The 72,089-nt window shown below is 35.6% G+C and overlaps 2 protein-coding genes and 1 long non-coding RNA gene across 3 annotated transcripts in view; all 3 read right to left on the bottom strand.

Moving 5' to 3' along the window:
* Positions 1-18,171: 18,171 nt before the first annotated feature.
* Positions 18,172-22,128, bottom strand: LOC125670461 (uncharacterized). The gene is made up of 2 exons (XR_007368213.2): positions 21,948-22,128; positions 18,172-19,102 (listed from the first exon to the last, which is right to left on the bottom strand). It is a non-coding gene; the product is annotated as an uncharacterized LOC125670461 (long non-coding RNA).
* Positions 22,129-41,367: 19,239 nt separating this feature from the next.
* On the bottom strand, positions 41,368-60,159 carry LOC125670837 (extracellular serine/threonine protein kinase FAM20C-like). Its single transcript, XM_048906239.2, has 8 exons — positions 55,695-60,159; positions 49,426-49,550; positions 47,121-47,199; positions 45,988-46,080; positions 45,060-45,172; positions 44,593-44,883; positions 43,263-43,344; positions 41,368-43,150 (listed from the first exon to the last, which is right to left on the bottom strand). The coding sequence occupies exons 1-8, from the start codon at positions 56,162-56,164 to the stop codon at positions 42,865-42,867; spliced, it is 1,539 nt and encodes a 512-aa protein (XP_048762196.2). The 5' UTR covers positions 56,165-60,159; the 3' UTR covers positions 41,368-42,864.
* Positions 60,160-61,696: 1,537 nt separating this feature from the next.
* The window catches only part of LOC125669970 (tubulin-specific chaperone D-like), a 69,513-nt gene continuing 59,120 nt past the window's right edge, over positions 61,697-72,089 (bottom strand). The window contains exons 34-36 of the mRNA XM_048904853.2: positions 69,401-69,510; positions 68,985-69,072; positions 61,697-61,969 (exon numbers count right to left, since the gene is read on the bottom strand). Coding sequence (XP_048760810.2) covers positions 61,952-61,969; positions 68,985-69,072; positions 69,401-69,510 — 216 coding nt within the window. The 3' untranslated portion in view covers positions 61,697-61,951. The remainder of the gene's footprint in view (positions 61,970-68,984; positions 69,073-69,400; positions 69,511-72,089) is intronic.

The raw sequence follows: 72,089 nt of genomic DNA, 5'->3' as shown, positions 1-72,089 counted from the left end.
TTAGGTTTCGTTTGTTTTGATTGATCTTTTTGTGAAGACATTTTCTTCAGCTCTCCCTTCTACTCCCTGAAAAACGATGTTTCCTCTCTTCAGTAAATCCGCATTACATCCCTCTACCACACACCAATATCGCCGGTTCATAATTTCGGTATCAAAACCAGTAAGGAAAATGAAGGATTGTTAGCTAAACCGGAAGTAAGCATACCTAGGTAATCGCCAAATCACGTGACTTAGGTATATTCTAAAACAGAAAATATTTCCCGTGTTCAGTGAATAGGCGAATCAGATATCTAAAATCGTGTAACAAGATGCTAAGATGATTTGGCAGCTGTCCGTACATGCCCCGCTAACTTTGGATATTTTTTGTGTCCTGTTATGGATATAGATACTACTACCAATACTTTTTGTTTCGTCCTCAAACACGGTCACACTGTATGACATATTACAATCATTATATCACCTTTTTAAAGTGGTATCACCGAATTTCAATGAATACCGAATGGCTCCTCACAGTCTCAAGTATTCTGAAAAGTATGTCGCATGTGCTAAACATGTATTGTTAAAGTATGCGAATGATTTAATCTTAAAACCTATAATGTAATGAACTTAAAACTCCTCTATTTATCAATCTAAAGTATTGCATTTGTAATCGCCAATGAAAAGGAGGCATATTTTCCGGCAGGTGCTATATTTGAAGGACCGGATACATCAGGGAAACTGACTTCCGCTAAGAAAGTGTACTTTCCAGTATAAATCTCTCCCACAGATTTGATCACCTCTTGCCAGTTATCACGTTCGACCTCCCTCCCGATACACAAAGATTAAGAGCTGCTTCGACAAAGAGGTGAATATTGAAGACCTGTTTAACTCACCTCACGTATCAATAACCTTCGCAATACAATTTCTACGTTGCTTATTGGTTAACCACACACTTACCCAACGTCTACATAGGCAAGAAGTGACAGATCCAGTTTCTCGTGGACAAGGCACTTCCTCGCCCAGCTCTCTGTGATATCAGCAGACAATCTTGATTATTCTGTAACTCAATCTTCACTTAACGTCCAATAATGTCGACAGTAAGACCTGGCATTCCAGCCTCGTTATTGATCCGGACGGTGGGCTGGAGAGATGTTAGACCTGCAGACATATAGTCGATTTACGGAAAACAAATTGTTTAAACAGATATATTATAAGACAATTCAAAATATTTAAATTTTCAGTGTTTTTACCTTCGATATCTTTACCAAATTGAAACGACGGTCATTTCCACATGAACGTGAACAACGTGAGTATGAATTTTGGGGTATACAGTACTGCTATTTTAACGGCTGAGAATATTCCAGCAGAAAAAAAGCAAAATGTAAAAAAAAATAATTCATTTTTGAATATACATTAGGCTATGAACAATAGCACTTCACACCAGCATACTTTTCAGGAAGCCCTAACAGGCTTCATAAAATATGCTGGTTTAAAGCGCCGTAGTTCATGACCTCATTTATAAGCGCAATAAAAAAACATTGGGTTACATTTATTTGGCGTTTATGGACACGGCTGATAATACAAACAAGTTCGGACCTCCAGAACAACGAGTAGGCCCAGCAGCACAATCTCAACAACATTCAACATTTCAACATTTCAATGCAAAATCATAACTTTATGTGACCTTGACCCTGGGAGATGCAGAAATCATGGTCAAAGAATAGAAGGTTCAATTCGTTGTTTGGTTGATTGATTTTATATTGTTGATTTTATATTGTTTCATGGCCGTAGGAACCGGGAAGGGGGGGGGGGGCACGGGGGAACCCAATATTTTTCCCCAAAAAAAAATATTCATAGAGTAAAATTCACATATATTGTAATGTATAATTATTTTTAAGCAGAAAGTTCATCTAATTCAATGAGAATCAGAGTCAGTCAGTGTGACAGTCCTTTAGCTTAAATAAAAAAAATATTATGAAAAGCACTTAATGCCTTAACATTTCTTAGGGCATCATCCAAAAGGTCGTAATCATGAGGTAATGGTTCGGTTCTCGTTCCCAGCTCCGCATCTGGCGTCAAACCTATGATATGTAGTGACTTTTCCTTTGCCAAGTGCCCGGCACTAGTGTCGTTTAAAGTCCTTTACTGGTATTTGTTGACGACTCATACGAGTGAAAAATCTCGCAAGGGACGACTGATCAAAAGGTATCTAATATGTGTGACCTTGACTAACTTTCAAGGTCTAATAATTCATTAGATAGCTTGTTCATAGAAACTTCGTCTTGATACAAAAATGTCTATGCCCAACTGCCCTAATACCAGTTCAACGTTTGTATATATTTAAAATCTTTTTTAAAGCTAATATGATGAATTGTTGACTTTTTTATCATCACAGTTTTTATGATAAAGGTAAACCCGACAGTGTGTGAAGTACTATTTATCAGTGACGTAACACCCCCAATGTGACGTAGGTCATGACGTGTAACAACTTTTTCAAAGCTTGTAAAGTCTCAGGCTGTCAAGACCTGTTTCATTCTTGGTCCAAGAGTAGACACTATCGTATCAGTGTAAGATCAACCTTCCGCACAGTTTTAACTTTGATTATATTTCACAATGTATGCCCAGACGGACGAAAGAAAGGCATTTTTCGAAAAAGTGCACGAAGAAGCAAGGAATGCAGGGAAAAAAAAGGGATGGGGAGCACTAAGTTTTCTTGTTAGAGTCAAAGGGCCAATTTTTAAGAAATATCCTCTTCCAACAAGCATACATAATTTCCCAACTTCGAATATTCGAAAAGATGCTGTTTCCTCAGAGCTTTATCCAAATGATGCTCCTTCTGAGCTTATCCCGATTCAGATATATGGTGATGGCAATTGTTTATTCAGAACTCTCTCTTTTTTTTGTGTTTGGACATGAGGACAATTTTAAGGAAATGAGGGTACGAATTGTGTTTTAACTTGTTTCAAACCTGAAGCGCTACACGAATGAAAACACTTTTGGGACCATGTCCACAAACAAAAGTTCACTTCAATATGAGTTTAATTACTGGTGATTTGATTGCTTCGTTACAAAAGGAAACAATAAAAACAACCCAGAACGGTTACTATTCAAACCTTTTACATATGTTTGTAGCTTCTAACGTTTTGCAGAAACCAATCATGTCGATTTTCCCCGAGGTGCAAAACCCTGGTGTAAACAGACAAGATCATAATCAGCTTATTGTTCCTCTTGACCGTGCTGATGCTAAAGAATATTAGGATGCTATCCACATCATGTGGACTCAAACAATTGCTACAAAAATAGATGGTTGGACACCTAATCATTTTGTTGACTGTTTTCACAAGCATGAGGAACCTCTTTCAAAGCGTTCGATGTTATCCTTTGCGGATTCTGAACCTCATCGCTCATTTGAACCAAAACAATCACAAGATAGTCCTTCCCCACTCTTGGAGTCTAACACAAATGAGGAGTCTATTAAAACAGGTAAATTGGGGAGAAATGCAAACAAAGAAACAAACAAACATGTTAAGGTTGCTTCCTTTATTGATTCTTCTTCTTCTTCAGATGATGATATCTCAGAAATATCAGTTTAAAAGGCCCAGGTTGTACATGAAAAATGGCATAAACCAGAGATCGGTAGTACCCCAAATCAGCCACGGAATATTTTCTTTCCAGCAAAAACGTTTGGTAGAAAGATGAGATCTTTCAATGCCTACTGGTTTGATCGGTGGTCTTGGTTACATTATGTAGAAATCAAAGATGTTGTATTCTGTTTTCCTTGCATAAAATCATTTCAGAAGTAGACTCTCAGTTGTCAAAAGAAAGTAAAAGCTTTCATATCAAGTGGTTTTAAAAACTGGAAAAAAGCAACCACAAAATTCGCCGCACACGAGAAAAGTGATTGCCATAAAGAGGCAATGGAACGGGAGTTTACGATAAAGGAGAAGGTTAAAGATGTTGGAGAATGTCTTTCAAAGACGCACGAAGTCGAGAAGAAGTTTAACAGAGAATTTGCTTAAAATCACAAACATTTTGAAGTTTCTTGCTCGACAAGGAATTGCTCTTCGGGGTGACAAACACGAGAAAAACTCCAACTTTAATCAACTTCTCATGCTAGAGGCTAAACGCGACCCCCAGCTTCAGGAATGGCTACAACGCAAGACAAATAAGTATGTTGCTCCAGATATACAAAATGAAATTTTGCAGGTGATGGGGTTGCAGGTTTTGCGACAAATTGTTGCTTTCATCAAATCGTCTGAATTCTTTTCAATAATGGCAGACGAAACACGAGATATTTCCAACAAAGAGCAACTTGTTTTATGCATTCGATGGGTTGATCAAAATCTTACCGCTCATGAAGTTTTATTAGGGATGTACTGTCTTTCTGACATTGGGGCTAATTCAATAACCCTAGTAATTAAAGACGCCCTTTTGAGGTTCGATCTGCCTATCAACAAAGTACAAGGCCAGTGTTATGACATGGCTGCTTCTATGGCTGATTCAAAGACAGGTGTTGCAACACAAATTCATGCACTTGAACCCAGAACCCTTTACATACACTGGTATGGTCATGCTCTTAACCTAGCTTGCAGTGATTCTATTAAGGGATGCAAGTTGCTTAGAGACACCCTGGACATTGCAAAGGATATAACAAAGTTGATTAAAGAATCTCCAAGAAGGGAGATGATTTTCAATACATTAAAAAAACGCCCAAAATCTAGATAAAACGTCAGCGGGAATAAGGGTTTTGTGTCCCACAAAATGGACAATAAAAGCCGACACATTTTTGAGCATTTTGTCAAACTATGAAATTCTAAGAAATGTTTGGGATGAAAGCCTCCAATACGTGCATGAGGTAGAAATGAGAAACAGAATTAGGGGAGTGGCTGCTTATATGTGCAGGTTTGATTTCTTCTTTGGGTGTTTACTGAGTGAAAAACTTTTACGTTATAGTGATAATTTGGCAAGGGCTCTGCAGGCTCCAAATCTCTCGGCGAGTGATGGTAAAAAATGGCATCAACGACAATGAGTGCTTTGCAAAGTCTCCGAGATGAGATAATCTTCACTCAGTTTTACGAGGAAGTTGTTGAAAAAGCAAAACAGATGAACATCGATGATCCTGTTCTTCCTAGAAAACGCAAAATTCCTCGTAAACTTGATGATGGGACAGCAGCACATACTTTTTCATCGTGTGCAGATATGTATAGGAAAGATTTCTACGAGGCATTAGATCTGCTTTTAGCTGGCATAAAATCTAGATTTGACCAACCAGGTTACAAAGCTTATGTTAATCTTGAAAACCTCGTAATTAAGGCTTGCACAGGTAAAACGTTTGAAGAGGAATTCAATTTTGTCACGACCCTATATGATACAGATTTGAAGCCAAAGGATCTTCACTGCCAGGTTATAATGTTAAAGACTGTTTTGCCAAAAGACTTTACGCCAGATATACCAAGTGTGGTTGAATTTTTCAGACATTCAAATGAAAAAAGTCTGTTTGCCGAGATCCTCAAAATTCTCAAACTAATTTTGGTACTTCCTGCAACTGACGTTACCAGTGAGCGCTCATTCAGCGCCTTGAAAAGATTGAAAACATCACTGAGATCAACAATGAGTCAAATACGAACAAACAATTTGCTTTTATTGCATGTTCATAAAAATGAGACTGATGAACTGAATCCAGAAAAAATAGTTGAGGAGTTCGTAAGTGAAAGTGAACACAGACTGGCGATTTTTGGAAAGTTTACCGAGTACTATATACCTTATGACTCAGAAATGATTGATAACAAAATGATAAAGATATAAACAAAACAAAAAAAAGATAAAAAAAGATATAACTGCCAGGTTATAATGTTAAAGACTGTTTTGCCAAAAGACTTTACGCCAGATATACCAAGTGTGGTTGAATTTTTCAGACATTCAAATGAAAAAAGTCTGTTTGCCGAGATCCTCAAAATTCTCAAACTAATTTTGGTACTTCCTGCAACTGACGTTACCAGTGAGCGCTCATTCAGCGCCTTGAAAAGATTGAAAACATCACTGAGATCAACAATGAGTCAAATACGAACAAACAATTTGCTTTTATTGCATGTTCATAAAAATGAGACTGATGAACTGAATCCAGAAAAAATAGTTGAGGAGTTCGTAAGTGAAAGTGAACACTGACTGGCGATTTTTGGAAAGTTTACCGAGTACTAAATACCTTATGACTCAGAAATGATTGATAACAAAATGATAAAGATATAAACAAAACAAAAAAAGATAAAAAAAAAAAAAAAAAAATCCTTAACACCCCCCTCCAAAAAAAACCCCCAAACAAAACTTAAAATTAAAGTTGAGGGGTTTTCTGGGGAAACTAATGAGATTCTATGTACATAATTAGATTTATGTACATGACGTACACCTCACTACTTGCACATATTTATGCAGTTATCTTTTTACTAATGGTTTTGTCGATATCACTTTGTCGTAAATTACTTTGGTGTGGTGTCCCCCCCCCCCCCCCCAAGTGAAAGTGCTTCCTACGGGCCTGTGTTTAACACCCCTCTAGAGAATATTTCACTCATATGGAGATGTTACCGTTGTCGGTGAAGGGCTGCACAAGTTTGACCTATGTTCGGCTCTACGGCCTTTGAGCAGGGAGGGATCTTTATCTGTAACACGGGACACCACTCAGATTGACCTTCGGTTGGACACCACTCGGACTGACCGTCGGTCAGATACCATTCAAACTGACCGTCGTTAGGACACCTCAGATTGACCGTTGGTCGGATACCACTAATATTGCCCGTTATGATCAGTCGGACAACATTAGATTGACCGTTAGTTTGACATCGAAAATATCATTTTTACATACGCTTAGAGAGTAAGGGTAGATTTTATGTATAGATATAAGCTTATGATCATTGTTTATATTATTCTATTGTTCTAACACACGTTATTTTATTGGTCTGCACAGCGTTCCGTGTTCAGCACAATACTATGTACGTGTCAAAATCTGTAACATGCAAGAGGATTAATAACTTAGAGTTCCACACAATCTACTTAGAATTCAGTCAAATTTTTTGTATGTATGTAACCGCTGTTTGAACAATATAGAAATCACTGTAATAGTTTTTTTTTTTTAAATATTCGTATATTTCATGATTATATAAGAGTGTCTTTAATGCCTTGCTATGTATGCAATATAGTAAACATGTACTGACATAATGATTAGGATTGTCTCAGTTCTGTTGATAGTTGTCATGGAGATGTGATGTTATAGTTGGGTGTTATATAATACACTGGGGGTAATTCTGTATGGACGTTGATAGTTGTCATGGAGATTTTATAGTTGGGTGTTACATAATACAATGGGGGTAATTCTGTATGGACGTTGATAGTTGTCATGGAGATTTTATAGTTGGGTGTTATATAATACACTGGGGGTAATTCTGTATGGACGTTGATAGTTGTCATGGAGATGTTATAGTTGGGTGTTATATAATACACAGGGGGTAATTATGTATGGACGTTGATAGTTGTCATGGAGATGTGATGTTAGTTGGGTGTTATATAATACACTGGGGGTAATTCTGTATGGACGTTGATAGTTGTCATGGAGATGTGATGTTATAGTTGGGTGTTATATAATACACTGGGGTATGCAATTAAGGACACTTGCTACAAGTAAAAAACAAACAAAAACAAACCCCAAACAAATAGATGCCTGAGTTGTTATATACTTTTGGCTTAGTTTGGTTGCAAAACGTAAATAGATAAAATTCATTGAAAATAAGGGACTTGTAAATTTTCTATATCAAATGTTCAGAACTTGAACTATATTACTCCATGCTATGTAACTCTACCAATTTATTGAGAAATCATCCCATACGGTGAATAAATGGTATTCGTTTTACTTGTACAAAATCAACTTGGTTTCAATTTTCATTGTTTGGGGAGGGGAATTGTTTGTGGCAAGTATCCTAAAAATAGTCTCCATTATCATTTTTCCTGATACATTTATGACTGCAATCAGTCATTGTAGTTTTCTGTAAAATTCAGAAAGAATAGCACCACGATATAAAAGTTACCGAGATTTGGCAAAAACTATTTAAATCTTACTAAGAGAATGACAACTCGATATAAAGGTTACCTAGAGAATGACAATACGATATAAAGGTTACTAACAGAATGACAATACGATATAAACCATGCTGAAAGAATGACAACACGTGTAAAGGTTACCTAGACAATGACAACACCATATAAACGTTACAATGACAACACGATATAAACGTTACCTAGAGGATGACAACACGATATAAACGTTACCTAGACAATGACAACACGATATAAACGTTACCTAGACAATGACAACACGATATAAACGTTACCTAGACAATGAGAACACGATATAAACGTTACCTAGACAATGACAACACGATATAAAGGTTATTTAGAGAATTACAACACGACATAAACATTACCTAGAGAATGACAACACGATATAAACATTACCTAGACAATGACAACACGATATAAACATTACCTAGAGAATGACAACACGATATAAAGGTTATCTAGAGAATTACAACACGATATAAACATTACCTAGAGAATGACAACACGATATAAACATTACCTAGACAATGACAACACGATATAAACATTACCTAGAGAATGACAACACGATATAAACATTACCTAGAGAATGACAACACGATATAAACGTTACCTAGAAAATGACAACACGATATAAACGTTACCTAGAGAATGACAACACGATATAAAGGTTACCTAGAGAATTACAACACGATTTAAACATTACTTAAAGAATGACAACACAATATTAAGGTTATCTAGAAAATGACAACACGATGTAAACGTTACTTAAAGAATGACAACACGATATAAAGGTTACTAAGAGAATGACAACATAATATAAACGTTACCTAGAGAATGACAACACGATATAAACGTTACCTAGAGAATGACAACACGATATAAACATTACTTAAAGAATGACAACACGATATAAAGGTTACTCTGAGAATGACAACACGATCTAAACGTTACCTAGAGAATGACAACACGATATAAACGTTACCTAGACAATGACAACATAATATAAACGTTACCTAAAGAATGACAACACGATATAAAGGTTACTCTGAGAATGACAACACGATATAAACGTTACCTAGAGAATGACAACACGATATAAACGTTACCTAGACAATGACAACATGATATAAACGTTACTTAAAGAATGACAACACGATATAAAGGTTACTCTGAGAATGACAACACGATATAAACGTTACCTAGAGAATGACAACACGATATAAACGTTACCTAGACAATGACAACATAATATAAACGTTACCTAAAGAATGACAACATGATATAAACGTTACCTTGAGAATGATAACACGATATAAAGGTTACATAAAGAATGACAACAGGATATGAACGTTACCTAGAGAATTACAACACTGGGCCCTATATAAAGATTATCTAGAGAATGACAACACAATATGAACGTTACCTAGAGAATGACAACACGATATAAACGTTACCTAGAGATTGAAAACACAATATAATGGTCACTAAGAGAATGACAACTCGATATAAAGCAATCGGATCACGCGCTCGTCCTTTTCCGTAACCGGTAAGAAGACGTGGATCGGCGCAAGAATTTGCATCAAATCGATGCATTTCTTCGCCGGAAGCGCTCCCGTGGATGAGGTTAAAAGGCCAGAACCGAAACCCTGTATAATGTGTTATTTAGATTTTCACCACAAATTCAGTTTAGGTATCACTAACGTCTTATTCACTCTAATACATAAACATACAAGTGGAAATTGATAGTGGTAAAATACCGTGGATGTTTATGATATCTTAGATGCATTTGAAAGTTCACGTTTTATAGTGTAACGTACGACTGTGGCGTCATAGTTACGTTTATGTATACGTAGCAAACAACTTTGATGGCGTTGATCCACATACGAGGTTCATTTGCGGTTACGGAAATAGCCGAGTAGTTACGATTGGATATAAAGGTTACCGAGAGAATGACAACACGATATAAAGGTTACCTAGAGAATGACAACACGATATAAAGGTTACCTAGAGAATGACAACACGATATAAACGTTACCTGGAGAATGACAACACAATATTAAGGTTATCTAGAGAATGACAACACGATATAAAGGTTATCTAGAGAATGACAACACGATATAAAGGTTACCTAGACAATGACAACACGTTAAACGTTACCTAGACAATGACAACACGATATAAACGTTACCTAGACAATGACAACACGATATAAAGGTTATCTAGAGAATGACAACACGATATAAAGGTTACCTAGACAATGACAACACGATATAAAGGTAATCTAGAGAATGACAACTCGATATAAACGTTACTAAGAGAATGACAACTCGATGTATAGGTTACTGAGATAATGGTAATATGAAAATTAACGAGAAAACTAACAGCTTCAGATGTCTTGATGATTTGACATCTGACTTTCTCTAAAAATTATGCTATAATCCATATTGTAGAAAGCATGAAAATGTCGCCTAACGTATAATAGAAATAACCCACCCACGCGATGCCTGCTTGTTTTATATCTCTTGTTTGATGAAAAGATAGATGATTATTTATTGTCAGTCAATATTGAAACCGCTTTAAGTCGTGACAGGTCTGTGTGTTGAGAGACCAATAATATGTTGGAGATTTCTCTCTGATGTATAATAATCTCGTCAGGCTGGCTAATCAATACTTATACTTAGGTATGTACATGTAAACCGAACCCGATGTGTATATCAAAGAACATGTTTCACAGATCAAGTTTTGTAATGAAACCTTCCAAAATAAGATATACGTGTTCTGCCATGGGGGTATCTACTGACGACATTGACAGCAAGGTGAACGAAATGCTGCAAACTTTTTCACAGAATAAAAGAGTTCCCAGACTTCAGGTGTTTTCACAAGATGGACAATATTTCACGTTAAACAACACTGTATTGCATCTTTGTCGCACGTTGGAGAAGCGAGGGGATATAAAGACAGTTCGTATGGAAATCGTCCCCAAAAGCAAAGTTCCGGAAGGCATCAGTAGGCTGCTAGAAACGGAAGCGGGACCTTCCGGAAACGGGTCTAATATTATAAAGCAAGGTGGGTAATTTTGTGAGGGGGTGGGTGGGGTTGGGGTGGGGTTAATGATTTATTCACAGTTGATTTGTCTAGAATTTAAGGTGGTAAGGTTTTGGTTCGGACAAGTACTTGGGTATAAGATTCTAGGGTGGGGATCGGGAGTTAAGATTGTAAGATTTGAGTTGGTAATAGGAGTTAAGATTACAGGAATTTCGTTGGGAATGAGAGTTCAAAGTTGAAGTGTGGTTTGTGTTGAAAGGTTAGGTAGGGTTTGGACTAGAATTAGGTTGTAGGGTTTGTGTTGGGACTAAGATTTAAGGTTGTAGGGCTAGGTTTAAAAACTTTTGAGGATACGTCTTAACTGCAAACGTAACAGAATTCAGAAGATAATTATATTTTGAAATAGACACTTCTCTGGGGACCACTTTAGATGTTCTACTCCTATTTCTTTAACAAAAACAAAATCAAAACAAAAAATCGAACGAATATTTTTTTCTTTTCCTTGTATGTGACTGTGTTCTATGTCGTTAGGTATCTTGTTACACCAGCGTTATTATAGAGAAAAAGTCTGAGTTGATCAAAGAAATAACAGTCAATACATAATGTATGCTAAATTCTAGAATTCAGTATCTCATTGGATTTGCCTGATCTTAATGGTTACGCTTAAAAAAGAGACAGACATATTAGCGTGTTACCATATTCATGAAGAATTTTTAAAATATTGAATGACTGTCACAGTATTCTTTTCATCGTGGCCCTTTCTTGGACCCTGGTGGGAGGTTTTAAGTGTGGTTTGAACAAACTTCAATCTTTCTGAAAATAACACGTTTCTATACTTATTTCAAAAATTATATCTTAAGTTCTTTAGAAGAAATAAAGAAAGAAATTGAATTTTTTAACCTTTGGACCCCTACTGTGGCCCTTTTCTATAGGGTTGTCTTTTCTGGTGCAGTGGTTTTTGAGATGAAAAGTTTTATAGACCCACTCCCAATTTACAGTTTCTTCTAATTATTTCCTTCTTCTTTTTTTTTTTTTAAAAAAGGTGTATGTCCCTTCGTTTTGATATATTTGAATTCCCTTTAACCGAAGACTTCTGATACGGATTAAATTATTAGCGATATTCAATTTTAGTGATCTCAACACCCTTGCTAATAATGACAAAATTAAATCCTCCCTAAATTTCTGATTATACGATATTTGAATTCCCTTTAACAAGAGATAGTTCTTGTCATTTCTGCCGGTTGTAATCAGTGGTTCTGAAGGAAAAGATTATCAAAAGATACCAGCCTTTCTTCACTGTTTTGCAATTATTTCCCTTTGGAATAATTTGTGGTCCTTTATTTTAAAAAAGGGTTAAATACCCAAGGATACATACTGCCAAGTTTGGGTAAAATTGGCTAAGTGATTCTGTCAGTATATCATCGTTTTCCTACTTTGTCAAACTTCGCGCCCCTCCTGTGACTCGATCCGAGGGTTACCATTTCAAAAACTTGAATCTAAACAATACAGCAAATATTTCTGGTAACTACTGGCAATCCTGGTGTCGTACTTCTTTTTTTAAAGACATCCACCCAACCTTCAATTTTTCTTAATCATCTCCCTCGTAAAAGGGGCGTGGTCCTTCAATTACATAAACCTGAATTCCCTTTACCCAAGAATATTTTCTGCTAAATCTGGTTGAAATTGTGAAAGTGGTTCCGGATAAAATGATAAGAATGTGAAAAGTTTTAATGATACGACAACGACAGATAAGGTTGAATTTCGATTAGAAAAAGACATTGAGTTTAGAAGGCAATGCTCGATACTAGTATGAATCAGAATCGTTGTTATATGATATCATATGAATATAATATATAGATGTTTCATTATTGGGAAAAAGGTACATCCATTATCTGTCGGTAGCGTGATGTAAATGGTAAACTTTCAGTCGAATACTTATCTAATTTTTATTCGTAGCTTCGTGTATGCTGTGGGCGATATGCCATTCTAGTAATTAACGCGTCGTGGTTCTTCGTCTTTGGTATTATCGATAAATGATTACCGCTAACCAGATCAGAAATATTATTCAGACTTCTTATTCATTTTCAAAACAAATCTTGATTTTAAAGTTACATCATACTAGTACATACTATAATTTGTTCCAACATAAAACGCACAAAAGGCGAGTTTCCCTTCTATGATGTAGTGATATCTATGTCGTTTCCCCCCCCCCCCCCCTTTCTTTTAAATTGTATTATACAAAATGTACAAATCTTTAATAAATAGTAATAAACGGCAAATTGTTAAGTGTATAAAGAAATATCTATTTATTTCCAATGGCTTGCCAATGTTATCTATACAAATTGTAATATGTCATTTCCTCATGAATGTGCTGCAGTTGTGATGAATGCGCGTATGAATCTTGATAAATATAGTACGTCTACTTGAACGGCTAGGGATTCCGACAGAAATGAAAGAATATAAATATAAGAAATAATTTCATCTTTAAAAATACATGTACATGCTAATGCGTTTCGTGAAACATCCCGGCGTGAAGCGTCGGAGTTCATACCCTCATGCATTTTCAAGAATGAAATTCATTTCTTAAATCAGCTAGAATTAAAGTGGCTTGGCTTACTCCCATGAATATTTCCATAATAGCTTACATAATTGAATCGGATTCTTCTAAGCTATCAGAACGAAGTACATTGATTGATTGTGGTTTTACGCCGTTTTAGCAATATTTCACCTGAAATTTAATAAGTAAATAATTTACCCCAATATTTTTATGTTTATCATGTCATTAATTAGGCAGACTACCTTGTTCATTTGAAGCCATGAGAAATACGAGGGCTGTTCGATATGTAATGTGTATTGTACCACAGTGCGGTAACGCTTTGCACGATTTCGTGGATGATGATACTCTTGAATAGCTCTATCCAATACCTTTCCAACGGTATAAACACGAGCCTTCAGTTCCACATAGTTTTAAACGTATAGTCATTTCAATAGAGCCAGTCGTTTACCACTGTTGTAAAAATGGTTGGGAAACGGTTTGAGAATATTGAAGAAATTAGAGTTTATATAAAAGTTCGCACAAAACTCGGTCATTCGGTAATGCTGATTTTTACTGAATTGGGGGAAGTTTGTGGGTCTGATAAGATATCTTATGAGACAGTTCGTAGGTGGAGAAAGAAATTTCTGACTGGCATAGAGTTCGTCAAAGATGCAGCAAAATCGATCTGCGACTGTAACAGGCAAGGCAAATGTCTCAAAAGTCAGGGATATAATTGAAAGTGAGGGCAGGTACACGATTCGTGATATTGCCGAAGCTGTTGACATATCACTATCACGGGTGCATTTCATTTTGAAGCGTATTTTGAAAGTACGAAAGATTTCTGCCAGATGGATACCGCATATATTGACATATGACCAAAAAACGGGTACGAGTACAAACCGCTAAACAATTGCTCAAAATGTTTCCCAAATTCAATCAAAGACAATTTGCAAACATTGTTATTGGTGACGAAACATGGGTTCACTATTTCGAACCATTAAGAAAAATTGGAAACAAAATATGACTAACTAAACACGGTAGAAGGACTGTAGTTGCCAATAGAACAATAAGCACAAAGAATGTCCTTTATTGCATATTCTTCTTATGTGATGGTATAGTGTAGCCGGATCTATTGTACCTAATAAAATAGAGATGTAGAGATTCAGTTCCTTTTATTTGGCGGGTAACAGCATATATTTTTAACATTAATGAATGTTACATAGTACGAATGTACTCCACGTGTTAACTACATAGGCCTTAAAGCCTTCCCTCGAACTAAAACACTGATAGTAAAAGGTTATAACAGGTACATGTATCTCTGCACACTGGTTAATGACCAAACTCCGATTACTATTGAAACGCATTCATAAACAAAAGAATGTGGGACTACAAATCATATGTAAACATTGGTACACTTCAGTGCATCCGAACCCAATGTACAATGACTAGATTTATAAAATTAGGTAACTGTAAATGATATTGCTTATACAATATAACCTGATGAAAAGCTTACATTTTATAAAGATATTATGACTGACAATTGCATGACTAGATATTCCATATGAATAAACCTTGACTAGTACTTCGATAAACAACATGTGATATCATACGCCATGCGGTCTGATCCTTTTTTGCAGAAAATCTAATCCCTACACCTTTATCGTAAACTCTGCATGAAATAATGTATGCATCAAATTACACTACACATTAGACAAGTACTACACAACTATCATCATAATAACATCCAGTAAAATATATATTTACCTAATAAAACAGAGGAGATGTAGAGGTTCAGTTCCTTTTATTTGGCGGGTAATAGCATATATTTACCTTCCCACCCGGAGAGTTCTAATAATACATAAAATTCGAACCCCCCACCTGAGATTACAATCCGGAACCCTACAATAGCCTTACAAATTCCGGTGCCGAAGGGCAAAGGTGTTACAGGTCGGTATTACCGAGATGTTGTGCTAAAAAAGCCAAGAAATATTATCATAAACGACGCCCTGTGTCAGGATTTAGGCATGTTCGTCTACTTCATGATACTGTAGTGCTCCATCACATACATCTGAACTTAAGCAATTTTTTTAAGTCAGAGAAGGTTACCATCTTGTCACACCCACTATACTCTCCAGATCTAGCCCAATGCGACTTTTTCCCTTTTCAAAAACTTCAAAAGTTCTTATCTGGTCGTCGTTGCAAGTCCCGACAAGCCATTGGCTTAGCCATCAGTCAGTGCCCCAAAGGTCTACCTAAATCAGCGTACCGTGATGCATTTCAGAAATGGATTCAGTGATTGAAATTATTTATTTCAAACCACGGAGAATACTTTGAAGGGATGTAACGTTCATTTCACTATTTGAGTCGAATGCTTTTGAGATATCGTACAATACACATTATATATCGAACATCCCTCGTATATTAAAAAAAAAAGCTTAACTGACGCTCCCATGGAGGTTAAGAAGCAAGAATGTGGATTATTGAAGATACTCTAGAAGATTTTTGAACATCTTTATATTCAGAAGTTTATATTTCCTGTTTCAAAGAAAATTACTTTACAATATACAACACTATACAAACGAATTTTGTTGCGTCTTTCCTTTAGGCTTGCCCCTGTTAACTTTCGTCTTTTCTAACCAATAGTTCGCGAGGAAGCTGTTGAAATTAATTCTTATAACACATAAACTTCAATTGTTGCAATTTCATATGAATTCAAGTCAAATACTAGTAGTCTCATTTAAAAAGTTTACTCATATGGAAACGGCACCAATGCCGATGAAGGATTGCAAAATTTAGGCATGGGTTCGGCGCCTACGGCCTTTGAGCTGGGAGAGATCTTTATCGTGCCACACTTGCAGTGGCACAGGGCATCATATTTTGCGGTCTCATCCGAAGGACTGCCTCATTTAGTCGCCTCTTACGACAACCAAGGGGTACTGAGGACTTATTCTAACATGGATCCCTACGAGACGTGATGGGTTGAAATCCACTTTAAAATAAAATTTTCCAGACATCGATTTTGGTGGAAGGAAAGGGAAAGGCTCGCTCTGAAATGAGTCTATCCCATACTTCCGGCTTGATGAGCTTTTAAATAACATGCATTTCTCTGATATATCTATGGATGTATATAAAATGATCTCAACAGATCCCCACAGAGATTGTCTCAGCTATCCAAATCAATACCATGTATATATCTAAAAGTCATGAAACAAATGTACAAAGACATCGATTAAGAATAGAGAAAATGAGAGCTATGTCTATGTCCCTTACTCTGTGGTTTAAATTCAGAGAGTGATATGTACTACCGTTCCAATAACAGCGCGTCACTTCGCTTGATTAAGCGTACAAAGATTTTCGTAGCTTTCAATGAAATTTTTGTTCTAATCATATTACAAGAATGGCCAATCACGGTCATCTAAACTCACTTTTATTGAAACCACACGGCCAAACAACCAAACGTGGTAATGGTCTTATGAAACTTTAGCCTGCTATGTTAAGCCGCGACACGATGTTTTTGGAAAGATAGTACATGTATATATACGTTGTCTGCCAAGCTAGATGGTATTGTCTGTACTTACAAGATTTTATGTAATGTAATCGGATTTTGTTATGATTTCCAGAAAATAACCCCAGTGACAATTGCACACTGCTGACTAAAGAGAAGAAATCTGATGACAGAGGATTAGAAGAAAAAGAGGACACAGACAGTGTTTCATCCATCAACCTGGACTCCGATGTTGAAAGCGGTATTGAAATAATTCATTAGGCTCAGTAAACAGTTATGTTGTTGCATTACGTAATTCATGTAAGCATTTTAAAGATGTCATTTCAGGTGAAAGATAATGCCAGTCCTTTAAAAATACAACGCCACCTAGTTCTTTTCTCCATCAACACCTTCTAATCGCAGCCCTTTCTTAACCCTGTTTGCCCTATTCTTAATGTGTCATTCTGTATGGGATTTATGATATTTATCACTGTTCATTATCTTCACTTTCCACTGTTCATTTCCCTCACTTTTCACTGTTTGTTATTTTCATTTTTCATTGTTCGTTATCTTCACTTTTCACTGTTCATTATCTTCATTTTTCACTGTTCATTATCTTTTCACTGCCTATTATCTTCACTTTTCGTTGTCTTCACTTTTCACTGTTCCTTATCTTCACTGTTTGTTATCTTCCGTTTTCACTGTTCCTTATCTTCACTTTTCATTATCTTCACTTTTCATTGTTATTTACCTTCACTTTTCACTTTTCATTTTCTTCACTTTTCACTGTTTGTTACCTTCACTTTTCACTGTTCATTATCTTCACTTTTCATTATCTCCACTTTTCACTGCTTATTATCTTCACTGTTCGTTATCTTCACTTTTCATTATCTTCTCTTTTCACTTTCTTTATCTTCACTTTTTATTATTTTGAGTGTTTTTGTTTATTTTCAGGTTGAGTGGTTTTGTTTATTTTGTCTCTGATCACTATTTGTATACTTATTTTGCGATTTTTTTGCACTGAGTTTGAGTGTTTTTGTTTATTTTGAGGTTGAGTTTTTGTTTATTTTGAGGTTGAGTGTTTTTGTTTATTTTGAATTTGAGTGTTTTTGCTTGTTTTGATGCTGAGTGTTTTTGTTTATTTTGAGGTTGAGTTTTTGCTTATTTTGAGATTGAGTGTTTTTGTTTATTTAATTTGAGTGTTTTTGCTTGTTTTGATGCTGAGTGTTTTTGTTTATTTTGAGGTTGAGTGTATTTGTTTATTTTGAGGTTGAGTTTTTGCTTATTTTGAGGTTGAGTGTTTTTGTTTATTTTGAATTTGAGTGTTTTTGCTTGTTTTGATGCTGAGTGTTTTTGTTTATTTTGAGGTTGAGTTTTTGCTTATTTTGAGGTTGAGTGTTTTTGTTTATTTAATTTGAGTGTTTTTGCTTGTTTTGATACTGAGTGTTTTTGTTTATTTTGAGGTTGAGAGTATTTGTTTATTTTGAGGTTGAGTTTTTGCTTATTTTGAGGTTGAGTGTTTTTGTTTATTTTAAATTTGAGTGTTTTTGTTTATTTTGAGGTTGAGTTTTTGTTTATTTTGAGGTTGAGTTATTTTTGGGGGGTTTTATGTTGAGTGTTTTTGTTTATTTTGAGGTTGAGTGTTTTTGTTTATTTTGAGGTTGAGTGTTTTTGTTTGTTTTGATGTTGAGTGTTTTTGTTAATTTTGAGGTTAAGTTTTTGTTTATTTTGAGGTTGAGTTTTTGTTTATTTTGAGGTTGAGTGTTTTTTGTTTATTTTGAGGATGAGTGTTTATGTTTATTTTGAGGTTGAGGTTTTGTTTATTTTGTAGTGGACAGTATCCCTGATCCTTATCTTTACACTTCCCCCGAGAGCAGTACAGACGCCAGCACGGACTCCGACCTCGGTGAAAATCTCGAGACCGCTATTTGATTGTCTCTCTCCGATCTCATCTGGAAGAAAGAGGATGATATAGATATGCAAATATCAATTAATGAAGCCAAATAAAATAAACAGCGGATCTCTTCCATTTTGAATATGAAGATTTGTGTTACTCTATACACCCTTCATTGTGATGCTTGAACTGTAGCTCAATGGTATTCTTCACCAAGAGAGAAGAGAATTTGAGCACATTTTGTCATCTGTGTTTCAGCGTCTTTCATGTGTTAAAGTATATATAATTGATTAGGAACGGTGGAAAATGGACCTCACACACACATACACACATTGCTGCTCAGAATCTTGATTTTATGGAGACTTTATGGCGAGAGGTTGAATCTTTGTAAATAGCAAAATACCATGGAAACTTCCATGACTGTAAGCTATAAAAATACTGTACTTAAAAGACGCCACTCTTTGCTGCCTCCTTAGAACTGTCTTTAACGACTGACTTTGTTAAGCAAAAGTTACGTGTAGGTGTTACAATGTAATGCGTAGGATTTTGAATTTCGTTGTGCGATTTCTATATCTAATTCTTGTGCGCAGGCTATATTCTAGAATTAATTCAATATATGCTGTGTGGGTGGGTGTTATTACATTGTGTACTGTAGAGTCATGCCCTGCTGATTACAAGTAAACCTATCCCATTCAGTTAAAGATAAGTTCAGTGTATATATGAGTGGCGAGTGATTTGTTTATTTCTAAGTGACAGCGGTTGTTTTACATTGATGTAAATAAAATTTGTTGTAGTTAAATATCATAGTCTTTTTTCATTCATCGAATGCTCGGCATTAAAAGCGTGTGTCAATCAGAAGAATTAAAAATGAGTGTTAGTCTCTCAGAAGATCACGTGATCGGTATTAGAAATGAGTGTTAGTCTCTCAGAAGATCACGTGATCGGTATTAGAAATGAGTGTCGGTCTCTCAGAAGATCATGTGATCGGTATTAGAAATGAGTGTCGGTCTCTCAGAAGATCATGTGATCGGTATTAGAAATAAGTGTTAGTCTTTCAGAAGATCACGTGACATCTTCCCAAGTCAAGAGTTTCTAAGCCGCTCTGCTTCATATAAATCTTTGACCGAATAGGCAGAGTATAACGGGTAAGAAATCCGGTTCTTTGATTGGCCTCATTAGAAGACCCATGATCCAATCAGAAACATTGTCTTATTATACCAGAAACTCGATCTTAAATAGAAAACCATGCGGTTTTGTCAAATTTGTGACTCCCGTTTACTGTCAGGGGTATATTGCGTATTTGAATACCTTTAGCTGAAACTGAATATATGAAGCAGGATGTTTCAGAGAATTGTTTAATTGCAAACTTTATAACAAGTCATGTTCACGCTAAAGAATACGTATTTACTACTTAAACTACTGTAATTCCTAGGCAGCCATTTGCTCTCGCTATCCTTGTTTAATACGCGCTCTCTTATTAGTCAATAGCATAGGTAAATAAAGTTCATATATGTGTAATATCACTAGATGGCGCACTAGCAGACCCGTCTTAATCTGTATATTCGGTCAAAATTTACGAAGCGGAGCGAAATCCTTGACTCGGGAAGATGTAGAAAGAAGTGTTACAGTTCTTTTAGAAGAGCACGTGATCGACATTAGAAATGTGTGTTACAGGTCTTTCAGAAGATCACGTGATCAGCATTACAAATGAGTGAATCTTTCAGAAGATCACTTGATCGACATTAGAAATCTTATAGATCACATGATCGGCATCAGAAATGAGTGTTACAGGTCTTGTAAATAGAAGATCACGTGGTCGGCATTAGAAGTCTTATAGAAGATCACGTGATCGGCATTAGAAATGAGTGTTATACAGACAATCTAGGTGTTCGGTATTAGTGTTACAGGTTTTTCAGAAGAGGCCTAAGAAATTAAAGCCCCGTCACAGTGGGTCTTCGTACGATTAGGAACGTTCATTGAATCCAATTTTATTGGCACCACAAATATGGTTGATATCATCTCGATCATAGTCGAAAATCCATGATCAATTTCGTTCTTCTACTCATCACCTTTAGACAGACTCGCGGAGAACCCGTCAATATAGCGGTGTACTAAGAATTTTAAATACTGGTACTTATCACACTTATAATTCATACAGATGGAAAACGTTAAATATATTTGTTATACAACATGTTAACTTGATGTATTAAATCACACCTTACGGTACGTAGATGCGTGGATTAGCAAGATCAGGAACGTGTGTGAAATTTGTTTTGGATGACCAAAAACTCTCAGTCGTACAGGTCCTTGACATTCAGAACAGCCAAGAACAATAAATACACAATAAAAAAAATCGTCCATGGTTATGTTTTACATATACATAACGGCGATTTCTAATTAGTACAAATCACATAAAATATCCCAATAGTACCTATAAAATGTTCTATACATATCAATCATCTACGTCTTTTCTCGGTTTATTTTGTCCACAGGTGATGTATATACACATATATAAAGACGAAATCGATCATTGATATCCGGCAATGCGGCTTGATACGAGTGAACTTAGAAACGTAAACTCACTTTTGCTTCATCAGCAAATGAGCCTTGCACATAGTTAAGATTTTACACGCGGTTTTTTAAGAATCTAACTCATAAAACATGCTAAAATTGGAGAATTTTCTAAGAATAATTCACGTATACAGTATATTTTTCGTTGATAAACTTTTTACAATTATTCAGAAGGTGAATCAGAAAAATATTTTTTTTTCCCCCTAAAATTAGTACAGAATGAAAATTGAAGAAATAGGAACGTTCGGTTATTAATCCTGAAGGTTTTCCAAGCTATTTTCTTGGAAGTCCCTCCATTTCGGTAATTAGTCCAAGCCTATGTCCGGACTTACGGTTTTATTAGTCCAAGCCCATGTGTTGGATGTCCCTCAAATTTTGGTAATTAGTTCGAAAACAAGTCACTCGAGAAGTCCTTCCTCTTTCAGTAATTAGTTCCAGTCCATGTCTCCATTGTCCTTCAAATTTAGCTAATTATTCGAAGTCCATATCTCGAACGTGCCTCCGTAGATTGTACGTGTACTGTTGACAAATCCAAAAACATAATGCTATCCAGTGGAGGCAGATGTATTATGATATCAATCCTAATTATACAAATCTTTGGTTAAGTTGGTTATGGCTAATCTGATGCAGATGTGACAATCCAGATTCTGAAGAGATCGCGGTTTATCTTTCATTTTATGACACTCTGGAATAATTTATATTTGTGGAGGGCAATTTTCGTGGATTGTCAATATTTTACAGTTTTGTTTAGATGCAATTTCGTGTATATGTTTTCTGTACGTTAAAATATTATATAAATTGTGTATTCCATTTAAACAAAAAGCGTAAGTGTGTTATGTGATGTTTTCTGCAATGATTGCTACCTTTATCACCCAATGAAACAACAAAGAAAGACATTTTATTGTTTATATTCATATCTTTATATATTGTTTTCAAATATGATCTAGATTTAAGTACTAAAATACCACATGGTTGACCCATTCGTTACGTTAAATGGAACAGCCAATGCACCCTTTGACCTTGATGATGCTCCATATTTGGTAATGATTACACAGAGAGGTGGTACTAAATAAACTGAATCGAACTAGTTTGCAACAAACATACATTCATTGTTGCAGATGAAAGTAATTGTCAATTTCAGTACAAATTTAAGAGAAAAGATTCAGTGAATGTAATAATTTTGGTTTGAAATTCGTGGTACGGGGGTGCCCACAAAATCCACGAAAATTAAGCCCTCACGAAATATGATAATTCCTTAATCTCAGCGAGATTCGTCGAGGCTGGATATTTTGACTGACGCCTCTTCCGAATCTCAGACCAGTGTCACACAAAGTGATTCGGGAAATCTTGCCTGAACTTCAGCTGCTTGTTGCGATTAAAATGGGTTAAAATGAACTTCTTGTCCGCTTCAGCTTTTCGCCTTAGACATCCTATTAACTCCCTATCACAATGAAACATGCATTTCTTACCTTTACATAGTGTAAATCTCACAGTAAATAAAGTTGGCTATTTTCGAAGCCGTTACAAACGGCCTCCATTTCATATTTACCTTCTCAACATTGAAGAGTTCCGATATACTATTTCATGACAGTTTGTACTACGATTGGAAATATACAGAACTTACTGATTGATAATTACTTTGTACAAAGCATTTAAGCATAAAAATTAAAAGCAATAAAAAGAAAACTCTGTAATATTTAATCTATATATTTGAAGGCGTCCTAAACTATCGGAACTCTTCAGTGTTGAGAAGGTAAATATGAAATGGTGGCCGTTTGCAACGGCTTCGAAAATAGTCAACTTTATATACTGTGGGATTTACACCTTGTAAAAGTAAGAAATGCATGTTTCATTGTGATAGAGAGTTAATAGGATGCCTAAGGCGAAAAGTTGAGGCGGGCAAGAAATTCATTTTAACCCATTTTGATCGCAACAAGCGGCCGAAGTTCAGGCAAAATTTCCCGAATCACTTTGTGTGACACTGGTCTGAGATTCAGAAGAGGCGTCAGTCCAAATATCCAGCCTCGACGAATCTCGCTGAGATTAGATAATTCCTCAGTACTTGACTTTACCATTTCTTAGGTCTGTCTTGTATGGAGAAGTAATGGTTGAATACAAAGAAGTGAAAGAGAGGAGAAAATACACAGACTGCGTTGTACACGCGTTTATTTCTGTTGTGAACCCCCCTGCACGAAACGTCCTCCTCGTTTTTTGGTTTTTGTGCTGGACACTGACGTCTGATGGGATCTGGAGAGCCGCTCGGGATTTTACCGTTTCGGTCCGATACAGGGGTTGTTTTCTTACCGAAATAAAGAGATAATTGCCCCAACCCCATCAATATTTAATCCCCATTTAAAGCTCGAAAGGCTATTTCCAGAAAATATCACCAAGATTCAGAACAGTAAAAAACATAGTTTTCTTATGACGCAATATTAGTAATAATTCAAAGCGAAAATAGTCTTTGACTCGTATTTCGTCCAGAGACATAACACAAGCGTACGACTTTTAATAGAAAGATAAATGAATATGGTATTGGAACACCCATGTGTATAGTAAAAGAAAAATTTAAGTATTTTTAGGATTTTAGAGAATTGTGGAAATTGGGTCTTCTTTTACGTCATTGATTTTTTTAAACTGTCAATATGATACATGTAGACGTTTAAGTGTGTGGGCTTTTTTTTAAATTTAGTGTACAAGTATTTGTATATTAAACACTTTCTTTCTGTTATAGATACAAACACGTTTGACGTCAACGCCAGGTGTCAGTTTCTCCACCGACTCCCTTCTACGCACTAAAACTGTTTCGATGTAATTGTCGGATATTCTTATTTTAGCAATATTACAAATACAGTCAACTGTCAATAAACCGCCACCTTTTGTTCTTTTGAATTTATGGCATGTTAACGACTTTGGCTAGGAATTGAATTTCCGCCATTTTGGGGAGAAAGAGCTACTATTCTTGTATATGGAAGAGTTATCTTCCCCCCCCTCCCCCCCCCCTCTTAACAATATGTATATAAATACGATAGTGTGAAAATATCTCGTAAAATCATTTTCAAATTTTCTAACATGATTGAAATAATTCTATCGATGATAAGGTTTCATTTTAAGTTTTAAGGGTGGTTTTTTGTTTTTTTTTTATAAACGTTGTCCAATGTCGGTATTTAGTGCACTGCATGCACGTTTCCTGGCAGGTAAGCTTTCATTAATTGGATCAGGGTCAACAAGAATGTCATCCTCTGCTGCTAAAATATCACCCATTGTCCTTAATATGGACTCTTCCCATAAAACAGTAAAATAATTGGTGATTTCCAGTTGTGTACTTTCGGACGGTTTCCGTGGTACGTAATAAGTTGCGTATTTTGTTGGAAATTCGACAGAAACCTCATCTATTACGAAGCCATCGCTAAACTGAAATATTTTTCTATGATGTAAAAACAACAAGATTACAGTTAATATGAAGGGATTTTCTAGTTTATTTAATACAGCAATTACTAGGACCTATCTGCCCACGTGTACGCCAGAGATCGATATTGACTAATTTCCCGCTTCACCGACCCGTGGCGGTTCACCGAAGTAATAACACTTTGAAACAGATTTTTGTAATAAAAACACCGTGGCAAATGGGAATAGCGAATTTGGCGTTTTAACGAGAATTTTAAGTAAAAGGAAAAATGTTCTTAGAAAAATGCGGCATTATAACGAGAATGGCGATGAATTGAGTGGCGATAATTCGAGACTTAACTGTATCTACATATCCAGAATGGAATCACCGTTTCTTTACCAAATAGTGAGCATTAGAACCGAGCGTAATGGGTTCTTTGGAAACTTTGAAACCCAGCACCCCTGTCTTAGTGTGTTTCGCAAGAAACTTGATCGCAAATTCCATTGATTGATTGATTGATGTTTTTCCGCCACACTCATCAATTTTTCAGTTATCTGGTGGCGCCCAGTTTTTTTTATTGGTGGAAGAGAGAACCCAGATACAATATACCTGGGAAGAGACCACCGACCTTCTGAAAGTAAACTGGGAAACTCTCTCGCTTATCGGCGCGAGCAGATTTCGAACCCGCACCGACAGAGGTGAGAGGCCGTGTGATTTTGAGCGCGATGCTCTAACCACTCGGCCATGGAGGCCCCCTCACAAATTCCAATATTAAACAATATGCATATACCACCTCTGGTAAAATAGAATAGAATGTCATTTATTTCCAATTTTGGACCCATTAAGGGTATTCAGAACAAATATAACATGAGTATTTAAAAAAACTGAAATAAAGTAAAATAAAAAGGGAAAGAGATTCAAATGATAGCGCTCAGGTGAAACTTAAATACATCATGTATCGTATATAAGTACATTGATAAAATGGACAAAAATGTTATAAAATCATATGATATAATACAATAGTAAGTCCAGTGTCCTTGTTTGCCCAACTCTTAATTTTGTATTCCTTATAACAGTGATGAGGTTGATCACTGTTCGTTCTCTTCACCTTTTCATTAATACGAAATGGAATTCCCATTGCAATACGCATGCGTGCGAAAAAAGTTTTTTTTTTCTTTTACATATAGTTTTTGACTTCACACACAGTCCCATAGCTTCATTGCTAACCCAATGCTTAGAGTGGGATAAACAAATTCACATAACTTCATTGCTAACTCAATGCTTAGAGTGGGATAAACAAATTCACATAACTTCATTGCTAACTCAATGCTTAGAGTGGGATAAACAAATTCACATAGCTTCATTGCTAACTCAATGCTTATAGTGGGATAAACAAATTCACATAACTTCATTGCTAACTCAATGCTTAGAGTGGGATAAACAAATTCACATAGCTTCATTGCTAACTCAATGCTTAGAGTGGGATAAACAAATCCACATAGCTTCATTGCTAACTCAATGCTTAGAGTGGGATAAACAAATCCACATAACTTCATTGCTAACTCAATGCTTAGAGTGGGATAAACAAATTCACATAGCTTCATTGCTAACTCAATGCTTATAGTGGGATAAACAAATTCACATAACTTCATTGCTAACTCAATGCTTAGAGTGGGATAAACAAATTCACATAGCTTCATTGCTAACTCAATGCTTAGAGTGGGATAAACAAATCCACATAGCTTCATTGCTAACTCAATGCTTAGAGTGGGATAAACAAATCCACATAACTTCATTGCTAACTCAATGCTTAGAGTGGGATAAACAAATTCACATAACTTCATTGCTAACTCAATGCTTAGAGTTGGATAAACAAATTCACATAACTTCATTGCTAACTCAATGCTTAGAGTTGGATAAACAAATCCACATAACTTCATTGCTAACTCAATGCTTAGAGTGGGATAAACAAATCCACATAACTTCATTGCTAACTCAATGCTTAGAGTGGGATAAACACTTAGGGAACGCTACAGCTGTCTTAAGGCTACATAATGTATGCATCATATTGTCAATAACATACAATAAAAGTCCATTCTTTATATTGTTAGGTCTGCTCTTTATATCATAAGTCTATTCTTTATATCTTTAAGTCTACTTGATATGATATGTAGTGAAAACCCCAACCTATGATGTCAAATCAATGTATTACATTGTCGAACGCGCATAATATTCAGTCTAAAATCTATAATATTTTGTCTAAACTGTATTTCATTAAGTCATATCCATAAAGCAGTGGGTTCAGACGTTATAAGATGATATCAAAACAACATGTCACACCGTGGTTTTGAACAATGACACCATAAACATGTAATATTATGCCTATCGTTTATATCAAAAGTCCACTTAATATGATACAATGAAAAAAGCTATATTATAATGTCAAAACTATACATCATTAAGTCATTTTTGCATGACATGTGATCAATATTGATGTCAAACGATATATGATTAAGTAATGTTCTTATATCGGTTTGTCGTGTCTTCATTTTTGTTTTTTATTTCCCCCTCGTGCAGCCTCTTTAATTCATCGTTGGATAAAATACTGATCATTTCTGGAGATACGTTTTCCTACTTAAAATTCCTTTAATAATTGATTAATTAAATAATTATAATTATGAACTATAAAGCTTGACATCAAACGATAATAATCAACTTGATTAATTCAAGGATTGTGAATCATCTGAATTTATCATCACAACAAACAAAAAATCGAAAGGGGGGGGGGGGGATGAAGGATCCGCTCATATATACGTAGTTGCACTTGCTCTAACGGTAGCACCGTCAACATATTGTATTTGCGAGACAAACTTTGGCACTTTTGTTTTCCTTTTATTATATTCTTTCTCATTAATACTAGTATCAAAAATACAGCATAGCATGTGATTATCTCACTCTAAATACAGCATATCATATAATTATCTCACTCTAAATACAGCATATCATGTCATTATCTCACTCAAAATACAGCAGAGCATGTAATTTTGGCGCAGTGAAAAAGTTGCGTTTTTTGGCGGATGAGTAAATTCGTTAAAAATAAAACGCCCAAAATTTCTATTTTTCCAAAATTACCCAACATGCCCTCGTAACCCCCTTTAGACCCGCCACTAAACTCTTCTCAATGTACTTCCGTATTCAAGAACCTGTTCGTTTAGGAATGAATGTGTAGTTTGGTTTTATTATGGAGACTTACAAACAATGGCAACAGTAATGTACTGGTAAGACAGATTGTGCTAAAATTATTTCATGTTTGCTTTATAAAACAAATGCTCAGTAACTCACATATTTAAAACCTTTTTTTTTTGTAGTTTAACTCGCAAGTATTAAGAATACGTCAATGTTACGTAGGATTTAGAAATAGTTTATATAAAATTTAAGGATATCACCACCTTGACGTTGAATAGAGATTAATCTAAATCCATTCATTCTATACTCATAATACTACAGAATTTTACCGTGTTTTTTTTCCCAATTAAACATCCTTATATTATTTTATTGGTGGTAGACGCTATGGTAGGAGCACATATAAAGGAAAGGGGGTGTCCGACATCCAGCCCCTGCTCCCCCCCCCCCCCCCCCAACCGATCTTGGTAGAAAAAGAATTTCCTTATTCTTGTGCACTTCCAGTTATGAAATGCTAAGTGTTGTTCTCGAGAATAGATTGGGGAAAACTGCATGTGGTGACCCCCTTCCCCCTCCCGAAAGGATTCTCTTAGTATACGCACCGTCAACATATCATTAAATCTTTACAAATCTGCTATAAACAAAGATTACCACGTTAAATGTTTATTATTTCAGAGTGTAAACAATATCAAATGATTTTTTAAAAATAGCTTCATGAGAATGGTACGAAAGACAACTCGCATTTCTCTGTAAACGTCTCGGGTTTTACAAGTTTTCAGCATTACTTCTTCAGTCGAAATAGGACTGACGTTTAATAGTGATTATTCCAGGCAGATTGTGTTCAAATTATAGAGACAGAAGAATGTATGTGTAAGATGGGGGTAAAATCTAAAATGCAATTTACCAAGAATTTTCACCGCTAGGAACGTGATTTGGAATGGCATGGTATCATAAATATTTCCAAGCAATTCACAGTCCGTGGGGATCGGGATTAGAATAGGTCCTCAGTACTCTTTGTTTGTCGGTTTTAGAGGGGGGAGGCAGGGCCGTAAGTAGGGTTCTAAATCAGGGGAGGCAGGGGATTGGGGGCCGCCGATTGACTTTACGACTGAAAATGACACTTTTTAAATCCCAATTTATCATGTTTGTGTTTCATTTGTACTATGTAAAGAATCGTAATATGGTGTCAAAGACAAAGGTGCTTGTCTTCATTTTAAACATATATCCTATAATATAACATTTATATAATTTTATTTTCTTTTTTGCCAAAAAATCAGACGAGGCAGTTGCCTCGTCTGCCTCATCGGCAGTTACGGCCCTGGGAGGGGTGTTTGTTTTACCTCCCGACAAGAATTTTTCACTCATATTTAAACGTAACCGTTGTAGGTGAAAAACCACATTTAGACCTATGTTTAGCGCTTACGGCAGTAGCAGTGAAGGTTCTTTAACGTGCTAACGCCTGATGCGACACGGGACCTCCGTGTTTAAGCGATACCCGCAAGACCTGTGATTCTTAGTACATATCCAGGGATCCGTGTTTGCCCAATTCTCTATAAGGTTATCCTTGTTGGAGTTATGAGATTCATCTTCTTAATGCCGAGCGTTTGGCGAAGGAGCAATCTCTACCTATGTTTATGTCTTAGGTTTATTAGATGGCATGAGCGGGGCTCGAACTTACGACCTCCCGTCCACGAAGCGAACGCTCTGCAACTGAGCTACCGCGTTGCTTGTCGTAAGAGGAGATTAAATGGGGTGGTCATTTGGATGAAACCGCAAAAACGAGGCCCCGTGTCACAGCAGGTGTGACCCTTCCTGTCACAAGCCGTAAACACCGAGCATAGACCTAAATTTTGCAGTCCTTAAACGGCAATAAATTATGAAAAATTCTCGAGTGACCGTTAAACAATAGACAATCAAGGGTTTTTCGGATATGACCTTTTAAACCGAGGTTCTGTGTCACATCAGGCGTTAGCAGGTTAAAGAACTATCACTGCTACGACCGTAAGCACTAAACAGGTCTAAATTTGTGGTTTTAACCTACAGCGGTGACGTTTCAATATAATGTTTAACGTCCCACTCGAGAATTTTTCACTCATATGGAGACGTCACCATTTCCGGTGAAGGGCTGCAAATAGGCCTATGTTCGGCGCTGACAGCCTTTGAGCAGGAAGGGGTGTTTATCATGCCACACCTACTGTGACATGGGGCCTCGGTGTTTGCGGTCTCATCCAAAGGACCGCCCCATTTAGTCGCCTCTTACGACAAGCAAGGGGTACTGAGGACCTATTCTAACCCGGATCCCCTAGGGACTGTAATACACGCCAATAAATTATTAATCAGAATCATTTGCCTTGTACCTGTTGTCATTATAGGTAGCCATAACTGGCTTTCTTTTCCTGTTCATATTACCAGGTCTTGCAATAACATTCAGCTTTAATTTTGGGGCCTCTTGGTTTATCCCATTGTTGGGGTAGACTTGTTCTGCAGGAATATCTCTATACTCACACATCTTCCAGGACTCGATCATCATTATTAATGCCAAAACGTGTGCACATTTTCCACCAGAACTTGACGAAGAAAACAAATTCGGTCGGAGTTACCGATAACAGACTTGTAAATGGAAAATTATTTTAATGGTGTTATTAAGTAAGCATATAATATATTTAAAAATCGTAGATATAATTCATTGATTACCCAGCTTTACAATCGCAATGCGCATCTGTAATTTTCTTCATGTCTTTTTCAACGTCGATGTGGACAGCGTGTGGCGACTCGGACTTGCGCATGCTACGATATATTTTCCACAAAAGTGTTAAACTTGAAATAGTTTTGAAAATTTTGAGAGAATGCAAGTATGATCCTTTATTAAAAGCATTTGCCCGTTGTTTTTGTATCAGTGTAGGTTCATACGGCAAGTACTTTGCGGCAAAATCATCGGGAACGTCGGACAGATCAGCCGGTGTTCCTTACTCGCCATTTTTGTCGGAGCATCAGCGGAATTATCACCCCTCGCACGGTGGGCGTGGTTTCGCGATACGTTAATTATATTAGGTAAAACTTCGTTTAATTATATTATATCAAAATATGGCTTATGGAATATCAGAACTATTATTTCGTCTCCGATTCCGTCCCAGTTTTAATATTTATCATGTCCAACGAGATCACGTTTTCTGCGTTTTCAGTAAACAAGCACGTTAGCACGCCTGCTAATCGATCAATTGCATAACAAGAGATTATGTATAGAAATCAAAAGAGATCGATTTCCGGTTATACAATCGATACCCAAATTTCACATGCATAGATGGTAAGTTGTCTCGATACAAGAAATAGTTGAGATTTTAATTAAAATGTAAGAATGTGATTCGATGAGTAATTCTATTTTCTATTGTTTTACACTCTTATAAAATGAAAGGGTGATCGATTAGCGACGATTTTTGTTCCGAAGCGGGGGTCGGTAGAGCGAAAACGCTGTCAGAGAATCGTATTTACCCACAGGAATTTGTGTTTATTTCATTTTAAACATAACTGTCAATGCTCACCATTAGTTCGCAATATTTGCGACCTTTGCAGCAAAATTTGGACTTTGATTTGTGTATTATTTAACAAATATACGATGAAAATGACGTCGCCTATGCAAGTGATCCAAAAGTTGTGAAGGAGAATTTAGGTTATACATGAGAGTAAGAAAAAAACACCTTTTATGCCATATACATAAATCATTTCTGAGATTATCTAACTCTTGACAATCACTTTTTTTCTAGTATTGACTTCAGTTCATATTTGCAACCACATTCCGCCAACAGGTTTTTGTTTTTGTTTTGTATTTTTATTTTATTTTTTGCTAGTGAATGAAACTAAAATTCCCGGCCGCGACAGACCCAAGTTGTAAAAAACAGGTAGTGACAGTTCCATCGCCAATCGGCATCATGTGTGAATGTCATGGGTCCTCGAAGATGACCTTAAATTCGGATGACCCGTGTCACGCTAAAGAAACCCCACTGCTCAATGGCCGTAAGTGTAACAGGGTTTCTGTCGAATTAAACAACAAAGTCCTGTATGGGTTCTTAGATGTCGATCACCTCCATTTTATTGCCAGAATCTAAGCTATAGATATATATGTATTTGTATGACACTCTGAAACATATCAAACAAATAATTATATTTACAATCATATACATCAAAGTATTACTTATTTACACAAATTACTTCTTTAAAATATATGTTACCATGATATTATAAAAGCCTAAAACACTGATACTATATTTATGATATTTCTATAACGACTATACAGACATTATTCATTAATCATAGAATATATCATGAACACCATCATACCATTCTATGGGAATAAGTGATGTGGCAATAATCCCTCATTTAACAAAACATGTCCATGGAGATTGACTGTAAATTATGAAGTTTACATAAATATACTTGCATCATAAAAATATCAAGCATGTATTTAAAAATATAACAAATCTGTGAAACACATAAATTTAACTTATTTCAAGCTAACTGATTTATGCCTCACAAAATAGCATTCTCACTGTGCAAGTGCTATGAAATTTGGACTTTAATCAATCATTAAGTTTACTGCAAATTAGAAATTATATTAAAGTTAGAAAATAAGCTTACCTTGTTAAAGAAATGATCAGTTAACAGTCAAATATCTGTCATATATTTTCACCAACTTCTCTATAAACCAACTAGGCAAAGAATGACTGAACACCACCAAGAACTTTTGGAGGGAAAAAGATCTGACCAATAAAACACCAGCTAACAACACTAAAACCAATAGGAACTTCGAACACTTTCAAACCTATATACAAAAGTTTAATTATAATGACCTAAGGCAAAATTCAATAAATCAATAAACAGGTACTGTCTGTTCTACTTGAATGAGCATAAAACACATCTCAATGTAGTGGTTATTCAGATAATGTTTAATTTGAAATCTATATACAAATTTGTGTACATTTATTAATTTAAATCAATTAATAAACACTATTACATACGCGCAGAGCATAGGCCTAAATTTGAAGCCCTTCACCGGTCTTGGTGACGTCTCCATATGAGTGAAAAATTCTCGAGCGAGACGTTAAGCAAGATACAATCAATCAATCAATGCACTCAATATTTCTACAATGTACAGTGTATATATAATGGATTTTCATAATTTATGACACTTCAAAGTAACTTGTCTTTTGTTCTTAAATATACTTTGGCTAGTAAAGATAATCAAAGTGAAATAGTAGGTAGGACATTATTATAGGTAGGTATTACTATGTAGTACTGTTGATATATCGCATCTTAATCAATATATTGATACTTCTATAAATGATGTTTGAAATATAAGATCTGTGGATTTTGATTTCCTCCAAATTTTGTATTTCACTTTAAGTAACCCAAATCTATAGTCTAATATGTTTTAGAAGGTTTCACAAAAAATTAAGGTTATTCATCATGACGGAAGCTCATTATAGAGAGTTTATTATTTGTTTTGAAAACAAAGATTGAGGTGTGTTATTGTTTACGAGTTTTCAAAATAAATGGATACTGATCCAAGTTTATTATATATATATCACATCTCAAGCATGCTTTAGGTAAAATGTGTCATTTAAAAGTTAAAATTTGTAATCGTACAAGATGAAGATGCTTTGAATGACAAAATTAATTTTTCACTGGTTTGTTTGTTTACATAAAAAGACTCGAGTCTTTGTTTACATAACACAGAATCAAAGCTAAAATATTGCTCTTATCCTTATATTCAGACGGTCCAAATTTTGGTTGTCAACATTAAATAAGCTATATTTTTAATTTTTAACATCACAAATGAAAAATATTTCTTTCAAAAAACGTGAACCAGTCCCTTTAACAGAGATTGGCAATATTCATTCTTGCGTATAATTGTACTTACTTTGATTACAGATACAGCATTCATTAATCAAGCTTCTTCATTTCATTTTTTCGGCATGAGTATTTATGTGTGACTACATGTATATTAAATATCCTAAAAATCAGGTTTCTTTTGTAGCTGTAACACTGGTACTAAGATGGGGGAGCTAAATCATACTGCTAAATTTATTGTTATAAAACTTTATAACAATCTATATTGTTATAGAAAGTCTAGGTTTCTTTAATTTTAAACTTTTCGGGTAACAAAATTTAACAGTACAGATGTTTAAAGTTGATCTGCCCAGCCCAACATGTAGAAACCGCTAAAGGATTTTGTATTCCTTATAAACTAGTAGATTCACATCTTAACACCACATAATATTTCTTTTTCATTCGACAACTTGTAGTTAAAAGGTGTAAAAAAAAAAACAACAAAAAAAAAAACAACAAAAACAACCAATTATCATATAATCGAAGTATTTTCACCTTTCATGTGCATCGTGATTGCGATCTTTTTTTCTTTGACATGCTAATACTACCTGGGCCGTTAATGATGATCAGAGAGGTTAAAGGCTAAGACTAACTGCATACCATGCCCGAGTCTCCAGAATACAAATCAAATTTCATAGGGTTCTTTACCAAAAATAAATACAGTTTATGAAGTAAAAAGTAAATGAATAAAGTATGTTGTTTTCATTGTATACAGTATACTTTGAACCGATGGACCGAAAAAGTACACACAATAAAAGCGGAATTACTTCAATAATTGATGAATCTTCTTTTTCTTTCAATTTTTCACAAGTTCAACTCTCATATCAATTTCTCGTACATTGATTTAAAAATTTTTTGAAGGTTAGTTCATAAAAACATTAACAGTTACTTTTAAATAACTTAAATTATGACTTTTGAAACTTTTTTTCTCTCACTATCATGCATATTCCTAAATTCTCCTTCATAACTTTTGGATCGCTTGCATAGTCGACGTCATTTTCATCGTATATTTGCTAAACAATACACAAATCAAAGTCCAAATTTTGCTGCAAAGGTCGCAAATATTGCGAACTAATGGTGAGCATTGACACCTATGTTTAAAATGAAATAAACACAAATTCCTGTGGGTAAATACGATTCTCTGACAGCGTTTTCGCTCTACCGACTCCCACTTCAGAACAAAAATCGTCGCTAATCGATCACCCTTTCATTTTATAAGAGTGCAAAACAATAGTTTTGAACATATTTTATTGTACATACATGATATACAAAAGGATCAGAAACAAGTTCAAATAACTTACGAGTTCTTCTCCTTAAAAATATAACAATATAATATTGTAGGAAATTAATGTACAAAAAATACAAGTTGAACATCAATTGAATCTTTTGGTTTCATGAATAACAAAACAATAGAAAATAGAATTACTCATCGAATCACATTCTTACATTTTAATTAAAATCTCAACAATTGCTTGTATCGAGACAACTTACCATCTATGCATGTGGAATTTGGGTATCGATTGTATAACCGGAAATCATCTCTTTTGATTTCTATACATAATCTCTTGTTGTGCAATTGATCGATTAGCAGGCGTGGTTAGTTAGCAAGAAAAACAGTTCTGCCCAAACCCCTAAATCGAAAATGGGGAGGGGGGTATCCTTCAGTACACGTATAATTTCAATTCATCGATTCAACATTGCATTTCCACTACCATTCACCGCTACTATATCAAGTGATCAGCTGATAAATCGATCTTTGCATTTACTGATAACAAATGTTGTACATGATATTTTAATGCGATGTTGAAAAAAGAGGGGGGGGGGGTGATGTTGTTGCATGTACGTGTCTGGGGATCGATCCATAAATTGTGGTTATTTATATCATTTCATAGCGGTCAGTTGTTTTAATGACTCGAGAAAATCTTATCAAGTAAATATATCTCCACATACGTGCATAAGGTGAGAAAATAAACTTTTATTTTTGTTTTATCTTCGCTACCAAACATCAGAAATTTAATCCAATAATTAATAATCTTCAAACCAGATATTTTTGTATCAGAAATGAGTCGACTTTAGCCATCACTAATTACCGTCTCCCTTGTAAGACGGTACCATATAGTTGTTCAAATATTTTACAGTCTTCGAACAATGCACTTCCTCTCCTTTGTGATTGGTAGAAAATGTATGATGTGAAAATTCTAAGTTATTTCATTGGTTGAAATTTTGTTCAACGCAAGGGAGATAATTTCCTGATGATCTAATTTACGTACGACTTAACAATTTCACTGGATTTTCAATCTTTAAAAAAAAAAGAGAAAATGAAGAGAACAAAAATTGCAATATAATGAAACACATTTTAATCTTATTCATAACAACTATCAAAAACGTTTCTAGAATTCAACAAATAACAAAAATGGTCTTTCTTTTTTTCCCCACGCAAACCTTAAAATTTTTCTTGATACAATTTGGGCAATTTTCAGCTATTTGGTAGTTTTTGTTTCTTGCTGTGTGAAAAATTAAACACGCTAAACATCAGCTTTACACTGTTTTCTTGAGGTTGAGAAGAAACAATGCTTTCTATTTTTAGTACAAATATCATGTCTACTTCAAGATCATACTAGAAAAATTATTGTACAGTGTTTTTTAAACTCGATTTTATATGAGATTTACCATTTTAGAAAAGTTTGATCATTATGTAATAAAAATATTAATAATTAAAGCATATGATACATTGCATATCAGTTTACTCTATATAAGATTGTTTCTAAAGACGGCAAGCCTTGTTTTAAAAAAACTATACTTGTTGGTATACAAGAGTTGCCCATGTGACACATAATTTTCGTAACTTCTTTTTCTGAAGAGTTCCAAAGTTTTCTAGTTCCGGTATCCCATAATACGGCATCACATGTTGTGGTTTAGCCAGAAAATTGCTTTGGTATTAATGCATGTACGGTTACCCCAAATCTTCCCCATGTCGGTCTCGTTAGCATAAATTACAAAACTTGGGGTAGAACTAATAATGGCGAATCATAGTGCATGTATTTGGAAAATTTCTTGTCTTCACAAAACCACTTTGTGTAATCAACAGCCTGCGGATGCCTTTCGGAAACGCTGTTTTAATGTGTTGCTACGATGTAATATTCTTTTATTTTAGAAAAAGTAACACCACTGGCAAGTTCATTAAAAACAAAAAATCTACTTCAATTCCACGTTCATTGCAATACTAACATGTGACATACATTGATTTCACCTTTATCGATCTTCTTAAGTCGTGTTACAATTTGACATCAATGAAGCGAATGACGTATCGGATTGAAGTAAGTTATACAGTGGACGTTCGTCGTCGTAGTTTACTTGAAAAAAACCATGATTGCATGAACAAGCCGCCTTTTCTTGCGTGTCTGATTTTACTCTCCAGTAATGACTAATGTGATCTATCCAGTCTACATCCAGTAATGACTAATGTGATCTATCCAGTCTACATCCAGTAATGACTAATGTGATCTATCCAGTCTACATCCAGTAATGACTAATGTGATCTATCCAGTCTACATCCAGTAATGACTAATGTGATCTATCCAGTATACATTAATTTTTCAAAAAAGTTTTGTTCACTAGAAGAATTTCTGTGCAGTGAAGTTACTATCTCAAATAACAGCCCGCGAAAAGCATAAGGCTATATGAATAATATAACCCGGTAATAGCATAAGGCTATATTAATGATATGACCCAACAATATCATAGGGCTATACAAATAATAAAGCCTGGTAATAGCATAGGGCTAAATATAAGTAATATAGCCCGGTAATAGCATAATTATCTAAGTAATATAGACCGGTAATAGCATAGGGCTAAATATAAGTAATATAGCCCGGTAATAGCATAATTATGTAAGTAATATAGACCGGTAATAGCATAGGGCTAAATATAAGTAATATAGCCCGGTAATAGCATAATTATGTAAGTAATATAGACCGGTAATAGCATAGGGCTATATATACATGTAGATACAGCCCTGTAAAAACATAGGGCTATATATAACGACTATAGCCCGGTAATAACATATGGCTATATATGAATATTATTATATACTAAACGTTTGCGGGCACATATCACACTATATATGCCCGAAAACATTCCGGTCCGCAAACATTACGTCACAATCAATACACAAGCCAGAACTACAAATTACTACACTGTTAATTTTCAAGTTTTCTTTCCCTAAACTAAATTATTGTTAGTTTCTAAATGAAATTGAAAGTATATGATAAACAGGTTATAATAGACTTTGTATGTCAAAATATGACGACCTCGGTTTTTTTCCGTCTACGCGCCAATAAACTCGGTCGTCATATTTTCCGATACAAAGTCTATAACCTATAAATATAGCCGGTAATAGCATAGGCCTATATATTAATAACATAGTCCTGTAATTTAGCACAGGGCTATACATAAATGATATAGAGACCAGTAATATATGTTTACAAGCAATATAGACCTGTAATAGCATAGGGCTATATGTAAGCAATATAGACCGGTAATAGCATAGGGCTATATGTAAGCAATATAGACCGGTAATAGCATAGGGATATATGTAAGCAATATAGTCCGGTAATAGCATAGGGCTATATGTAAGCAATATAGACCGGTAATAGCACGGCTATACCTATACGTAAATGATATAGACCGGTAATAACATAGGCCTATCTATAAATATAATATAGACTGGTAATAGCATAGGGCTATAATTATAGATATATTTCTGGTTTTCTAGCGAGTTAGAAGTTTCTATGCACTACTAGCGAGGATCCAGTGAAGGGAGAGGTCATTATTGAGCAGTTCCAGTAGGAAACCCCACACGTTGGGGGGAAATTGTTAATATACCATAGGTTATGGTTATGAGTGCTCATATTTTGAAATGAGTTTTCTTCCTTGGTTTGACCAATATGGTTTAGTCAAAACATTTGCCTTCGCTTTTCTAAGCACCTGAACTGATTATCGGTGTTCTGAAGGATTTCGCTCATTGCCACCACCCACCCCCTTTGAAATTTCGCAACAGAGTAGGTTATCCTCAAACCAAATATCCATCCCTTTCGTTACAGAGTAAGATTTCTCACTTGGAAACGTACCACATTAGAATTTCCATTGAGGAAATATATCACAATTCAGTACCCCCCCCCCCCCCCCGGGAATAACTCACTCAGTATTTATGAGGTTTTTTTTTTTATATGTATCACGGTCGAATTTCCCTAGAAGAAATATATATCATAGAGCAATATTTCCCCCTAGAGTAACTCACTCTGTATTTATTCAAATCAAATTATGTGAATCTTTAAATGAAGTAATGTACAAAACAGATTGTTGCATTTTTTTCGAATTTGATTGCATTACTGGAATTTTAAAACAGTTTAGGTTAATTTGGCGCCCTGTTTCTACTCCTCTGTGGCATTAAGGTACAAACTAGTGACGTTCAACAGCTTGTCATAAAACAGAGACTGCGACACAAAAATATACTTTCCTTACAGACACAAATATTGATAATTAGTTATGGTATATTGGCAATTAGTGAACACATAGGGACATTAATTGTTCCTTAAATCTGTCTTCAAAAACAGATCTGGGGAATAAATCCCTGCTGTCAGGTTAATCTTAGAAACAATTCAAGCCGAGAAAGTAGAACACACCGATAAAAAGTATCAAGAATGATGACTACAGGATAAAGGTTATAAAATTGTTGTGTTTGTCTCATGCAACAAAAAATTGCAATTTTCGTGTGAAATCATCAAGAAATAAATCAAAACCCCTTTGGGACTTTAACACGTGATCTAGAAATTGTCAGTTTAATCCACTGGGCTAAAGAGACAGACGTTAGATATTTCAAAAAGGATAAAGAATGTATTTCTGGTTTCATCTTTACATCAATAGCGCATTTCCGTTGGGAAAACAATTCTCCTTAAGCCGACTTTGTAACCGATGGCGGAACTATTTACGCCTCCATAATGTCAGAAAAGGAAAACATTTATCGAGAAAGATTAATATTAGTTAATGATTATCTGATACCACGGTACCCACATGTACAATACCGGTATACCGACTGGACAGAAGACTGATAGAAAGTAAAAGACCGTGGTTTAGTAAGAATAGACGTAGAGAGGCCGATATAGAGGAATTTCACACCCTGCCAGTGTCGGTAGCCAAGAAGAAGGTTTCGTCAGTGTCGACAGCAAATCAGGTCTTGTCAGTATCGACAGCTAATCAGGTCTTGTCAGTATCGACAGCTAATCAGGTCTTGTCAGTATCGGCAGCCAATTAGGTCTTGTCAGTATCGGCAGCCAATCAGGTCTTGTCAGTATCGGCAGTCAATCAAGTCTTGTCAGTATCGGCAGCCAATCAGGTCTTGTCAGTATCGGCAGCCAATCAGGTCTTGTCAGTATCGACAGTCAATCAAGTCTTGTCAGTATCGGCAGCCAATCAGGTCTTGTCAGTATCGGCAACCAATCAAGTCTTGTCAGTATCGGCAGCCAATCAGGTCCTGTCAATGTCGACAGCCAACCTGGCTCTGTTAGTTTCAACAGTCAATCAGGTTCTGCCAGTGTCGACAGCCATTGAGTTCCAGTCCGTATTAAAAACCAATTAGACCCTACGACTGTCAATAGTCTATCAGGCCCTGCAAGTGTTGATAATCCACCAGGCATTGCGAGTGCTGACATCCAATCAGATCTTGCCAGTCAATCAGGTCCTTTAAATCTCGATAGCCAATTAGGTCTTGTCAGTAACGGCAGCCAATCAGGTCCTGTCAGTGTCATCAGCCAATCAGACCCTGTCAATGTCGACAGCCAATCAGGTTTCGTCTGTGTCGACAGCCAATCAGATCCTGTCAGTATCGACAGCCAATCAGATCCTCTCATAGTACGGAAGGCTACTTTAGTTACTGAGTGGTACGTTTGGTTATGAATGGGTATTTTGGCTACAAGGTACTTAACTTTATAATAGACGAATCGTGTTTCAACAAACCTAGGTACATCATTAGACCCTCCGAAGACTTGCTATAAATCATTAATCTAGAATACGGTGAAAATAGGTAAAATCACTTAAAACAATAAATGACAGTTTTATCATTTTTCAAGTATAATAACGTGTACATGTAATAACAATGTGAGAGAGCGTTCTAAGTTTTAATAACTATGCTAAATCCCTTTGTAAATTCAATTACAATAAAATATGTTCAAACCAACAATTAGTATTCATAGATTAACATCTGAGCAATTTAGTGGATTTGTGAAATTAGATATAAAGAAAAGTTCTCCATTTCAAACCATTTATTTACATTCATCACTCATCAACAAATAACGTACATTAGACAAAATAGTTACGATAAAAACTGCACCAGTCGCACGATAGTAATCTCTATTCACACATTTCTTTAAATACATGCAGAATATACAAATGCACACACACGCATACACACAGTGATAAATCGTGATACTGTAAGGCATCGCATGGAATGTGACTAGAACGACTTTAAATAAGACAGGAATGTGTTCCTCCGCAGAATGTAGTTCATTGAGTCCAGGATTCCATTGTTAACTATGCTCACCTGTCAAAACTTGACTCTTCGGTCACTTTTGGCACGAACCATTACAGAAATACCAGTTTGATAACGGGTACCGATTGTCAGTCATGATTTTGAAATTCCTCCACTCAAGAAAAAAAAAAGGGGGGGGGGGCGGGGCGGGGCGTTTCATTCTCCATAGTAATTTATTCTTTTAATTTCATAGTCGTTCTGTACTTTTATACGCTGAACTTTACCGTTTGTCAACATTAACAGCAAAGCAATGCTTTAGTAAACAAAAGCAAATCAATGCTGCAGTACACAACGGCAAATCAATGCTTTAGTAAACAAAAGCAAATCAATGTTGCATGTACACAACGGCAAAAATCAATGCTTTAGTAAACAAAAGCAAATCAATGTTGCAGTACACAACGGCAAATCAATGCTTTAGTAAACAAAAGCAAATCAATGCTTTAGTAAACAAAAGCAAATCAATGCTTCAGAAAGGTTCACTACAACCTCCCACATAAATATTTGCCATGAGATTAGCAATTTAACAAAATTTAGCACCAAAATATGAGATAGACAGGTAACCTCGCTCTAAAATGTCTCCAAATAGAATAGTTTCTGGTGATGGTTCTTTTAGATATGACACGTATCTTCTGTGGCGAAAATAAATGCTGGTTTTATAGGACGTTCAATATGAACACTATTTTCACCACTCCATGTCATCCTTGAATACATTTGCACGTCTTCATAACTTCGTAAAAATATATATCACGTTGAAATGACATGCTTAAGTCTGTATGCGAGTACATGTAACTTCATTCAAGAAATGCACGTCGTATAAATTTTGATCGATCACTTAGCCTTTGCTTAGTTCATGTCTTTGATTGCGTGCGCATTACTTGGTGTTCAAAGATGATCAATCACTAAAAAGAGTTCCTAACTTGGTAAACTAAAACACGAAGGTATAATTATATAATTCGTGAGGATAATTGTTTGAAACTAAATCGTGCTCTTTTCCCTTGTTTTTTGTTTGTAGAAGTCGGAGACATTCTTCGGTTTGTGTGTTTTCACTTGGCGACATAACGAAAGACGCTGATATCAAGATAAGCACTATATAACGCTCCAAGACTTGTTCTGGACTGTTGATTGGTACCGCTACGGAATATGGCAATAAGTTTTCTCTCTCTCCGTGCCCACCGTCCATTAAAGCCTGTTGGTACCAGTATTCTCAAGATTCCTAGAAAAAGTCGTCAACTATGACATCACTGACTTCTAGCCCTTTTTCGAGACATTTAGCGATTTCCTTTAAGATTAGCACGACCCGTCTGTCTAATGCTATCAAGTGAGGCTCTAGAAGAACTGGGCGAATAGGGTCCTTGTTTAATGATTTCCTTAGAAGATTACTCATTTTTTCTGGTCCTAAGTAAAATTTAGACAGCTTGATGAATGTAGAATATCTTATAACACAACATTGGTACAAAGGCGCCAAAATGGACAGGTCGTCTTTCTTGGATTTACCAAATCTGTAAGATACAAACAGAAGAATTCATTTAGACCAAGCACATGTAAATAATTGGACTTCTTTAATTGATTACAAAATAACTTCAGGAAGACAGCTCGCATGAATACACTTACGCTCGTCCGTTATCTAAGTGCATGTGAAACGTGACGTTTCCGAAATCTCGGAATGTTTCATAATGATGGCGATCAAGATTTCCTGTAACAGAAAATAGGCTAGGTAATATGTAATTAACTGTTTACATTTAAATCATATACTGTGTGAAAGATATTGCTAAAATATCCTTTTTGACCTAATAAAAATCATTAATTTGGCGAATCCACATTTACAGGCTTCCATTGAGGGGTTCATTATTACCACGTGTCTGCACGTTTTGCTATATAATGGAAGATAGATTAAAATTGCAACAGCAACCAAAACAAAAAACACAACAACAACAAAACAAAAACAACACCCCCATCATAAAAGACCTTGTTTTCCAAAGGTGGCGTGTGGTCGTATATATACTAGAGACGTAAATATTGCTGAACAAAGTCAAGTTAATGAAACTCAACATTTAGAAATGAACACCCACTATAAACTTTCTCGACTAGACAGAGTGTTAGACCGGATTGTAAACTGTTCAGCGACCCAGCCCCTTAACAAGAAAACACCCTGCAGTGTGTTAATACAACTTTTTCCAATATGGATATATAATTATAATACTATGATAAAAATCATTAATTTGGCGGATCCACATTTACAGGCTTCCATTGAGGGTGTTCATTATTGCCGCGCGTCTGCACGTTTTCTTAAATAAGGGAAACAAGACTGAAATTGCAACCAAAAAACAACTATCATCAAAGAGCTTGTTTTTCAAAGGCGGCGTAGGGTCGTACATATACCAGAGATGTAGATATTGCTGAGCAAAGTCAAGTTAATGAAACACTATCCCCCTCCGATCATGTAGACATGTTGTAGCGGTTGAATACATTGATCAAATGTGTTAAATTGGATTGTAAACTGGTCAACAACCCTCTTTAACAAGAAAACAACCTGCGATGTGAATGGAACTGGTTGTTAAGACACAACTTTTTCCAATATGGATATAGAATTAATAGCCTTTATCAATGACATAAAATCAGAGTATAATTGCAGGAAACAATCCTCCTCTACACCGGAAGTGGGAAGCTATGACTGTCAGAAGCTGTCGTAATTACCCCTGTATCAGACCAACCTGGGTGTTTTTGGATGCACTGTAGCTTATGGTGATAGAACACAAGTCATAATGCGTCAACTACTGGCCTGTCTCTTGTAGAGTGAATGTAACATGATAGGGCTTAACACGCAGTGAAAAGGTCGAATATAATAGCTGCGGGGGGGTAACATCAAACCGTTTTTGATTTGTTGTTAGAGTTCAGAATTAAGAATGATTTATTTACAATCTTGTTCTTGTTGTCATCTTACCTGTTAAGAAGTCAAATATATGCATATCTATGAGATCTTGAAGTCTTCGTTCGTTGTTATACGGGGGCTTGGTTCTGACCTTGTCACAAAGGTCATCATAGACTTCCCAGTATGCCTTGCGGTGCTTGCTGTATGACCTCTTCCACGGGTTCCTCCATGTCTTCCTCCTACCTATTTTCTCCGGGGGTAAGAATGTGGCCAGGGAAGCCTCCACGGTGTCCGGGTTACCACAGATCGCGTGACCCGTGTCACAGTAGTACGAACATACACCATGGAAACACACGTTGTTGGCTGAAGTTAAAAGAGCAATACAAAGTGACAAATGGCGCCTGATCGCGAGAAACAGAATGGCAAAATTTTAATGGCCTTAAGTCATACGATGGTTTAAAGTGCGGGTTTCCCCTCCTTTTTCTGCAATCAAATGATAAATAAAAAGACTGTCGTCGAACGATTTAACCAACACTTACCCGGCGAGATGAAGAAAGTTTTAGCGAGTTTTCGATCGGCCAGCCTTTTGATCTCGTAGGTAATGTTGAATCGCCTGCCCGCTACTGGTGGGACTCTGTGGAAGGCCAGAATCCTGAAAGGTAGATTCATCATTCAGACCAGGTGTTTTCAAATGTTTCCTGTCCCACTTTTTTTTAAAAATGAGAACGTGAGAAACACTTCATCTGCCCTCAGTGCGATGATTGGTGAAGTTTGAAAGTTGTGACTGTACATCATATAGTACGGATTTTCTTTAAAATATTAATTCCAGTATTTGCATATAGAACATGTACCAATAAAGCATTTCGTATATGTTGAAAAAGATAAATCTCTCTTCAGCTTTATTTTGGGTTTTTATAGAAAATTACAAAATTACTAGCGTTACGTTATAAAAATTTCAGTACATCCGTATAACGCACATACATCTAAATGGCGTTTATGACAGGACAAAGCTATCCACTGACCTGTTTATGCGGACAAAGCTACCCAATTTGTAAGTAGACAATTCTACCCACTGACCTATCTAAGCTGACAAAGCTACCCACTATCTAAGTGGACAAATCTACCCACTGACCCATCTAAGTGGACAAAGCTACCCACAGTGGGACTATCTAAATGAACAAAGCTACCCACTTTCTAAGTGGACAAAGCTACCCGCTATCTAAGTGGAAAAAGCTACTCACTGACCTATCTAAGTGGACAAAGCTACCCGCTAAGTGGACAAAGCTATCCACTATTTAAGTGGACAAAGCTACCCATTATCTAAGTGGACAAAGCTACCCACTATCTAAGTGGACAAAGCTACCCACTAAGTGGACAAAGCTACCCACTATCTAAGTGGACAAAGCTACCCGCTATCTAAGTGGACAAACCTACCCACTATCTAAGTGGACAAAGCTACCCACTGACCTATCTAAGTGGTAGGCTCCTACTTCCGCATAATGGCGCTCATAGTCACTGAAGTAAAAGTGATTTGGCAAAGTCTCAACTTCTCGTGGAAATCTGAAATGAAAGGAATTGTAAAGTCGACAGGTATCATACTTAAAGAGGACAGAGAGTGTTTGATTAAGGATATAGGCAGTGCGCGATCAATGGATGCAGCTGTTCCCGTGTTACGGCGTTCTCCGCTGACGCTCGCATCGTTTTCTATAGTCAACCTTTTATATATGATTAAACACTTGATTCTCTGATGGTAACAACGAATCCAGTACATCTATTCAATAGTTTTAATATCTCCATTTGAACAATTTGTGTCAAATACAGCGTATATATATACATGAGAACCGTGACACCTTGTAATAAACGATCAATCTGATTGAAATTAGATCTTAGATCCGCTCCACACTCCGCGAGTATCCAAGCGGATCTAACATTTTAATTGGATTGATAATCAATGTTCTTTTTGTGATAAATCGATGATCGTTCAAGTCTTCTCGATGTATATCGTTTTGTTTTATTAGGATTCCTTTCACCTTAGAGAGAGCTAGTGGTTTGCATTTTAAGGAGTACTCGAAGACTTGAAAGAGTTTCTTTTCTTCGTGAGCGCCTTGCAAAATAAACAACCAAATGATGAGTTCATTATGGACGCTCCTCCGTGCTCGCGTTATGTTCGAGAAATCCGAATAATTAGGTAATAACATGCATCTTTAAGATTGTGATAGAAATCAAATTATCGGTGCATCAGGCACATCAAATGTGGCAACAGCTTATTAAGATTATTCCGTCAGAGACGGCCCGCTGTGTCGGCTTATTAAAAATCCCAGCCATCTTCCTTCACTGATAATAAATTGAAATTTTAATCCCAATTCAAAATGATGTATATGAAAGGTATATCAATATACATTATATTATTTCTTTATATACATTTAATTACTTTATGTATTTTTATTTTGAAAAGTCATTTGCAGATGGTTTTAAAAAAAATATGGCATCTCCGGACAACACATCTATTTGTAAATTTTTTTTCAACTCCCACATTTCGCATACATATGCTGGTTGATTTAGTGATAATGAACGGGTGTGATATGCAGGTGCAAACAGACCTCATTGGTTTAAAGAGTGCTTGTCCCTCGTCCTGCAGAGTTATAATCAACTTGAGCTGTGTCCCGCCCTCTTTCTGCTCTACAAAAATAGAACAAATTCGAGTTAACTACAGCACACATCTAACATCATTTTTCTACACCTGCAATCACATCATATTCCACTGTATAGGTACTCGTCTTTCTATAATAGCTAGATAAAATCATTGTAAAGTAAGCGGATTTTGTGATATAACTTTATAGTGATATTGTTTATTTGTTTTACGCCCCGTCGAGAATTTTTCACTCATATTGAGACGTACATCACCACCTGTAGGCGAAGTACTACAAATTTAGACCTATGCTTAGCGCTCAGGGCCGTAGCAGTGAGGGTTCTTTAACGTTCCAACGCCTGCCGCGACACGGGACCTCCATTTTTAAGGTCTCACTGTGTAGAAGATGAATTTCATTTTGTATTTGACTGCATAGCATACCAACACTTAAAAGAACCATTCATAGAGTCCATGAACATTTTGTGCAAGAACTTTATAAACCTGTGTAATAGACAAAAATTTATCTGGCTTATGTCATTGCGTAAGCGAACAGCTCCCACATATGGAGATATGACCTTTTACGGAAAATGTTACAACCATCTTTATCACTCCGTTATTTTATAGGAAAATTAACTTATAGTTTTAAACAAACGCTGTAAATCAAGAAATATAAGTTAAAATATTGTGGTGTCAAATTCAATTAATACGAAGGTTTCATATTCCTCTGTTGATGAAAATTGCTTTTATTAGAATGAAGAAAATTAATCAGTTTGCACTGGCAAACACATATATTTCCCTCTAGCACTGCAAATATCATTTCTGTCTGTCCGTCATTCAGTTCTACACGATAATTCTGTGTTCACTGCTATCTTACTCTTTTTGTCTTCAAGCTCTTTGCGAAAGACCTGTACGTTTCACTGTTTTCCATATAGGGTAGTGGACGATTCTTCTTTGAGCATTCGTTTTTCGAAACAAGCATGGTGTTCCGATGACAGTTTTCCGTAAAATGGCAGTCAATTTGAATCGAGAAAATGACATTTCAAAGTGTTCAGTTTACATTATTTTAAGGGTTTTTGTGTGTGTGTGTGTGTGTGTGTGTGTGTGTGTGTTTACAGTGTTAAGGACTTACGAATTATCAATGAGATTAGATGTATTCAGTTTTAGCTTTAAATTTACGCGTTTATTCTTTGTTGATTTTAAAATCGTTTTGGAGCGAATGTGCAATTTTCTGCTACATTAAGGGTATATGGGAGGCATTCTAACTGTGGCGAGGGCCTATCCAGAGACACCGTTAGAATATTCTAACTATCTACCACTGTGCTACCGCGGCCGATTTATAATGATAATGGTGAGTGGATTTAGTGATATAACTTTATAATGGTATTGTAAGGCAAGAGGTTTTATTTTCAAAATCCATGTCCTAAACTTCGTGAATCCTATAGTTTTTTTTATGTCTGCCCAATAGGTAGAATGACGTTTTGCCTGAAACATCTCGAGATCACGACCTAAAGCATGCATCTTGCCAACTCTTTTTTAGTTTTAAACTGAACACAAGTTCTGTCACCTTGTGATCGATTGGAATTCTCTATTTAGGGTCTTTCTTTTTGTTAAATTCGAGCCAGACAGATGCCGTGTCAGCCATCTTGACAATCCCGATCAACAGCAGCAAATTATCAGTTGTCTGTGACAGGAGAGGTTATAGGGCAAGCAAAACAAAAATCAACCACATTTGCGGAGTCCAGATCTGTCTCAAAAGCAACATTTTGTCAATACAAGTAGAGAAAGGTCATTGGATTTTTGTGATTTTGTAGGCAGAGGAATTGAAGATAAAATAAATTATCAATCATCTACCCTTCCATATTCTTTACAGATTTATCCATGTACCTTATTAGATATCAAACAGCATAGAGAAAGACTGCAATTTCTTTTATATTGATATGTTCAAAGCCCATGTACATGAAACAGTCTTTATCTGAGAAGATACATATTCAACACATAGTTTTTGTACACTGCCGTCAGCAAGTGTTGATTAATTTTTCAACGATTAATTTTACAGAGGTCTTATCATTTGTCTCTTCCAATTTAATTCATACAAGACACAAGCCATTGTATTAAAGAAAACCGCAAAATTTCTAAATTTAGAAATAAACATTACATTTGTTCACGTTGCTATATTTGCAAGCTTTCAGTGACAAAGAGGTTCTCTGCACTGAATGATAAATGTCCATAAATTAGCCTCAGTTCCTGCAACGTTACGTCACAAGGGAAATACTTACCAACGTCAATGACAGTCTCTGTTTCCATGTCCGTTAGGACACCGTCCACGGCGGGGTCATCGGGGTCATACATATAATACTGATTAATACCCCTCTGAAATTTCCCCCAATTGGTAGATCCGCCCCTGAAAACGTAAATGTTTCATGGTTATATCTACGGTCACTCTGACAAAATGTTAAATGCAACATTCATGTAAATCATATACATATAGAGAGAGAGAGAGAAAGAGAGAGACAGAGAGAGCACGGAAATAGCAATGAACTCTTAAATGACCATAACTGCCCGAAGTGAAGAAATATTTAATATAAAACAGAGACAATTTCACTTTTTTGGATACCCACTTTCGCCCCTACCCAGGGTTGAACTCACGACCTGTGGAACCAACTCTCCTAGCAGCGACCATCTAGGCAAGTCCTAAAACTTGCTTTCGATGACGATGGAATTCTAGCTTGTCCATATTATTGAGGGGGGTATAAATACAGTACTATTAAACCAGTATATTGTCTAGCTTGTCTATATTATTGGTGTGTGTGTGTATAAATACAGTACTGTTAACCCAGTATATTGTCTAGCTTGTCTATATTATTGAGGGAGTATAAATACAGTACTGTTAACCCAGTATATTGTCTAGCTTGTCTATATTATTGAAGGGGGGGGGGGTATAAATACAGTACTGTTAACCCAGTATGTTGTCTAGCTTGTCTATATTATTGAGTGGGGGGGGGTATAAATACAGTACTGTTAACCCAGTATATTGTCTAGCTTGTCTATATTATTGAAGGGGGGGGGGGGGTATAAATACAGTACTGTTAACCCAGTATGTTGTCTAGCTTGTCTATATTATTGAGTGGGGGGGGGGGGGGTATAAATACAGTACTGTTAACCCAGTATATTGTCTAGCTTGTCTATATTATTGATGGGGGGGGGGGGGTATAAATACAGTACTGTTAACCCAGTATATTGTCTAGCTTGTCCATATTATTGAGGGGGTTATAAATACAGTACTGTTAACCCAGTATATTGTCTAGCTTGTTTATATTATTGAGGAGGGGGATACAGTACTGTTAACCCAGTATATTGTCTAGCTTGTCTATATTATTGAGGGGGGTGTATAAATACAGTACTGTTAACCCAGTATATTGTCTAGTTTGTCTATATTATTGAAGGGGGGGGGGTATAAATACAGTACTGTTAACCCAGTATATTGTCTAGCTTGTCTATATTATTGAGGGGGGTGTATAAATACAGTACTGTTAACCCAGTATATTGTCTAGCTTGTCTATATTATTGAGGGGGGATACAGTACTGTTAATCCAGTATATATACAACACATGTCTAGCTTGTTAATATCACTGAGCGCGCGGGGGGGGGGGGGGGGGGGTAAATGTAAGCTGAGTGTGCAGAAATTGCACCCACGCGCCCAATATATCTTACCCCCATGACACAAATAAACCAGACGTTCGTTCCTTTAAAAGGGCTTTGGGAAAACTAGCGTTCTGTGATAAAAAAGTCATCAATAAAGTATTAATGTTTACTAAAACCTGTTCGAGCCTCAGAAAATTACAGGGCTTCCATTTGACCGACTTCAGTGTCTATGATTTTTAATTTTAGGTCTTAATCAACAATCTGCCTATCTCTATTAAACCGTTAGATTAGCTGTGTTCAGTTGAAAACAGTTTGGAACCCACGCAATTAATCTTAACATCAAGGTATGTTAGGAATAAAAATTCTTTTGCTAAATACAAGTGAAATTTTTCATGAAAGGTTTCGGTATTAAAAACTTGATGTGGAGTGGATTTCCAATTGTTACATGTTTCCATGGCTTGTCCAGTGTTATGGACATTGAGATACGTTCGTATGCAAGTATGTAAATGCAATTTGTTCCTCTGAATATATAAAGGAAGAATTTGGTTCAGCAATGGGAGATGGTTTCACTGTTGAATTACATCCAATTTCTCCATCAAACATCAAAGTAATTAAAGTTAACTCGTATTTCTTCATCTAAACTCAACTTTTCTACAAACCTTTAAATTCAACTCTTTCTCATGTACCTAGAATCAGCTATCTTATTTTTCTCATCTAAACTAAACTTTTTGCCAAAACCTCAGGAACAAAATTTAAAGTCAACTTGTTGCCATACCTCTAAAATTAACTCTCTGTCAAACAACTAAATGATATCTACATTCAAATCTAATATGCACCAAAAATAAACTCACTGCCACACACCTTAAAACAACTCTTTGTTAAATACTTGAATTTCTTTCTTTGAAATATACCTTTACCGCACTGTCATATGTTATCGTGTATCAACTATTTCTCATGCACCTTAGTTCAACTCTTATCGTACTGATACTTCATCTAAAATAAACTATCCCTTTCAAACACCTAAAACAACTCTCTGACAAATACATAAAATCAACCTTCTGACAAACATCTTAAATCAACTCTGACAAACATCCAAAATCAACTCTTGTCACACCTCTAAAATCAACTCTCTGAAAAAACAACAACCCTAAAATCAAACATCCCAAAACAATTCTCTGTCATACATCTAAAGTCAACTCTCTGAAAAACATCTAAATTCAACTGAAAAACCCCCTCTCTATTTAAAACACATCTAAAATCAACTTTACAACACATCTAAAATCAGCTCTCTGAAAAACACCTAAAATAAACTGACAATCACTTAAAATCAACCCTTTGGCAAAAAACAGAAGATCATCTCTGAATCCAACATACCCATTGTGTGTTCTCTACTCTCTGTTTCAACCATATCACTCCTCGTATACACATACACATGTTCCATTCCATGGTGTACAGACTGAATCAACTGAACTATGCAAACGCCTACCATCAACTCTTACAAACACCTAAAATCAACTCTTACAAACGCCTACCATCAACTCTTACATGTACAAACACCTAACATCAATTCTCTTACAAACACCTAACATCAATTCTCTTATAAACACCTAACACCACACCTAACATCAATTCTCTTACACATATCTAAAATCAGATCTCACGGAAAAGCACCTAAAATAAATCTATATTAAACATCGAAAGTCAACTCTCTACCAAACACCTAAAATCAACTCTCTACCAAACACCTAAAATCAACTCTTTGACAAGGATCTTAATCAGCCTTTCATTCCAGTACAGAAAGCCAAGGTTGTGATCAACTGGAGTACATGTGTAAAAACAGCTAGGTGAGACGATTGTGTCCAGTCTATAGCAATATCAAAAGCTGTTTTTGACAGGTGATGCATGATACAAGGTGTCTTTTTCAAAAATAAAAATTTATACAGTATAAACAATTTTTTATGACGCACTATAGTGTCCCAAGATTGAATGATAATTGCAGAGTTTATGAATAGCTGATGAACATAGAAGACGCAGATTTGTAAAGATTAAGGCATCCCTCGTCCACTCAGAAAGTATCACACAGCTGAATTGTGTCAAGTCGGAGAATGTGTTGGCCGTCTGTCTCTTAATTAGACGGCAAGCTCTCGGCAATACCAAATGAAATGGTATTAAACGAAATTATTTACATTGGCACTATTACCATCATTCATGGTATAATTGAGAAAATAGCACAATTTTCCGATTTCGACCATTAATCCGAGGGGTTTCCCGGTGCTTTTTATTTTTCATAATTCGCTACAGAATTGCAGCTGTTGAAATTCACTTCAGAGATGCACAATACATGTGTCTCTTTGTAAATCTTTTAATATTGTCTGTGTGTTTAAATCCCGTCTATTCATAAGACAAGATCATACAGTGGTAAACTATACAGGTCGAGCTCGGTACGTTTGAACGGCAGATTACGGGTTCAAATCCTGAAGTGGACGTTCGCGTATTTGTTATCTAAACATTGTCTCTAAATCAAAACTGTGATAGAGAGAGAGGGAGAGAGAGAGGGGGGGCAGTAAATTTTTTGTCCTCATAGTACAATTCTGTCCTCACAACTTACGGGTTCAAATCCTGAAGTGGACGTTCGCGTATTTCAACCGATGGACAGGATTAATTAAGTTGTGAGAACAGAATTACACTATGAGGACAAAAATGTCCTCACAATTACGTCCTCATAAATGTGACCTACAGCATGTGAAAGATGTAGATACAAAATATTAGCTTAGAGAGGACGAGTGGTGTGAGGACATGTCCTTACTAATATTCTCTCTCAAAAACCCTTTTTTTTCATAATTCGAGTATTAGATAAATTTTATAGGTATCCCTACAGCGATACCTAACATAGTACTTTTTTGCCTTTAGAATAATATATGTGTGTATTCTCTTCTACACACTGTGAGGACGTCCTCAGTAGATTTGGTTGGCGAGAGAGAGAGAGAGAGAGAGAGAGAGAGAGAGAGAGAGAGAGAGATTATATTAGGTGAAAATAATTTGTCTTTGACACTTATGAATATTTGTAAATCGTTGTTATTTAGCCTTCTATAAATAGCACACTGTTTAAGACTTAAATATAGAAACACTCCGCATGTCCTGTATAATTTAGTGACACTACGTAGACAGGAATAATGCATGTAATATGACAAACAGATTTTTTTCCAATAATTTCTAACAAAAAAACAAAAAACCTTGTAAGGAGAAGATGAACCCGATTATACATTATATCAATTAATTAATTTAGACCTTGTCTTATTCTTATTAAAATTGTGTTCCAGATCTCTCCTAAATATGCACATATCTAAATTCATGAATTATCCAAGCTGTTTGTGTTATTTAAAAAAACCACTAATCAACCGTTTAATTCAATGAAAATAATTTTCAGGCGTTTCAACTAGCTGTGGACCAAATTTGAATTTAGGTCAACTTTGAAACCAGGCATGGTTTTAGACTACGTCCAACATCGGTGGGCAAATCGTTATATCGTGGTGGTGCTAAAACAATTAGGAATGTCATCCTTCACGATCAAGCGCGAGGACGACACGAGACAAATGGCTACGGCTGACTGCCTGCAGCTACTGAGGAAAATATTCAGGTCTTTTTTTAAAGAAAGTGTCAATATTAGCGCAGACGGTACGAACGACGTGTCGACGGTGTAAGAACGACGCGATCTACGGCAATATTCTGAATATATTTGGGCCAAACATGTAGTTCAGGAATTTTTCAAAAACTAAATCTACGTAAATTCAAACAAGCATGAAAAGGTTGAAACAGCCGGATGCATGATTTAATGAATAATGACAGCATTCCACTATGTTCCAAATATAAATTTGCCAAAGCGACCGGGGAAATATGTTTCGGTTGAACTGGTTCCATTAAATTGGAAGACAGAAGGACCGGGTTCCTCCTAGTATAAATTAGCACTGTGTCTTGTTTGTATAATAGGTTAATAAATACTTAATAAGATGTCACAGCTAAAGTGTTTACACATAAGCTGACAATAAAATACAGAAGCCCCACTTCCTAGCAGCCAAAAGGTTTTCCATGTCTTGATTAAAGGCCGGCAGACTGAGAGGTTATACACAGAGTCCACATCAGACGAGATCAATTCTCCCAGCAATTGAATCTATCTTGTAGAGAAGATATAATGGTTTATTAGGAATCATTTTCTCGGGAATAATAAGTAATTTTATTGTGCGGTTTACCCAGCATTCACCATTACCCGTTTTCTCTTGGTTCCGAAATCGATGGAAAACTATATCGACTTCATTGTCGTTTGTGGTACGCAAACAGAAACTTCTTACCGATATTATTTCGTCAATAATTCAAAGCGCAAATTTTTTTTAAAAAACCTGTTCAAATTGATGTTTTGAACTTGAAACATACTGGAGAAATCTGTAAACTTTTTGATACAATTTTCCAAACATAAAGCTTAAAATGGAACGAAACGACGGAATCAGTACGAGACTAAGTAAAACTCGGTCCCTGTAAGATTTATCGATGTCATCAAGCTCTCAGACATAATGGATTGGGGCACTCCAGTCGATAATGGATGTTATACGAATTAATCTCATTACCTAATCTGTAATAAAAAAACCTCATAGATACACGTCAATTTTCATTTGGCTACTTCATTTTCTTTGGTTATCTATTTATAAATACCCTTTTTCAATTAATTGTAAGAAGGAAGACTTAAATGAACGACACCAGAATGTCCATAATATTCTTTCTGTATACAAACAGAAGATTGTCTTGCCTGTTGTACAAATAGTGCTACAAATATGTCAGTCCAAAACTCGCAGGTAGCAAGATCAGACCCCTCCCGACTACAGATAAAACATCTCAACTTTACAGGCCTTACCATTCTTCCTCCAGATTGGCATAACCCGGTAAATAAATCCCCTTTTTCCGATTTCGTTTCTTAATATTCCAAAGCACCGTGTCGTACGGAGTCACTCTTAATTCCTCTATGTCAAATAGTTTAGGGAAGGTTCTACCCAGCTTATCCATCATGGCGTCAACGTCCTCGTCCGTGAATTTGGCGGGTGTTTCCTCGTGAATTTCCCAGTCCTCTCTCCCTCCGGACCGTCCCCTCTCAATGTCCCCCGTCTCCGGACTGAATTCATCGCTCGTATAATTACTCTTGTTTAATCTTTTCCTCAGCGCCGAAAAATGAGCGTCCGAGTCAATAATCCTAGGAACAAGTTTCCGGACACGGTATGATGTGTTGTTGAACTCTATGAATTTTGGCAAAGTGTTTAATAAGTAAATACATGAGCACAGAAACGACAAACCCGCGATAGATCCCAGCATCCGGTACTTCAACTTCATAGCGGTGTCCCTATTTTCTCCTGTCTCACAGAAACACCGTCCGACTCTAGGACCATGCTCCCGTAACACCGGCCCGCTTCTGATGACAGTACAACTGTCACTCAAACTGTAACCACACGCCCTCCCCGCTAAGACGTTCAACTTACTATAACTGGCTTACAACTTCTGTTTTGCTAATTATATTTAAGTCTCACGTAAATCCAGTCAGTAGTAAAAAAAAAAAACAACAAAAAACTACGACATTAACATATACATAAAAACACTCAGTTAAGATGAAGGATGTTGATACGATTTTTAAATCCAATTTTCATAACGATAAAATTAAACCTCCAGAATTAATGAAAGCCATCTTCACACTCCAACACGCGTTAATTCACTGTTCCGTGTTTTCGGTCGATTGAATATACCAAAGTTAGGAATGCATGCGCTGCGACCCTACAGGTCAGTTGTACGTAAATATCCGTCATAAACGTCAAATTTTCTGTGAAGAATATAATCCTCTTGTAGAATCAATACGAACTATAACATTACCATCTACAGGTCTGCATTTTCACACTTTTCCGGGAGACATACAATTATTACGACTAAATGATCTCCAAAGCAACGGTGTCCATGCTACCAGACCATCTGCCGAGGACTGTCATTTTTGTACGTGGACAATGATTCCACGTAATGTGTGCTGTGTACGAACACACTATAAACAATAGGCCCATGCTGCCCCGGGGGTCACTACATTACTGAGGACTGGCCCTGTGTCTGTGTGGACGATATACATAGCACAAGATCCGCCTAGAAATGACCACAACTGTCAAACCCACGTCTCAGACGGGCCAGAAAACATGAAATGTTCATTAAAAAATACTAATGTGATGTTCTGCCTTGTACACCAATGATTATCACTCTTGTCTATATTGAATGTTGTATTCATACACTAAAATTACAGTGTAGTTGTTTTTATACACGAAGGTGGACAAATGAAGTCAAGAGGTCTTGATAGAAAACAGAAACTACTAAAATCGGCCAGGGCCAAAATTTGATTTTCTAACAGAAGATAAGAAGACCGTGAAGAGTTTGTGTTAGAAGTTTTCTTAATCGTCCTTATGGATGGTACTAGAACGCCATTCATTTCGCAAGATCTGTTAGATATATATACAGTTGTTTCTTTTCGTGTGCTCTTAGAATGTTGTTATAATATTCCTAGAACGGAGTTCAACCAAGATCAACATTAGGAATATTTTGAGGACTAGAATCATATTTTAAATGTCATGACTGGATCATTTAGGCATCCTCCCGAGGGCGGTCACTCGCAATTCACATCAAAGACTTCGTAGTCATTCAGCATTCAGAAGGTCAACCTGATCTGTGACTCAACATGCACAGGATTACAAAGTGTAATGATTAATAATCATTATATATACATTTTACCCCCAGTTTTGTAATTAAAATAAAAATATTTGACGAAAATGACCGTGTTGTCTATGTTGAGTCAGTATCTAGTAAACAATCATGTATTGGCATAATTTGATGAATAAATTTATGGATCGTATAAAAAATATCTCAGTGGAAGTAAGGCATCAATCATGTGTCACAGAAAGAGCAAGCGTCATTGTCTTTCAATATGAAATAAGTATCAATCAAATTGTATATTCAGAGATGAACTCAATAATCAGGACTAAAAAGTATAGGGGGACGATTTATTATTTCCAAGTCACATCTTATCGGATTAATTAGCAAGGTAAACAAGGCAGCTGCGTGTGCGTCAGGCAGATTGTCAATAACTACCTAGACCCTAGCGCTAATGTTTATCGGGTGTGGTGGGTTTGAGTTCCAGCTACCTAGATCCTAGCACTAATGTTTATCGGGTGTGTTGGGTTTGAGTTCCAGCTACCGAAACCTCTAGTGCTACTGTTTATCGGGAGCGGTGGATTTGAATCCCAGCTACCGAAACCTTTAGCGCTAATGTTTATCGGGTGTGGTGGGTTTCAGTCCCAGCTACCCTGACCTCTAGCGCTAATGTTTATCGGGTGTGGTGGGTTTCAGTCCCAGCTACCCATACCTCTAGCGCTAATGTTTATTGGGTGTGTTGGGTTCAGGTTGAATCCTGGCATGGCAGCAAGTGTTTATGGTACGCACTGGACAGTGATTAATCATATGACGAATGCAGGATATGAGGTGTTTTGGAGTCTGTACCTTTCACTGGTATCTACACAACATACAATGTACCCTCTAGTACCTACACAACATAAAATGTACCCTCTAGTACCTACACAACATACACTGTACAATGTACCCCATGATATATAAATGCATGTATATTAATTGTTTCACAGAATTGTTAAATCGTGGTAAGTTACAAAGTGACAGTTTTGCGTTCAAAACCCGACCATTGAAAAAAAAAAGTTAGCAAAGTGGGGCGTTTTGTCAATTCCAATTATGATTTTTTGGGCCGCCTCATCACGTCACAGGTGATCAAACAGGCTTGATTTACCACAATGAATGCGGCGCAATACAAAGTCAATACGAAGTGAAATTGTGTTCACACAGTAATCACGCGAAATCAAAGCGCTGTACACTCAATAATTGAATGTAAATACCTCTGTAATTGATCGCCGTGACAGGGTTGGTATAAAACGCTAGAGAAAGTAAAACGATTTCAACTTTTGAGGTTTAGTACTGGAGTATCGTATGTCATCACAGATTGTCGCTCACATAAACATTGAATGTCGCTCACATAAAGACCGAATGTCGCTCACACAAACACTGAATATCACATAAACACTGAATGTCACACAAGCACTGAATGTCACTCACATAAACACTGAATGTCACACAAGCACTGAATGTCACTCACATAAACACTGAATGTCACTCACATAAACACTGAATGTCACATAAACAGTGAATGTTGCTCACATAAACACTGAATGTCACATAAACACTGAATGTCAATTACATAAACAATGAATGTCGCTCACATAAACACTGAGTGTCACATAAACAGTGAATGTTGCTCACATAAACACTGAATGTCACATAAAAACTGAATGTCACTCACATAAACACTGAATGTCACTCACATAAACACTGAATGTCGCTCACATAAACACTGAATGTCGCTCACATAAAGACTGAATGTCGCTCACATAAACACTGAATATCACATAAACACTGAATGTCACACAAGCACTGAATGTCACTCACATAAAAACTGAATGTCACTTACATAAACACTGAATGTCACACAAACATTGAATGTCGCTCACATAAACACTGAATGTCACACAAACACTGAATGTCACTCACATAAACACTGAATGTCACACAAGCACTGAATGTCACTCACATAAACACTGAATGTCACTCACATAAACACTGAATGTCACATAAACACTGAATGTCAATTACATAAACAATGAATGTCGCTCACATAAACACTGAACGTCGCTCACATAAACAATGAATGTCACACAAACACTTAATGTCACTCACATAAACAATGAATATCGCTCACACAAACACTGAATGTCGCTCATATAAACACTGAATGTCACATAAACAGTGAATGTTACTCACATAAACACTGAATGTCACGTAAGCACTGAATGTCGCTCATATAAACACTGAATGTCACACAAACACTGAATGTCACACAAACACTGAATGTCGCTCAAGCACTGAATGTCAACATTGAATATCACACAAACACTGAATGTCGCTCACATAAACACTGAATGTCACACAAACATTGAATGTCACATAAACACTGAATGTTACACAAACATTGAATGTCACATAAACACTGAATGTTACACAAACACTGAATGTCGCTCAAGCACTGAATGTCGTTCATATAAACACTGAATGTCACGCAAATACTGAATGCCGCTCACATAAACACGGACTCCTGTTTCAATAATGTAACTATACCAAAGAACTGTTTTAAGGTGGATAGGGGTGGCATCATGATGAAACAAGCAAAATCAAACTCGATAGCTTGTTTCCAAGAAATAGACGTTTGTATTTTAGTGAAGACATTCAATTGTGATGCAATTAAAATTGCTCTAAACATATTCTTGGCTATATAATCATGTTTCTGAATGTAGAAATAAAAAGCCTTAATTCCCAAAATGGAAAGAACACTCAACATTCTTATTAATGATTTCATCAAACAAAATATACATCATCTATCAATGTGAAAATTATATCTAAAAAATGCTACTGCATCATTTAAAATTTTTTTTAACAACAGAAGAAATTCAAAATGAGGGGGAACTTAAGGGAGAGAAAGAAACTACATACATTAACAAGTCCTGTACATTTCATGTGTAAATAACTTAGGGTGATGTACTGGAATTTAAGGTAGCTCCATCCTCATGTGACTTATCAATATTAATGGTTAAAAGTGGAAAAACTGTATTAATTTCCACTCAATATAATTAATAACCAAAGAAAATATATATGTTGCCACCTTTTTAAAGATGTCAGACATACAAAAACAGAAGTATACATCAACATCAGAAAATCACACATTTTCATTAAACAGAATAATAAAAATAGATAAAAACTTGTTGAAATGACAAAATTTAAATATCAACAGTTTCAAAAAACTGATAATTCATAAATATGTATAGATTAATTGTGGATACTAGGTAAACCAATATATAATAGACATCAAGTAGAGGAAATTCCAGCATAGGAGTTATTGCCCTTGACAAAATTATTTTAATCATAAATAATTGATTATCTATGAAAAATATAAACTTTTTCAGTATTAATAGTTTACCAAATTTTTTTTATTATATCTAGTGAATAAAATTCCTCAGAAAGATATATTTCTATCATGCGCAAAGTTTAATTTATTAAGATTTTGGCAAAAACCTATGACATCACATGAGGATCGATCAACCTTAAGAAATTCTATTTTGAAAACAATAAAAGACGAGGAAAACTACAACTCTAATATTGCACCCTAAGTACTGAGATTCGCTGGACTTGGTATTGATAACAAGAGAATTGAAACTGGTAGTCATTTTATGATACTAGTTCACCACTAATGTTTTCTTGCAAGTTTCTCATCCTTGACGAAACACATTATAATAATATATCAATACTGATATAACAATAAAGAAACCCATGATTCGTGAATCTTGTATAACCAGCTCCATTCATTCTGTGTTCTTGTTGTTCAATAAATCCCAATCTGGTTTGCGATGTCGTGATGGCAAGTAAAAGAAGAAGTATTAAAACTACATTAAACAGTGTAAAAGTTTTAAGACTATTTTCGCGATGGCGTGACTGCCGGTTGTCGTCAGTCGGAGTGTCGAATCTGTCAATCCCAACACTCAATCTGTTGGTGAGAGAATTACATGTAATGCGTATTTTGGGGCCCCGTTCTGACCGTACAGGGACTTCAACTAAAAAACTTTAATCCATTTCACCATCTCCAAACGCTGATACTCCGACATTAATAACGAAATTAACAACACACACTGGGATTCCTATTCTACGATACAAGAAGCTAATGTCATCGGCCTCAATTCTATTTTTTACTTCGTAAATACAGAAAATCCAACATTTAGTGATATACAATGCCAGCATTAATCTTAATTACGCAATTTAAGCGACAGACAGAAACAGTAAAACGAATAAGAGTCGTTAGCGTTCATTAGCGAAGGATGACGAAGGCGTTGGGTATCCGTAGTCCTCGTCAGGCCGATTTCACATCTAGTCTCCTACGTCCGGGAAGATCAAATATCTCGATCAGATATCTCGGAATTTGTCTGATGTTCATTTTTGAGTCCCCACCTGAAAATTACACAGAAAATTACACCAAGCCAGATTAATTCTTTATCGATTGGTTACCTGTAATGCAGAATTAGTATATCTAAAATGATTTCACAATTGTTCTACATAGTGTACATTGAAAGAAATGGAGTGGATTTCGGTGTAAGTATACCCGAAAAGCCAGCAAGAATCCTAGATTTATCATCATCTGGCACGTAAATTCCTAATAGACGCGTTTAAGACAATTCACTAAATTCGGAATACAACTATTCACCAATATGCAAAATAAATTTGACAGCACGCACCACTGAACCTTAGCTGTCACGGTGTGACAGATGGAATAGTAGATTTTTCTTTGGTTCCTACAAATAAGAATTCTTCTGTCGCAAAGTGGTTCCTTGAATATTTCCGTGCAAAGCAATTAAGGATAGATATCGCACCTGAGAAAAATGTTAATAATGGAAAGTGGTGGATATGGACAAAAATATTTTGAAATTGAAAATTTCTCTTGATTATATAGTGAAAAAAAAAAGTAGTAGAAAATAACTGAAGGAAAGAAAACTAAAGCTTAAACGGGCAGCATATATATATATATATATATATATATATATATATATATATATATTTTTACATATGTATATATATAATATATCCAACGATGACTAAGTACACATGATCCACATTTAATTAATTACACTTAGCGCTTTCGCCGTGTAGTTCGGCTCTTCAGAGTGTAACAAGTTTTACAAAAAGAGTGTATATATAAAAAGAGTATATATATATATATATATATATATATATGTAAATTACTGACATTTTTTGCATTTATGATTCAAAAGGAAGACAATGTGTAATTAATTCTAAAAAAGACATATTACTTGACATTTCTGTATACAAGTGTTAACTATTTATCTTATTATATTTTTTTCCCGTCAACTGCTCGGTGGGGTACCTGTATAAAATATATAAGAAATCGAAATGAAACCCAACAAAATTTACCGCAGCGAAACTTTAGAACAAAACTAAATAAATCAAAACGATAAGGAAAAATGGAATCATGTGAAACGAATAAACAAAAAAACAAAGCCTTTAATCATCTGAACAAACCACACTACTGTCAGCCTCAACCTTTTTAGCATTCTCTCGCGAGGGCATCACTGAGATGCCCTTTCGTTGTAGTCCATTAGAAGGTGACGTATGTCAATCTAAACTTTACATATGCAGTGTTTAATTCCTTAACTACAAATCACAGACGAAAGCTCAGATACAATGATCTACAATTAAATATGCATACTGAAGTTTTACATAACTCTTTCTCTCTCCCTCTAATATATTTTGACTCAACACCTTTATCGATCTTCAATCAATCACAAGTTTCTGGTTAATAATTCATAATACGTTTACAATAACATTTCCATTCGCCATTGGTAGAGGGACTCTTTAAATCTATTTCTTACAATATAGCTGCAAATTCATTTATTTTGGTTCACTAAAATCTAAACTAGACCCACTAAAAATATCGCAGCTCATGGGGGCTGTGATAAATTTTATTAACTTTGGAAAAAATACAGAATGGACCATTTCCCTTTAAAAAGCTGTTTCCGGAAGCTTTCGGACCAACAACCGGAGATATGGTCTAACACCATAAAAAGTTCATGAATTCGGTTTTAATTGCATAGTTACAATTTACATGTATACCGTTTCGTTCTAATTTTGTTTCATTTTGATTTACTTCGGTAAATTTCGTTACGTTTCGATTGGACTCATATGGAATCGATTTCGTTTCGCAGTTTGCAGGTACCCCTACTTGGTGTCGTGTTTTTCAGGGAACCACTACGCCAAGGAATCTCACGGAAGATGCTTCAGAAACTTTGTGCATCAAAAGCATGCAGCTTAGCACACAAGAAAAAACTCAAGTGGGAACATTTGTGTGCAGTTGTTACGACAAACTATGCTAATGCAAGCACACGTCACGTGGCCAGTGACGCCACGAGAACCCTCAGTAACGCGAAATCTTATACGATAAGAAATTACAGATATATTCAAATGCTTTAGATGTGTTTTAATTACCTTCCGCATTACATCCGTTATCGCTGAACATTTAAAGTTTCTTTTGAGTGGAAACTCGCAGATCTAAATTAATGGGACGGTAAAGTGCCGTGTTTCTCACATAGCCTTATTGCCATTAAAATATTCGTTGAAGCTTATATATATAAAGAGTGAAGCAGTTTTCGACAGATTTACATAGTGCATGTCTGTTTGTTCTATAAAATAAACAGAAATAGAAATAAACGCCAGATATAAAATTCATATAAATATTCTCCATATATAATTTACAGCCAATATTTACTACTGGTACTGGGTGCATCTTATCGTCTGCGATATATGTGTACAATCTTTCACGCAATACCAAATTTTATCCTTCAACTAGACGTGGCAATTTGTTTTAAAAATGTCAACGACAGACAAACTACGTCAACCGGGATTAGAACATATGAATACCATTGTCGTCTGTTTAAGTGTGTCTCGGAAACATTTTTTTTTAAATAATGTAGATTTTCCTACTTGAAATTTACTTCGAGAAACGTAATTGTATCCTTTGATTTTCAAATTAGATCTTAAACCAACTCCTCAAAAAATATAAGATTCCGATTGCTTTATGAATTAAATATTGCCCCCCGTGTTGCAAAGATGTGGTTAAATATGAAAACAACAATACTGTCAAGGTTTTACTTTTTATTAATCGTAGGAATACGTGTACATTCAGCCTACCGTTAAAACGGCGACAGGTGCGCACTACAAGAACGGGGAGTCGTTGTTGACATTAAGTTGTTTGCAAGAAAATCTGCATATAGCAATACCTTTTCAATAAACAGCTTAACACTGCACAACTTATGAAGTGTGTTTCTTTCATCAATGAAGAGTAAATTTTGTGTGCCTGTGAATGGCCTCATTTAAGCAGTTATAATGTGTTTTCACAAGCCGGTTTTTAGCTGCTAAGTTTCCAGCTGAATGCCATCTCATTCTCGGGTCCCCCAGTGCAATCCTGCCCCCCGCGTCTAATACAAGTCTTCTCGACTCCTCAGATTTTAATATCACCTGTTTGTTTTTCTTTTTTCTTCGTTTCTCACAGCCATTCCTCATTATAAAACTGCCTTGTTTCTGCAGAAAACTATTTAATGCATAATTATTTTGCAGAACCAGAACATGGAATGGCAGACGACTTTGATTAATCTAAATTTCATGCAAAATTCGGTAATGCGGATGACTGATCGGGGCTAGCAGTAGGCAGTCTATATGCACTATGGTGTAAATTCTGATTTGAAAACAAAAACCGTGTACCTTTTCTTAAACTGACTTGTTAAACAATGGTTAACAGCCTTACTATTTTACCTTCTCAGCCAAACCTAAGAGGCCCCTGTTATCATTAAAACATTACAAACTATGGTGTGTATTCTTTGAAAACAGATGTTACTACTTGACGACAGATACAATGGTAGGTCCGCTCATCTGTAATAAATGTGCAAACACTTTTTCTTCAAAATTCCACTCTTCCTAAATTTTCTGCCCGGATTTTAAGGAATTCTAAACTCTATACAAATTCTGTATCGTTTTTTTTTCATTGTGACCACTTCTGCTAAAAAGGAACATTAATTTGTTAAATCATTTAAAATACTAATTTTAGTATATATAGTCTTTATCTTATTATATTAAGACTGAAAAATAAAATGATAGTAATCACACAACCCTACTTATTTCAAAATGTTACGTCTATTAAAATAGTAGTCTGATGTCAGTGAGATTTTGTAAAAATGTAGTCAACTATATGGTTCGGAATTTGATCTCATATACAGACTTAATGTCCATATTTTAGCATGATATTTAAAGGAGCAAAGTGGAAGTGTGGTTTCTAGTTTGTATTCTTTTCTGTAATTGTTTTAATTCCTTTATAGCAAATTTGGCAACACTCTGCTGTTAGTAGATAAAACAAGAGGCCCATGGGCCACATCGCTCACCTTGGCCCTTATCTGAAAACTTTCCATATATATTTGCATGTAAAACCTTAGTCCCTATTGTGGCCCCAACCTACCCCTGGAGGCCATGATTTTTACAAACTTGAATCTGCACTATGTCAGAAAGCTTTCATGCAAATGTCAATGTCTTTGGCCCAATGGTTGTTGGGAAAAAGATTTTTAATGATTTTCTCTATATATTTCTATTCAAAATTTTGATCCCCTATTGTGGCCCCAATCTATCCCTGGAGGCCATGATCTGAACAAACTTGAATCTGCACTATGTCAGGAATCTCAGCTCTTCTGGCGCAGTGGTTCTTGAGAAGAAGATTTTTAAAGATTTTCCCTATATATTTGTATGTAAAACTTTGATCCCCTATTGTGGCCCCATCCTACCCCCAAGGGCCATGATTTGGACAAACTTGAATCTACACTATGTCAGGAAGCTTTCATGTAAATTTCAGCTCTTCTGGCCCATTGCTTCTTGAGAAGAAGATTTTTAAAGATTTTCCCTAAATATTTCTATGTAAAACTTTGATCCCCTTTGTCATTATCTCCCCTTTGAAGGGGGCATGGCCCTTCATTTCAACAAACTTGAAAGCCCTTCACCCAAGGATGCTATTGGCCAAGTTTGGTTGAAATTGACCCAGTGGTTCTGGAGAAGAAGATGAAATTGTGAAAAGTTTACAACAACGCCAACAACGACAAAGGACAAATTTTGATCAGAAAAGCTCTCTTGAGCCTTTGACTCAGGTGAGCTAAACAGGTAAATTAATCTCGAATCATTTTTAAATGATACCTCACTAAAAGTTTTTCTCCAGTGTCCATAAGACTGTACAATTCTATATACCGAACTTGCGTTCCATGAACAAAATGTTCACTGCTGCTAAAAATAGATTGTCTTTCAAATTATTTCAGAACGTTAATCCTTCAGTAGCTGCAGAACTATTCCTCTTGGGAAAAGAGGTTATATAACTCCATGTACCTGATCAAGTTACAGGGCTCACGGCGGGTGTGACCAGTCGATAGGGAATGATTACTCCTCCTAGGCACATGATCCCACCTCTGGTATATCCAGGGGTCCCTGTTTGTTCAGCTTTCTATTTGGTATTGTTTAAAGGAGTTATGAGATTGATCACTGTTCGTTATCTTCACCTTCCATACCCGAGAGCTATAGCCTATAGGTCCAACCCCATAAAAACCAAGGATTTACAGTGCAACTTTTTTCTGTGTAAGATCCAGGTATTATAGCTCTGTAGCTTTAGTATAACATTTTCAAAACATATTTTCCCACTATACTTGTGTCCAGACATATCTTCATATACCTATAAAAGCCTATTCAAGCTGAAAACTCACAGCTTCAATAAAGTGCCCCTCTCTATGAAGCCATGTTAGATAACTGTCAATTCAAACCCTGTACATTTTCATATTTCCATTGCTTCTGTTTTCGGTCTTTATGTTATCTTAAAAACAATTAATATAAAATAAAGAAAAAATAACTCCTCTAGATGTGAAAAGGTTCTTGAGTTTTGAAGTAAAATTCAAGTGTCATTTTGAGAGCCATATAAATTCAATACAAATTCAAACCATACAAAAATATTTTTTAAAATCAATCTGGAATTTTAATATCCGAAATATTTAACAGAAAAATATTTGTGTTAAAAGAGTTAACATAGACAGAGCTATTTGTAATTATAGAGTGACATGATTGAAACACACGAATGTGGAAACCAATGAGTTCAAATTGACAGACATCCTAACATGGCTATGTAAACATAACGGCAGAATAACTCTAGCTGCTATAAGTTATACATAGCTAGAACAGCATATACATGTAATTACACTACAACATATACTCTCTGATACACCTTATATATAAAAATTTTCTTTAAATGTTGATCGATCTCTCTATCTCCAGGGGGAAGGGGGTTAGAAAAATTGTGTGCAAAATCCAATTATAAATTAGAATTTTTAACCAAGATAATACTATACTAATTCATTATGAAATCAGAAAATAAAGTTTTGGTTGGATTAGAGCTAGATAATAAATTTTAATTCTCCAAACAGGCCAATTCAGATTGTCTGTTGGCCGTGTTGGGGAACTTCTGCTGCCATATCCTGATATCAAACACAATCTCGCTTCTTGATTTACAGATCTGTTGAAAGACTAATACAGAGACTTTTTCCTGGAATGTACTTTTGTTGTTTGATTTATCTTTGATCTTGAACTTTTAAATAACAAAAGAAAAATTTCAGCTCAGCATGCAATATTGAGCAAATGTTAGTCATGCAATTCAAAGAAGTGGGTACAGTTTCTAAAGTCATATGGCCCAAAATATCGATGATTTCACTTGGAGCTCAAACCCTGGCATTCAAATAATGAATAGATTAGCAAACCCAAAATCAGCTCAGTTTGATCAGCAAAATGATTTGTGTCATATGACGAGAGCTAGAAGTTGGCATAAAATTGTAAAAATGCCATTTTCAATGAAAATATCCACAAATTCATGTGGTTTTCCTTTCAGAAAACATACAGCACATGCGTCGAGCAAATTCATATTCAAGTATGTTTTTTATATTAAAATAATACATAATATATATCACTTTCATTTTGCTCAACAAATGCGCACATCTTTTCCTGAGCAATAATCTGTATGACATTTGACAGTTTTCAGGCTTATTTTGAAAAAAAGGTGGGAAATGTCTTATTCATGATGTCATAATGCTATCCAATTAGGAATATCATTCTGATTTTGTTGACATAGTATACCTGGCACATATTTTACTTTCTTAAAACGCTGATTAAGGTTAATTCCAGAAACAGTTTATGGAGAGACAATTTTTGGGCCTTTTTATGTATACAATCGTACCTTGTTCTTTAGGCATATATATATCTCTATAAGATTAGAGACATTGCACAAAACAACAAACAAAGAGTTCTTGCAAGAGGAGAAAGGCACAACTGAAATCTTATTGAATTGAACATTCATGAAATCATTCATAATCTAACATAAAACTCTTACCTTTTTCAGCAATGGGCGAGGAATTTTCATTAAGTCACACAAATTGTTTCTGATTTGTCGAATTTTATCTATTTCAACTTCTTCATCCCTATCAAATAAAAATATGTACCATCAGATTGCTTATGAAGAGTTTGAGGGCATGTATACACCATAGCAATCAACAAAACCCACAATAATAAATCCAAAATAATAGAAATAATGAGAAAGTAGGCTTGATTCACCTGAAGATGTTTAGCTTGATAAATCCAAAGTTAATAAAGTAAAAAAAAAATTCCAACTGTGTAAAGTTAAGAAATTTGATATTCAAGGAACATCAAAAACTCCTTGTAAAATCTTTGTGTGATTGCATTCTTGAAACAAATATTTATTGGGGTGAGAGGTTGTCATCTGCCTCATTAGCTGCCCATGACACTCACCATGTGAATTCACTGAGGATGGTGGTGATCTCATCTAAACTCTCCTCAGGGACGATTTCATCATACGTCACCAGGGCCTCGTACAACTTATTAGCAGTGGCCTTCCGCACCTGCATAACCGAAGAAAACCAGTTACATCATCAAAAAGAATGAGTTACTTCATCATAGAGAACCAGCTACACCATCAAAGTTACATCATCAAAGAGGAACAGTTGCATCATCAAAGAGAACCAGTTACTTCATCATAGAGAACCAGGTACATCATCAAAGTTACATCATCAAAGAGAACCAGTTACATCATCAAAGAGAACCAGCTATTATCATCAAAGAGAACCAAAAGATACTTTGCAAGATTTTCTTAAGACTTTCATATTGGGGGGTAAACAACCTGATTGAATATTCTCAGTTTTTTGTTCATTAGAGGTAGATTACAACTCTCTGACCTACATAATGTATATCATAAAAGAGAATGGTATTACAATTGTCTGCCTTCATAAAAAGTGGGATTATAACTGTCTAACCTAAAAAAAAAAAAAAAAAAGTATTGGATTTTAACTGTCTAATCTATTTTTAAAAAATTGGGATTGTAAGTGTCTGACCTTTAAAAAAAAGAGTGGGATTACAACTGTCAGACCTTAGTACAACTCTATCACTACATTGTATGAATGATGATTCTCCCTTCTCTTTTTCTCCAGATTGTTTTTTTAGTTGGTATGCATCATCAATTGATTTCTGTAAATATCAATGAACAAAAAAATAATTGCAGCTTTCCTTTTCCATCCATTTCAAATAAATAAGCTTCATTAATCTTTCATACAATTGGATTCACAGCTTCTAGAAAAAGTGAGATGGTACAGCCCTGTTAATCCGAACACTTTGGTTTATAGCAAAATCATCCGGATAAATGAAATGTCCAGATAACTGAAACAAAAGTTATATCTTCATTTAAGTAATCAAATTATGCTTACTTTGTTGATGTGCAATAAGAAATAAACATTAACAATTTGATTTCTTGAATATTAACATTTACATGCATTTCAAAGCACTAAAATTGAAATGGAAATGTAATTGTAGATATTTAATTGTACAAAGTATTAGGCAATCTAATTTTTAGAACTTGTGTCCAATCCTACTATGTTTTGTCAATAAAATTTGTAATTTATAAAAATTAAAAAAAAATTCATATGTACAAATCTATACACCACATGTACTAAAAGCAAACAAGCAAGACTGCATGTAATTTAAAAATAAATAATTATATTTCATATTCTATAATTATCTGAGCCAGTACGTATCTGGGGGACAAAACCACCCAAGCTTGTTATTACAAATAACTCCCGCTTTGATCTGGCCATTTTCACTTATTATTTTGATCCATTGATAACTGAACAGAACTCCAAGCAACATCACTATTACAGGTGCTTGCACAAATATGAATTACCATGGATACTTATTAAAAACAGTTATTTTCTCGCTTGTAACCAGAGTTTATAAGTACAATGCGTGACATGTTATATATAAAAATATCTTATCAACCTTCCTAACTCCCCAACACCTCCACGACAAAACTTACTACTATACATATATATATTTCTTCAATCAACAGATAAAAAACAGAATAAGCATTTTCACAACTATTCTACAATAGCCCTCCTTTATACACTCTTGATCTGAACAAGCCAATATTAACTCACGATTGAGTATATCTGATATGTGTAGCAGTTCAATAAAATATATTCGTACAGCATGATGTTCAATCTACCAATAACTTGTAGATCAAGATGATTGAATAATATGTTGCAAACTTGACAATTTACACTACAAGCATTGAAAATACCATGTGCAAAAATTGGCAGTACAATGTCTCAATCAGGATGTGCTGTTTAACCTGTGATGAAAGGTAAAGTAACCACCTAATTAGGGAGGTGTTGATAGGACACAGGTATATCATTTCAATCAGACAGCATTGCATGGCTTGCGTTTTTTTACGCTAAAATTGATGAAGTCTGACATTCTAAATAATTACCGGCCAGATGTCAATGCTCTTTGACTTTTCATAGTTATACCTGACTGCTGGATCCTGAATGTGAATTTCTGGATTAAGCAATACAAGATGACGTGTAAAATTCTGTTCCCACTGAGGGTGAAATTTCCAGATTAATGACATCTGGATTATCACGGCCCCACAGTAATTCTAAATCTGATGAACAACCTTTGTAGTGTGGATTTTCTTTGTCATGTAAAATTTACAGACTATGGAAAACTAAGGCAAATCTTTTTCTTCTTGTCTTGTTTTAATATAACAAGGTGTTATAACGAGTGTAACTGATATCAACATCTAAAATATATGTAAAACCTACCCTCATATTTGTAGTTGATATGTTAGAATAAGTTGAACATCAACTACTTCATTTTTGACATATTGTAATCTACCAAGGGATACATTGACAAACCTGAGTGGCAGATATCACTTAAGATACATCACATATCTATGGACAGTTATATTGAACAATTATATTGAATGGCAGATATCACTAATGATATAACAGTTTACAATGTGATATTTTTGGCAGATATTGCAGGAAATATCACAACCTATCTTGGGGTATCTTTGACACCTCAGTCAGAACACTACATTTAAGGAGGTATGCTACACCAGAGAAATTTGATGTGGATGAAGAGTGGAGGA

Source organism: Ostrea edulis, chromosome 4 (genome assembly GCF_947568905.1).
Source record: "Ostrea edulis chromosome 4, xbOstEdul1.1, whole genome shotgun sequence".
In the NCBI taxonomy this organism is placed as follows: domain Eukaryota; kingdom Metazoa; phylum Mollusca; class Bivalvia; order Ostreida; family Ostreidae; genus Ostrea; species Ostrea edulis.
The sequence above is the reverse complement of the archived record's forward strand: the minus strand, read 5'-3'. Positions and strand labels throughout refer to the sequence as shown.

What these genes read in the sequence shown, in the direction of transcription:
- LOC125670837 (XM_048906239.2), bottom strand. Translation starts at nt 56,164, where the DNA reads ATGAAGTTGAAGTACCGGATGCTGGGATCTATCGCGGGTTTGTCGTTT. An exon ending in AGAGACTGTCATTGACGTTG is followed by an intron (nt 47,200 to 49,425) that starts GTAAGTATTTCC and finishes CTATTTTTGTAG; the next exon opens with AGCAGAAAGAGGGCGGGACA. An exon ending in TATATTTGACTTCTTAACAG is followed by an intron (nt 43,345 to 44,592) that starts GTAAGATGACAA and finishes TTTCTGTTACAG; the next exon opens with GAAATCTTGATCGCCATCAT.